This window comes from Lactuca serriola, chromosome 3 (assembly GCF_051521515.1).
Source record: "Lactuca serriola cultivar US96UC23 chromosome 3, Lser_US96UC23_V15, whole genome shotgun sequence".
Taxonomy (NCBI): domain Eukaryota; kingdom Viridiplantae; phylum Streptophyta; class Magnoliopsida; order Asterales; family Asteraceae; genus Lactuca; species Lactuca serriola.
The window spans coordinates 59069699-59139814 of NC_136410.1; the positions used below are offsets into that span (position 1 = coordinate 59069699).

Below are 70116 nucleotides of genomic sequence, written 5' to 3' on the forward strand. Positions count from 1 at the left end.
TTGCATCGATAGGTATTGTAGATCCAATTGCAACCAAGAAAACATAAGTTACTACTAGAGGGAGATGGGCCATAACTTTTGCTAAGGTTTACTTTGTTGGTGTTCTTCTAAGTGGTTACTTATAGGATAATGACGATGAAATTATAGGGTTAGAATAATTGCAGGCAAGCATTTGTCATCAACAATAAGGGGTACGATAATTACAATGCAAAGAAATGACCACTTCCCTCTTATTTAAAGGTATAAATGCAAGAGATGTCATCTTTGATAGTGCTTATATACTGTACTATAACGATTAATGTAAGATTCTCTTTTAGACATAAATACTATCCTATGAAAAATTAACCTATGTCTCTTGAAACTGAAAAAACAATGTTAAAAGATGTATTTGGAAAATATAACTTGCCAAGACGAAATGTAATGAAGCAAAAAAAAAAATTTCTTAAAAATTCATTTGGTTCTCAATTCAAATGGTGTTCGACTGTCTGTTCAAGTTCTTCAATCAAATAATTGTGGATTTTGGAACTAACAAATATCCAATTAAGTATGATTTTTGTTTTTTATAATCCTTTACAAACATCTTTTTATTTTATATGTTATACTAGAGAATCTCTCTTGTTCGGCAACACTTTATTTTTTATGCTTGTGTACGTCGCATTAGGTGATTTTATTGCATTAGTTTTTATGTTTAGACAAAAATGCAAAAATGATCACTATGATATGCATTTTTTCAGGAAACGTACAAATCACTAAATAAGAACAAAATAATCCACTAAATTGAAATGACTAAACAAAATAATCCACTAAATTGAAATGACTAAATGGCCCCTGTTTGATTTCTTTTTGATTTTTTTAAATAAATAAGAACAAAATAATCCACTAAGAACACCTGAAATCATCATTCAAGAACATCTTTATCTTCATCACGATTGAGAACAAAATAACCATTGGTTCCTGAAATTAGCAAGAACACCTGCAACTCGAACACAGATCCAAATCAAGGTTCTCTGAGCATCAAGATTAAAAAGACATTAAAGTTTGGTAATACCAAATCATTGCTGGAGAAGCTCACAGATTAATGAGAATCATCAACATAGCTGCATAAAGATTATGACTGTAAGTAGACTGGATCCAAGGTGTGGACTAATTACTTAATACAGAGGGATATTGCAAAGTAATTCGACAGATTTAAAATCTCTAACATACAGTTACAAATTGATATGCAGTGGCTTTACAACTCAAATATATAGATTCGAGATTAAGAATTTCACAAAAAGGATTTACTAACAAAACGAAAGAACTAAAATCAATATGTGAGAATTGAATCGATTAAAACAATTATCTGATTGACAAACCTAATAGACTTCAGAGTAGTGTATGAATTAGTAAGAAATCGATTACTAACCTTATAGATTTTCCTTGTCAACGTTGTATGAACACAAGCACACAAAAGTATTACCAGAGCCGGATTAGCGCTTGGCCGCGGAAGCGAGGGATTGGCATTCCAAGATACAAAATTGGTTGAAAGTGAAGGCGCATTAATCTCGGTGACCAAAATTAACCTAAAACCCTAAACCCTTAAATCGATCACAAAATTAACGATTCTAATCAAATTTACAGTCGATGCTTAACGGATTATGGAGCATTGCTTATCGAATTGCAAGTGATTACTAATGAAAAGAATAAGAGTGATGCACAGAGTTATCGCTCAGACAGATGGAACACGAATGTTGATTGCATCTTTATATAATCAGAAAGAATGATTCTATGATTTTTCTGGCACGACGTTGTTGGAGAATGGAGGAGACAGCAGAGAAAGAACAATGTACCAGGAGTTTGTGTTTGAAGCTTCAACGAAGGAGCCGACAAACTCGTTTGATGGTTCCAGGAATGGGTGGAAGACCTTTTTTTTTTTTTTTTTTTTTTTTTTTTTTTTTTTTTTTTTTTTTTTTTTTTTAATATATTCCATATATATATTATCTTGTAAGAATTTAGTAGGTATATAATCTTATAAATATTAAAGAAAATTAAAAAAAAAAAAAAAAACTGACCAATAGCATGAAGGGAAAGAGTGTTCCCGCAGTGTTCCCGCAGCTTTTTTCCCTCACCTTTCCCTCACCCACGAAGTGGTGTGCAGGAGTGAGGGAAGCTTCCCTCACCCCTTTCCCGCACCCACTCTGTGCAGTCTAAAAACACATTTGTGCTTTCTGGTATGCATATAGTTTGAGAGAGAACACCTATATTTTAATTTAATAAAATATTAATTTAAATAGAAAAAACATTAAATAAGAAAAACAAATTATTGAACTTTTGTGTTTGCTCCTTAATTTTTTTTACACTCGGACCATACTTATAATTTATTTTTGTTGCCTTTTTTTGTGTCTACCTTATTGGAAATGACTAATATCCTTCATATTTATTTTACAATTATTTTTTTGTTTTTATAATTATTTAAAATTTAGAAATATATATATATATATATATATATATATATATATATATATATATATATATATATATATGGCCCACCCCTAAAATAAGAAATTCTCTCAGCAACCATTCGTTCCCTTGCTTCCAGTCGTTCCATCCTTTTGATTAAGGACTGTGGCACAGGATTATCGTCAGACTGCGGTTTAGTAGTCTTGACTGCGGCCAGGATTTGATCAACCTTGGATTGAAGATTGAGAAATTCTTTTCTTGAGACGACCATTTTTTTCTTCTTTTTCTTCTCCTTTGGCTTTTATAGACTAATTTGTTACATATATGTGATATTATATGTTAACTAGGATCATAGAGTGTGTTCAAGACTTCACTTGACACCTAGCAGTCCTACATCTTCAGTTCATCCGTACCACTCACTACAGGTGAGTTCATACCCCTTAATCAATGTTTTAAATGTTTTTAAATGTTTCATGGGGGGATACAAGTAGAATCATGCTAGTCGGAATGTCGATTAAGAAGAAGATGGTGGGGACTAATCGGAATGTCGATTAATTTGAGAGAGATATAGGAAGAAGATAATGAGGTAGACGAAGGAAAATGTTGGGTGGGACCCACAAAAAAAAAAGATTTTCATTTTAATAACTTTTGAATAAAGAAAAATAATTAAAATAACCAATAAGGGTATTTTGGTCTTTTAAATCAACCAGGGACCAAAAACGCAACAAAAGCAAATTATAGGGACGGTCCGGGTGCAAAAAAAAAGGTTAGGGACCAAACACAAAATTTTGACAAACCATAGGGACGATTTTAGTAATTTGTTTAGGAAAATAATCATCAAGAGGGTATATTAGTCATTTCAGTGTACCAAGGAACCAAAACCACAACCAAAGTTTCTCAAAAGGACCATCAATCTAAAAAATTTGAGGCTTTGACCAAAACCCGGAAAAAATACATACCACAGCGACCGACCATTTTTGCAGTTTTGTCTTATGTTTGTGTAGGTTATTTAAATAAAAGTCCATAACTTTACACAAAAAAAGTTATGCCCAAAGTAGTTTTTTGGTTCGTTAATGCCCAAACATATCGGAAAATTATTTCACTTTTTCCCCTTAGTCAAAATTTACCTTTTGGGGCCAGTCACCATTACCATAGAAGCCCTCATATTTACATATCACCTCCACCACCACCACCTTCATCCGCCACACACAAACTGATGGGTTTTGAGTATTACATCAATCCTATGGTGCACATGCAAACCCTAAAGCTTTGGATCTAGGTTTCTCTAATTGTACATGCAAATCACCCAAAGCTTGTAAACCCTAATACTAGCATACAAAATCGAAAACAATAACTAAAATAAGTTTAGATGATTACTTTTCAATTGTAGCAAGAATCTTCAACCTTTGAGAGCTTTAGTATCACAAGTGTAATACCTCTAATCGATCACAAACACCAAGGCAAGTTGGATGATCTTTGGAGAGAGGGGAAGGAGGATCAAAATCGGCTCTTGATCTCTAGGGTTCAAGTGGTAGCCGAATTGTGAAGTCCTATGGTCCTTTATATAGGTGAGCTGCTAGGGTTTCAATCAAAACCCTAATTGGATTGCTTAAGCCTTAAGCAGTCCACAGGAACCTTCCAGAACAAGGCCTTAAACGAATTCAATGTGGGCTTCCCACTTTGATTTCGTCCACCCCTTTCTAAGGGATCCTCAGCCTATTATCTTATAAATGCAATTCCAGTCCCCTAGGTTCAACTAATATCTTTTGACCATAAAATTAATTTCTTAATTAATTCTTGACCAATATTAATTAACCAATGTGATTTCTCTTTTAATATATTATTCATATAATATATTAATAAACCATAATAACCTCTTTCTCCATTAATTATCCAGTCAAGTTGCTCTGGTGAAGGCAACCCAAAAGGACCATGTTACAACTGGGTCAAGTACATACCAAATATAGTTATGGACTTAGACACCTAATCCAACAGTCTCCTACTTAGATAAGTCTAATAACTATATATGCAAGTACGACTTCAAAATCCGATTAGCAATCGTAGCTCTCAAAAGTCGTTGTCGAACTCTGACACGTCCTTTAGATAAGGGATCGTATAGTCCTTTGTTCTCAAGATATCGTGTGGACAATCACATGGAACATAGTCATACTTATTGTCCAGTAGTCTGTTTCTCGATCTCTAATTCGTCTAACATAGAACTCAATTGAACACATCAATTTTGTCCTAACCTGGCCCGACACATAATTTGTCACAACTAGAAATTTTGTGTCTTGTAATCACTACACTCAAGTAAAATGTAGAATCAAAAACTTAAGAGCATGTATGATGCTTACTCTATGACAACAAAACTTCAATCCAATACACCATACAAGTACTACAAATAGTCAACAAGCAATTGGAAACCCTGGAAGTTCTTGTTAGGTCCATTTTGGGCTAGGAATTCCTTATTGGACTCAATGGACCAATAAGCTTCCAATTTGACTATCATGAGATTAGAACCTTTAAATGGGCTCTAATTGGACCCACATTCATTTATTTCAACATTTTGGGCCATATTGGGCCTAGAATGAAATAAATTAAATATTATGAACCATAATTAACCTAAACTAGCCCAACAAAGTATAAAAATCACACTTATATTTTATAGGGCCAACAATCATCAAACCTAACTCTAGTATGGGCTTAGGGACAATAAAGCCCAAAAATATTTTCCTTCTCTTCAAATTTCGGCCCAAGCCCGTGAAGAAGGAAGAGTTGACTTTCATAGCCACCTCATTTTTGCATGTTGGTTCTCCATGCAACCTATCCCATACTTCCATGCACATGTCACCTCAAGATCTACTTCTTCTCCCTCTCTCTTATTCTCGGCCGAACACACACACATACACTCACAAAAATTCATTTCATCCTCTCTAAGTTTTGAAGGACATCTCCTCCCTCCTTCTAAATTTTCGAGATTTAAGGTCATTCCAAGGAGATTTTTCACAAGGACTACCATCCAAGGTAAGTTTATACTTAAATCTATGATCTAGGTTCCTTGATTTATCAAACATCTCATCTTAACTCATAAAAATTTATGGTCTAACTCCCTAGAACCATCTAAGTCCGAAAATCTCCTCAAGAAGTTGTTAGGGCCGAAAACAACATCAAACTTCTTCCATTCTCCTCCAAAACCGAAACCACACCCAAAGGTGAGCTTCATACCCCCTATTTTTCGGTTTTTATAAGTTTTGTTGGGGGGGAATACAAGCAAATGTGTAGATCTATGAGTATATGTATGCTTTGTATGATTTCTATGTTTATTTACATGTTCTTATGTGATTATGGTGTTGAAACTAGTCAAAATGTCCTTAAAATCGAGATTTTCATTAGGATGTATGAAACAAGTGTTAAACATATTATTACACACAAATCATTTCTAGAAAAATAACCAAGTTGGTTAATATGAACTCATTAGGCTAAAAATCCAATTTTTGGACTCAAAATGTTAAAAAATATAAGGTTAAACGGCCCAAAATGACAAAATACAAATTCTGATGGATGAAATGAGTCAAAACAGTTTCAATAATGTATTTTTCTGGAAATATTCTCTTTGAAGGATTAAATGTGAAATTTTTAAGCATAATGGGTCAAAAATGAATTTTTCGGCCCAATAAAGCCCAATATGCGAGATTTTCAAATTAGAGGGGCTGAAACTGTGATTTTCTGTAAAACAGGGGACTACTAGTGCTCCAAGTCCATTTCAAGGGTTAAAAATGCTTTTCATATTTAAAAGGGACCAAAAATGCAAAAATTTTCTATTTTGGGCCAAAAGTGTAAAAACTGCGAACATAAGGGTTTCAGCCGAGAAAAATTTCATTTGGTGGACTAAAACTGTTTTTCAAATAACTTTGGGCTGAAAAATAATTTTTCTACAAGTTTTGATGCTAAAGTGTCAAGAAAAATGGTTTGAGGACTAAAATAGAAATTTATTTTATACAAAGGGTTAAATGTGTAAATTATCCAAAAAGAAAGGGACTGCAATAATGAAACATCCTAATGTTTTAGACAATAAATCCGACATGATGAAATACTAGCACCTCGACTATCGGCGAATTATAATACACCTTCAACACCAAAAATCGTTATCAAACGAATTGATTCGGTCTCGAATCAATAATGAATCCGAAATTACTAACACGACGAAACTTCAATACACACGCGGAAAATTCGGGAAGTCAATACACACGTGAGAATACACCAGACGTCGATACACCGTCTTTGGGCCCAAAAGTTTCAAATCGTGTTTGTTGGGCCTAGCTAGCCCAATGACATGATCTTTAGGCCCGAAGAAAACTCGCTTACATGTAGTTGGGTCTTATATGACCCAATTTCGTGTAAAAGGACTTTTACAGGCTTTGTGCTGTTGGACCCCAAGGGCCCTCTGGTGCTGCTAGTAAAGTCGAGAATTCACCAAATGCGAGTCGGGCTAAGGGCCCTTCGCATTCACGATAGCCTTGAACGACTTACGGAAAATATCGGGGCTTCGTACCCTCTTTTCCTCCTCGGTTGTGGGGCTACAAGAAGTCCGGGTGTTTGGATTAAGTGAATAGTGCGAGCGACGCCTAATGGATCATTTGTATGGTTGTAAACTAGTCATTTTCATTCATGTGTGTTTATAACAATTCACAATCCATAATTAATCCAACGTCACCGGGACTCAACGAATACACCTGTCGTAACGAAATAACAGGATATAAATTATTTGATGCAAAGTATTAGGAAAACATCGGGTTTTCCTAGGGTTTTCAATTAATACACCTACGAGTTACATACCGAGTTTTACAAATTGTATTTTTACATTTATAGAAACAAACAAGCATACTTACGGATCTTCACACCTTTTATACTATGCTCTTTTCAGAAAATATCGGATTTTCTGGCGATTTTCAAAACAATACAAACCACTATATTTCAAACATTACTTATGAACTCACCAACATTTCATATGTTGACGTTTTTCAAAATACTTGTATTCTCAGGTAACAGGTAAATCGAAAAGGAAAAATGTACTCAGTAACGTCTTGCTGTTGTTTTAATTAGTACCGAACAATTTACTTTTGGGCATGTAATATTATGGATCAATGTACTGAATGTAAACGCTACCAGTTGTAATATTCCAATGCTTGGTAATGTATGATGTTATGTTTCATGTATATTCATTGTGATGGTATTCAATTGAGTCACAATAGCCCTCGGACGTTTCCGCCGTCTGGTTCGGGGGTGTGACATAATTCAAACCAAATCATCGAGGGGCCCAAGATATCACTTTTACTCTTGTAGGAATGGAAGTGGGAACGGATCACCATGGACTTCATAACCAAGTTGCCCAAGACAACGGGTGGTCTCGATACCATTTGGGTGATCATATATAGGTTAACCAAGTCCGCACACTTCCTACCCATCAAAGAAACCGACAAGATGGAGAAGCTTACTAGAACCTACATCAGGGAGATCGTACGACTGCATGGTATTCCCATATCCATTATCTCTGATAGAGATAGTAGATTCACTTCAAGGTTTTGGCAGTCGCTACAAAGTTCCCTAGGAACTAGGCTGGACATGGGTACAGTCTACCATCCGCAAACGGAGAAACAAAGTGAGAGAACTATCAAAGCCTTGGAAGATATGTTGCGAGCCTGTGTGATTGACTTTGAGAAGGCATGGGATACTCATTTACCCCTTTTCGAGTTTTCCTACAACAATAGTTATCACACGAGCGTAAAGGTTGCTCCATTCGAAGCCCTCTATGGCCGAAAGTGCAGATCCCCTTTGTGCTGGGTTGAGGTGGGCGACACGCAGTTAGCTAAAGGACGAGTTCCTGACAACACTCTCACAAGTCCAAAAATCATTCGGGAAACTGTTGGATTAATGTCTAAGTCCATAACTATAATTGGTAAGACTTGACCCGACCCGACATGGTCCATTTGGGTTGCATGGCATCATGCATTTGGATAGACTACAATGAGAGAGATAACACTTAAGGTTTGTTAATATAATATATGTTCTAATATATTAATAAGATTATTTAATTAGTATTGATCAAGAATTAATCTAGGATTAATTATGTGATCAAAAGAAGACTAATTAAATATATGGATTGATTGTGTAAATCATCCATACTTGTATAGTGGGCTAATGCTTCATGGATTGTCAAGTTGGGCTAAAACCCATAAGATGCTCCATGGTATATTTGAACCCATGGATCCAAGGAAATGGAAAGCCATGACAATTAGGGTTCACCCTAATTGTCACTAACTATATAAGCATCTTATTGTTGACAAAATCCGCACTAGAGTATGTGAGAAAGGGCTAGCCAATTTTCATGAAGTGTGTATATTCTCTCAAGTCTTTCCAAGTGCATATGATGTTGTGTGAACCATTTGAGGTGTCACACTTGGGACATTAGGCACTCAAGCTTCATGAATACATTCTACATCAAAGAGGTATGTAATTCTAACTTGATATATTCATATGAACCAATGTTATTATGCTAGTTAGGATGAATACCTTGGAAAGTTCATATTTGCATGTATAATAGAGAAAACATAGATCCAAGGTATTTAGGGTTGCATGTACACTTAGGAGTGTTAGAATGTCACAACTAGGAAATTCGATGCCTTGTAAACATTTAACAATGATAACAAATGTGAACCAACAATGTGAAAGCATGTAGGATGCTTATTCAATAACAACAGAATATCAATCAAACACTTCATACAAGCACTGCAAATAGTAAACAAATAATTGGAAACCCTAGAAATCCCGATTTAAGTCCATTCTGGACTAGGATTTCCTTATTGGGCCCAATGGGCCAATAAGCTTCCAATTTGACTATCTTGGGCTTAGAACTCTTAAATGGGCTATAATTGGACCCACTTTCATTTATTTTAACATTTTGGGCCATATTGGGCCTAGAATGAGATAAAATACTTTAATGGGCCTTATTGGTCCATAACAAATCCAATTAACCTAAATGGGCCATAAAATTTATTCTCTTTGATAAATTGGGCCGTGAGGCACCCTAAGAGTCCAATGAGCCGAAAAACAATCAACATGGGCCCATGATTTGGATTTAAGCACCAAAGGCTCAACAACTCTTTTCTTTTCTTCCTTTCTCTCGGCCCATCTATATTTATATATAAAAAAAAGAAAGAGAAAAGAAATGGAAGTTGACTTTTGTTATGCCACCTCATCATTTTCTCTTGGATTTCCATGCATGTAACCCATATTTCCATGCAACCATCACTTCATTTAATCTCTCTCCCCCTCTCTCTTCTTCTCTCGGCCGAAACAACACAAACACACACATACACACACACATCTCACTTGAACACTCTCAAAGAAACTCTCTCTTTTCATCACCAAGTTTTCAAGATTAGGAAGCTTTTCAAGGAGATTACCCCACAAATTCATCATCTAAGGTAAGATCATGCTTAAATCTATGATCTAACTCACTTCTTTTCATCAAAATCACCTCTTAATCCATTCAAATTCATGATCTTGCATCTTAGAACCCACTAAGTTCGAGATCCATCCAAGGAACTTGCTAGGGCCGAAAATAGCACCAAACTTCTCCCAATCTTCTTCAAAACCGAAACCACACTCAAGGTGAGCTTCATACCCCTTTCTTTTCGGTTTGTATGAGTATTATGGGGGAGGGGGGGAATACAAGAAAAATGTGTAGATCTATGTGTATATGTATGCTATGTGTGATTTGATGCATGTATGTGTGTGGTTTCATGTGTATTGTGATGAATATGTTACCAAAAAGGGTGTAAACCCGAGATCTAAGACATGAGAAAGGAAATAAACATAAATTAAGCTATCTTACACTAAACAAGTCAAGAATAATATCTTATAAGGTCATGATGAACAAATTCTAACATAAAACCCATTTTTGGGCTTAAATTGTCAAAAATACAAACTTGGGGTAAAAATCAACAAGTCACGGTTTATTGAAGGTTAAAAGAGTCAAAACAGTTTCTATAAATATTTTTCTGAACATTAGAAATTTCAAGGGACTTAAAATGTAAATTTTTAGCCTAATGGGTTAATTATGGGCTTCTCGGCCCAATAAGCCTCAAAATGCGAAAATGATAAGTTTGAGGGGCTGGAATTGTAACTTTATGTAAAACAGGGGCTAATTAGCATAAAAAATGTTTATAAGGGTCAAAATTGCTTTTCATTATCAAAAAGGACCAAAAATGTAAACTTTTTAGATTTTGGGTCAAAACTATAAAAGTTGTGAAAATGAGTTCCTACCCGAGAATCACTATTCTGGAGGGGCTGAAGCTATCAACAAAGTAAATTTTGGGTTAAAATTGTGTTTTCATCAAATAAATAATACAAAAGTGTCAAGAAAAGGGTTTTAAGGACTAAAAATGAAATTCTTTTATATAAAAGGACCAAAAGTGTTATTTTTATAAAGGAAGGGTAGTGAAAAGGGTCAAATTCCACTTTCAAACAAATTAATTCTTTAATACAAAATACAAGATCCACAACTACCGACGAAACGGAAAACAAATACACTCTCAACAACAAATATCGTTATAAAACGAATTGATTCGGTCTCGAATCAATAATAAAACAAAATCGTTAAACCAACGCATTTCAATAAACACGCGATAACTATGATGAGCTAACTTACTAACTTTGGGATTGGAAGTTTCAAATCATGCTTGTTGGGCCTTGCTAGCCCATTAACATGATCTTTGGGCCGAAAGGGAATATGCTTACGTGTTATTGGGCCTCCTATGACCCAATTTCATGTAAAAGGACTTTCAACAGCTCTAATGTGCTATTGGGCCCTAGTGGCCCATTAGTACTGCTAGTGAGGTCGAGAAGTCAAATGCGAGTTGGGCCAAGTGTCTTTCGCATTCCCGATAGCCTTAAATAACTCACAGAAATAACGGGACTTCGTACTCCCCTTTCTCCTCGGTTGTTGAGCTTATGAGAAATCCAGTAAACAGATTCAGGGCGTTAATCAAGAGTAATCATGGGGGTTGGATTAAGTGAGTAGTAACGGGCGACGCCTTTAAGGATCATTCGTAACATGTTGTTATAAACTAGTCATCTTTATGCGTGATTATAACGACTCACAAACCCTAATTAATCCAACGCTACCCGAGAAATCAAAAATCATTCGTCGTAACGGTATAACAATAGAGAAATCACTGTAGTTTATGTATTGGGAAAAGATCGGGTTTTCTTAGGAAGTTCAACATTTTCACTTGCGTGATTTATACAAAAGTTCAACAATTATACATGTTTTGAAAATCAACAAGCATATATTCACGGATCTTCACACTTTTTATAAACAATGATCTTTTTAGAAAATATCGGATTTTCTGGGTTTTACAAACTACACCAAATCATTTTACCACAACATTACTTATGAACTCACCAACATTTCATATGTTGACGTTTTTCAAAATAACTTGTATTCTCAGGTAACAGGTAAACCGAAGAATAAGTACCAAGTAATGTCATGGTGTTTTGCTTAAATTATTTATCAGAAAGTTTATGTTATGAAATTGTAATGTCTAAACAATGTACTGGATGTAAATAATATCAGTTGTAATATTTCAATGCATGGTGATGAATTATGTTATGATTCATGTATATTCATTGTGATGGTATTCAATTTAAGTCACAAGATCCCTCGGACGTTTCCGCCGTCTGGTTCGGGGGTGTGACATATAGTTATATAAATAAGGTTGGAAGGACTTAGGACTGATAACTCACTTTATTTCCTGTTCCTTGTTTGGTTGTGGACTTAGAGTACCCTGTTGTTTGTCTGAGTGTCGTTTGATCCTTAATTATATAGTATGTATATGTGTATAGATATAAAAGCTTTTACCATAGTCCCAACACCTTTGAGTAGCAAAGGTGTATAAACATACTCAGTCATTCAAACAACATTACTAGTAAACTTTAATAGGTATAGTTTAGAGTTTTACTACTCACTATTTCTAATACAATGAAACATACAAAAGTCAGTTCATTCATGAGTCAATACAAACTTACTATTATGAGAAACAGAAAGAACATACTATGATGATAAACTAAGAGAACATACAATACACTACACTATACAAGAGAACATACTATGATGAGAAACAAAGAGAACATACACTATACTATACATGAGAACATACAATACACTAGTACAGAGAGAACATATAATACATTAGAACATACTATACAAACACTAGAACACTCTAACATTAATGTGAGCCACTACTTCGTGGCATGGCAATCAATTGTTGTGTCATGTTTTGCAACCAGAGTCTCCTAGAAGGAGAGCGTGAGTTGGTGTATAGACCTATACGAGATTGACTATCCTACACCTTGCTGCTAGCTACAGTGGGACCTGCAGGTTTACGGGTGACTAATGTCATGCCATTTCGATGCCTTAGAGCGTTGTGTTATACTATTCTATCAAGTATGGTTACAATCACATCACATTTTACCTTAATTAACAAACCGGTTTAAGGTAGCTAGTACACTGGTAGTTACTTACATATAATACTACTGTACACTGTTATTTTCCCATTGCATTGACATTGTGATCTTCTCGCATAAACAGTAATGTAAACTATATTTTGGTAATGATACTCATACTTGGGAAATATACACTTTTACAAACAAAACAACACACAAAACATTTGGGCCTTGGTAGAAGGTTACTTTTAGTAGAAAATATAGGATTTTCTAGGAGATACAAACATTTACTACAAACTCTTACAAACATTTACATTAAACATTTACTACAAACTATTACAAACATTTACATCAAACATTTACAAACACTTTCATACAAGCAATGACACTAAAATACTTATGAACTCACCAGCTTTAATGCTGATCTACGCTTTCAAAATAACTTGTATTCTCAGGTCACCAGCAGACAGGTACCGATGACCAGGTTTTGAGAAGATGGAGCACGTTCAAGACTCATCTCTTATTTTGATTCATATTTTTGGTGTCTTATAACTATACAGAACACACTTGTATTAAAATTATATTATTAATGCAATGGATGATGTTTTTGCTTGTTTACTATTATGCATTGTTGTGATACTGTACATGACGTCCTCCGCCCCGAAACGTTTCCGCCGTTCAGGTTTTAAGGTGTGGCACAAAATTAGAGTGGGATTCCACTCTAAATTTCGTCCCCCTTATGCCCATGAAGATTCACAGCCCAAAACCAACTATCACACAATTGACAGTTCCAGTCCCCTTTATTTAATTAATCTCTTTCTGCCATAAAATTAATTCTTAATTAATTCTCGACTAATATTAATTAAACTATATCATTTCCATTTTAATATATTATTCTTATAATATATTAATAAACCATAATAACCTCTCTCTCCATAAATCATCCTGTCTAGTTGCTTTGGTGAAGGCAACCAAAAGGACCATGCACAACCGAGTAAAGTACATACCAAATATAGTTACGGGCTTAGACACTAATCCAACAGTTTAATCAAAAATTGATGCTCAATTTTCGGTTACAACTCGTAATTAAAAATGATATTAAATATAATGTTGGTTATGAATTGTGTTTTAATGACAATTTAATTGGTTGTTGGTTATGGTTTGTTGTATAAATACAACCATTCCTCAACCATTTGAGACACACCAAGAAAGCAACCAAAATGTACCGAGACCCGATTTTTTAGGTATTGGTTTTGTGAGAATTGTATTGATTTCAAGGTCTACTCGACGAGTTGGCTGCCCTACTCGTCGAGTAGCAGCGGGTTGGTTTGCGTGTTTTAGTAACCTACTCGCTGAGACCAAGAAGGGACTCGAGAAGTAGGAGCTGGAGGATGAAACCCTGATTTTCGGGGTTTTGCACCCTATTTAAGGACCACTTATCCCCCTTAGCCTCTCTTACTGCCTCCCTTGAGTTCAAAAACCCTAATTCGTGTGTGTTTCCTATATTTTTGTGCTTCTTATCTTGGAAGAGGGATTTTTGGAGTAAAAGCTTGGAGTTCAAGAAGTTTGGAGGGAGGAGTTGTTGTAGATTCGAATTCTTCTCTGTCTTGGCATCATTTTGGAGGTAACAAGTTGTTACCTTGACTCTCTTTTAGTTAGATCTCTCCATTTATCGGTTTGGGGCCCTTTTTAGGGTTTTGTGTGGTGATTCTCCGATCTGGGTCAAGATCTGAGGTTTGCAACCTCAGATCTGGACTCCTTTAGCCCCTCTTTGTCATAAAGTTTCAGCCCTTGTCAAGCTATGGCCTTTCCCTTACCTTGAGCCACTTCTTTAGCTTATTTTGGGCCATTATCATCTTGCATGCACGTAAAGTTTGCAACTTTACGTGATAAACATGCCCTAAGAGCTTAGATCTGTAGTTTGGAGGCCTTCCATGGCTTAAAAAGCATCTGTATGGATGAAGGATTGAAGGGACTCGATGAGTCGCATGGTCGGCTTGGCGAGTCATATGAAGATGGTCCTGTACTTGACGAGTTAGATGAACAACTCGGCGAGTCCGATGAAGATTGTTGAAGACTCGGCGAGTGAGTAGAGTGACTCAGCGAGTCGGTTAGGGTTTTTCCCAACCGTTGGATGCGTGTGAACTTGTCGAGTTGCAAGGGGGAAACTCGACGAGTGGCCATGGAGCTTCGACCGCGAGCCTTAGGAACTCGACGAGTGACTTCGGTGACTCGGCGAGCGGGCGAGTATTACAAGGAACTCGGCGAGTAGCTGAAGGTACTCGACGAGTTGAGGTCAACATGGACCGTTGACCTTAACAGTTGACTTTGACTTTGACCATGGGTAAACCAGTTGACTTTTGGAAGACATTTTGGAAAGATTGGAAATTTACAAGTATGGTTTACAATGAATATAGGTGGTGGATTTCATGGCAGTGATTCGAGAGTTCGAGCTTATCTTACGAGTCGACATTTGTGAGGTGAGTTATCCTCACTATATCAACAGGGTCTAAGGCACCAAGGCCGACCCTTTATGGATTGTATCTTGTTATGGCATGATATATTTATTGATTACATCCTGGTAGTTAGGATGGTGATATGATTATGTGTAGTAAACTGGTTAGGTCAATGTTCTGGTTATAGGATGATGCTATGTAAGTGACCGGTTAGGTTAATACCCCCGATTATTAGGGATGTTGCTATGAGTAGTGATCTGATAGATCAGTTTGACTGTTATATGATATGAGCTAGCGTATGATATTTATGTGCACATGTTTGTTTGTTGATTGGGGGTTGGGTTGAGGCGGTCCTGCTTTGTGATGTAGGCCAACATACCCGGTGAGCGGTCCAGATAGACTGTAGGCCCTGTGAGGCGGTCCAATCATGCCGAAGGCTCGGGAGCGGTCCAGATAGGCTGTAGGCCCTGTGAGGCGGTCCAGTCAGGCTGAAGGCTTATTATGTATGCTGCTCTGTAATTGTTATATGATGTGGTTATTTGCATGGTGTTGGTATTTTGAGGGATCTCACTAAGCTTTCGGGCTTACAGTTTCAGTTATTGTTTCGGGTACATCAGAGGATCGCGACACGGCGAATGCATAATCGTATAGCTCCTCATGATTTGTTTATGTTTATGAGCAAACTCTGATATTAGATATTTTGAAAACAAACTTTGTAATGATGAATGGTTTTAAATGTTTTGAAAAAGTTTTAGTTTGGCATGAAATTTTTTGGGATGTTACATTTTGTCTTCTTCATTTTATTGTTATATCGAAGGTAAAATCTATGCATATTGAGGGTTCGGGTGGTCTAGAAGAACCACTTCAAACTGTTGTATCCTGAAACAAACACCCGGTTGCGTACAAATTTGTTTTAAAACCAATGTGTTAAACACATACCTATGAATGGATTTGAGAAAACATTGTTTATTTTCGTAGATTGCTGTAATAATTTTTTCCCTACATATCTATGAATGGATTCGAGAAAACGTTGTCATAGTAATTTCAAAGGGAATTTCTTTTTCTAGGTTTTCTTCTTTTTCCTTCCTTTGCACCGACTTAATCACAACTAGAAAGTGACCCCGCTACGCGGGGGTTTGATTTTTTTGGATTAAGGACACAATTTTTTTTTGATTGTCTTTATGCTGGATGGATCGACTGTTTTTATCTTTATAGTGGATGTATGAGATACGTTACAGAATATATACGGAAGGATTTTTTTTCATTACATAGTCATTACATCATTTTAGATTACATAAGTAGATGCAAAAGATATCTTCATTACAACGTTATTACATGGTTTTACTTCATAGAAGCTGATGCAAAAGAGGTTGATGTTGCAGAAAAGAGCGGTGCTGGTATGTCACGGTGCCTGATGGTCGTGCTGGATTTTGCTACACACATCGATTGCTTCCGACATGTTTTCCTGCATCATCCCGAACATATCGAGCATCAGCACAGTAATGTTGTCAAGGTCGGCAATGACTTGGGTAGCGACTGTGAGCTCTTTGTATGGCAGTTCTTCTGGAGCATCGTGTAGTAGTGTCTGCATGTCTGTGTTGACTGTTGTGTACGTTTGCTGGAGGTTGGTTAAGGAGGTCTTCATTATCTGGAGGTAGCCGATGAGTTTCTGCATGATGGTTTCCATGGTGGTTGTATGCTTTTGGTTTAATGGCGATTCATCTTGGATTCGTTTTATAGGGTCAACTGGTGGTAGTTGAGTTGCAGTAAATATGGAGCATTTAATTTTCACCTGGGAAGTGATGGAAGTGGGATGGCTGCGGCGGATGTAATGAACATTGAGTTGTTTTTTGCTTTTTTTTTGGTAGCTTTAGGGTATAGGGTTAGATATTCCATTTAATGTTGGTATTAAATGTATGTATAGGTTGTAATGTGAAGGGTTGGTTTTCTATTTTTTGTATAAATCAACCGTTGATTTTTCTGATGTTCACCAATTTTTTAATATTATTTTGTTAATATTTTGAGTCTTCATTGGTTAGACAATGTTTGTAGGTAAAGTTTAACGTATATAATGATAAAGTGATTATTTGGATTGTTTTGTGTGAGTATTGTTTTATAAATTTATTATTTGACGTCTGTGTGTGTTTGTAGTTGTTTGTAATGTGTGTTTGTGATCCTTGCGAAATTGAATGGGTTAAACAACTGGTGTTGAAAAAATATCGGAATGTGAAAGTGTGAACTAAGAATATGAGACGAAAACAACATTGCGATAGCATCATTCATATCCAAGAGAAGAGGGTGTCATGATGTTATTGTTGTAAGACTAAACATAGAGACATTAGTAGAGCTGGAAGAGGGTCATTATGTTGAGCATCCAACTTGGTTGTTATTTGTTGGACTGCTTTGGAATATTTTCCGGTGTAGAACCTGTGTTGTGTTCACTAAGTGTCAGTAGATTGTTTAAACATATGCATGTAAATTTTTTTGTATGTGAATATGTATGTACCTGAAGGGTCATACGATAAGGACCGTGCAACTTTTTGAACTGCTGTAGATGGCTCTGGTGAGGTGTCGTTTTGTTGCTTTCTTGCTATTTGGGTTGGAGCCGGTGTTGTCGGGATAGACGTGTCGGTCGTCATTGTTAATGTCTCGTGGTCTATTATTATGAAACGTATGTTTTGTGGAGATGATCCTCTGAGCATTTGGATGGACATTTTCTTTGGTTCTTCTTTGTGATTTGTAATGGACTGAGGTAGAAAACGTCCATCTGTTAGCGGGTTGTTGGATAGGATGTTGTCAAGGGTTGATTTTAGGAGTTTCCGACATGAGGTCTCTGACATGGTTGCGGTGATTGTGTCGGTCGCATCACTAACGATGACGGATAGTTTGTACCTATTAACGTCACATATTCGTTAATATTGTGTATGTAGGGTAATTAAATATATTATGTTAATCGAATGATAATTACGTGTAGTTTGCTTTGTCGATATGTCCATGAGCGCTGCAGAACCAATTTTTGCCTCTTCTAAAGATCGGATCTTTGCAATTTGGACAGGTGGTTTGGTACCAACTATTTTGGTAGACAAAGTCTTTAATGGATGCACGCACAAGGAAGGTTTTGTCCTGTAGGTTCATGGAAATGGGTGAGTTGATTAGTGTATGTCGATAGAGTAGCAGTAGTTTGATATTACCAGGAGTTTTGATCTGTTTTTTGACTTCATCTCGTATAGAGTAGTGGGTGTTCCTGGTATTGGTGGTAGCGGTCGTGAGGGTCCTGTAAAGCTGATGTGATAGAGTTATTATTATAGAGTATTGAATGTGATATATGTAATTTGTGTGTATAATATGTATGCGTTACAGGTTTGTAAGAGATATTGTTTCTGGTATATCGGGGTTGACATAGATGTGCGTGGCGTGTGATGAGCCGTGACGTAGTGCTCCTGTACATAAATGATTTGAACATTAGATATATGACCAGGGACAATATGGTAGTTGGTGACGGTATGTGTGTGATGGTATGTATGGTATAATACCGTTTGAGATGGACGGTTTTAGGTTCGTGACTGCAACAACAGTTGTTGCGGGTGGTGGATGTAGGGAGGCGCGGTCGAACTTTTGTGGATTTCCTATACAGTCCTTCCATAGGTTGATTGCGATTTCACTGCCACTGATACATTGAAATCATTGTTTTGTATTAGTTCCATATGAGAGTAATGGTTATTAAATTTTGTTGGTTGTTATAGATACCTTTCGTCTGTTAGTATAAGCAGGACAAATGATTCTCCACCTATTTTCGTGCAGTCCCTGATTTTCGATAGGACACCGATGTAGTCTGAAAATAAGTAAAAAGCAAGTGTATGAGAGAAAGATATTGAATTGTGTGGAGGGTTTAGAGAAATACCTGGGTAGTAAGGCGGTGTTTCTCCGAGTTCAATAAGATTTGTTTTTGTGAGGAAACGGAACCAAGTTTTGGGTATAGTTACTGTTTCTGGAATGTGTTCAATTACAGACATGAGTCCAACGTCAATGTAGAAGTCGTTTTCAAGGAACTTTTGATACTTGTCTAGCTTTGGGCAGCTATAATCTGATATTGTGTAACATTCCATGACGTTTAGTACAGATTTGATATAACTCTGGTTGGTTCATTGGCCAAGAATCTGTATAGCATCGCCCTATAAAAACAAAAAATGAATGAAATATAAGTTAGTGTATGAAAGTAAAATAAAAATTTCCATAGATTTATTTGGAAATAACTTACAAATTTGTCGACACCTAGGTACTAGGTTTCATAGCGTCGGACATCATGTCTCCATTTCCGTAGTATCCTAACTTGTAAGGGACCCCCAATCCCGTCTGTCTTAAGGTCGGAGATGTTGGTCATCGGTGATGTCAAGTGTCTACTTGGAAGAAATGTACGGGAATTAGTGTTATGGTCATATGTGAATAAGGTGCAGTATGTAAAGAAGAAGATTGAAATGTGCGGCATTTAATTGATGCGAAATAATAATAATAATAATAATAATAATAATAATAATAATAATAATAATAATTGACGTTCGAAATATGGGAAAAAATAATAGGAATGATAATGAGTTAGAGAACGAAAAATTCGATCATGTTGGAGGAACGGTATGCGAATATGGGAAAGATGGTTGGCAGTGATACGATAGACCTCGGTTGTAGCAACTTTCTGCAATAGATCTTTGAAAACGACGTTTTTTGTGTGATTCTCTTGTGTTGGGCTGTTAGTCTGTAGTAGTATTTTTATCGAATCTGGTGACGTTGCTCGTGAAAGGGCGACATAAAGTTGACCGTGTGAAAAGACAGGCTGTGGTAAGTAAACTCCAATTCTACGCAAAGATTGCCCTTGGCTCTTATTGATTGTCATTGCATAGCAGACTTTCAATGGGAACTGTTTTCGTGAGAAAGTGAAGGGTATGTCTAGCGACTTATGTATAAACTTTATACGTGGTATGTATACACGTTTTCCAATGCAAGTTCCAGTCATGATTGTTGCTTCAATTACGTTTGGTAGCAACTGGGAAACTATCAAACTTGTGCCATTACATAAGCCTTGTTTTTGGTTGATGTTTCGTAAGAGCATTATTGGACAATGTATTTTGAGTTTCAGTTCATGCGGGGGTATTCCTGGAAAGGTTAGGTGGTTTAGGTATTCAATCGGATATAGGCCTTCAAAATCTGACATATATTTTCCATTTGGTTGGATTGTATCTAAACTGTTATACGTTCTTCCGTCCGATGTAACCATCTTTATGATCTGTTCATTTATGTCATCAGCTGTATCATTCGTAGGTGACACAATTGCTTTCACTAAAAGGTCAGCCACGGTTGGGGTTGTAAGTGTGGTATCTCCATAAACAAAGTGTATAAGGGTTTTCAGAGACTCAGATCCTGGTTTTATCAGGAGAGAATCTGGAATTTCGATGAAGCTCGAGTCTTGTGGGTCGTCCTTGTCTGGTACACCAATAGCTTTGTCTCCGATGCGCAGCAACCATGCTGCAAAAGCCGATGCAGACATCGAACCATTAACGGTTATTTCGGATGAGTCAACTCGCATGTTCCTACGTAGTAGACAGATTCTGAAGAACTACCATAGGTATGAACTCGGTAAAGTTAAGCTAATGGTCTCTGATCGTGTACCTTTTGGTAGGACGGGAAGTGTTTGCCGGAAGTCACCACCAAGAAGAACAAATATGCCACCAAACAGTTGGTCATCACAATCTAATACATCTCTGAGTGAACGGTCTAGAAATTCAAAACATCTTCTGTCACTCATAGGTGCTTCATCCCAAACAATGAGTGATGTGCGCTGTAAAAGATCAGCGAGAAATGTCCTTTTCTTTATATCACAGGATTTTTTTTTCCGTCAGGTCGATTGGGATTTTGAACCTTGAATGTGTTGTTGTTCCAGAAGGAAGCAACAGAGATGCGATCCCGGAAGCTGCAACCGCCAATACAATTTTTCCTTTAGACCTTAGGTAGGAGATAATATTAGTCCATAGAAATGTCTTTCCAGTACCTCCATGTCCATAGACGAACATGAGTATTTGCTTTCTATTTTCAATTGACTCTCTGACAGCATTATAGACTGAAAGCCGATCGATATTTAGCTGTGGCAGGAGGATCTGATGTTGTCTTTTTAGGGCTTCTCTGTCATAGCTCATCTCTTCAAGTAGAAGGCGATTTTGCAAAATACCATTGATTTGATTCGTAGGAATTGGGAGACCAAAAACAGCCATTAATTGATTTAGATGGGACAGAAGAACGGAAGGTGTTATCTAGATTGTTTAATAGTTGTTGCTGGATGATGTCCGTAAAAGAGGCAACATCCTTATCTGGCATTTCCCTTTTCATTGCGTGTAAGTAGTCGTCCTTCATTTTTTCACACGCGAATTCCCACAGTGTCTGTGGGTTGCTAACTTCGCAGAAAAGCAAAAGTTGACAGAAAAGAGAGCGATGTTATGGCGAAGTTGCCCAAACAGATGCTTCAGTGAATGCGGTGAGCCATTCGGCGTCGTCGCCTATTAGGTTTAGTGCATTGCAAGCGGCTCTGAAGGTTGGGTAAATGGTACCGGAGACAGTCCGTAAGTCTTGAAAAGACGTACAACCCTTTTAGTGACAAAGCAACATACGTAGATAAAATAATTCGCCTGACGTAGGATGGACGAACACAAGCCGCCCAATCATCTTTGATGACTCATCAACCCGAGGGCTCCTGGACTTGAAAGACTTTTCCTATTTATAAGCTTTTGGGTATTCTAGATAGGTAAGGTGACGGCCTGCTGGATCTCTTGTATTGCTGCGAAACCACCCTACAAGAGTTGTGATGGTGTTGTATGGGTTCGAGAGAACTTCTGGTATCGTTGAGTCTTCCTTAAACAATAGTTGTTGCATGTTTTCTTCGTGTACAGAGAGAACCTGAACAGGCGGATGCCGAAGGTGTATGTGAAAGTTTAGAATGCGCCATGCTGCTTCGTGTGGACAGATGTAACGACCATCTAGGAAATTCTTCACCTCGTCCTCAGATCAAACTTGAGGATTCTGTGGCGCGTCCTGATTACCAGAGGTTATGACAGGGGTGGATTCATCGAGTTGTTCTGCTTTTTGGATTGTGTATCTAACACGATCTGCTCCTTTCGAGATGTATTTGAATAGGTATTTTATCATCATGTTCCATCCACAATATTCGACGTTGATGTGTGCGCGAAAGCGTGAGGAAAGTCTTCTATTGTAAGGCACAATCTAACCGTTGTCTATAAGTTGTCCATGTTGATTTATATGGTGCGCAGATGCGTTATGTTTGTAACGAACGTAGCCTTCTATGTCAAACAATGTAGAATCAAGAAAGGGCTTAGGGAAACGCTTGCTGCATTTACCATCTTTCATACATGGAGCTTTTGGGTTGATCAGTCCACACGGGCCGTGTGTCATACAACTAGTTATTGTCTCATACAGTTTCGAATCTGTGATAGGATCTGGCAGCTCCGCTGTGATATATATATATATATATATATATATATATATATATATATATATATATATATATATATCAACATCAGCTACGGTTCTTATCCTGTCAGCTGCCTTTACCCAAAATAGAGTATGGCAATGGGGAAGGCCTCTCTTTTGGAATTCAATGGTGTACAAATCTGCATTGTCAAAAGGTAACCTATGAAGAATATACATAGATGATTAAAAAAAGAAGATAAATAAGCTGTATGTTAAACAGATACTGAACATTAAAAATAAGAATTTGTTGAGAGGTAAATTCGGTAACTTTTAAAACGCCTAATTAAATAGAGTTTGGATATGCAAAGAGCATAATAGTAAATCTTATTGTAAACATAACCATTGTTATCGATCGTAAAAAGATAAACGGTGCAAAATTTGCATCTGTACATATTTTCGATAGGACGAAATTCATAACTATAGAATTTTATATCAGTAGAATAAAGAGGGCATATTTGAGATTTTTTGATAAGCATAAACATTTTTAGGGGGACATATTTGGTGGGAACGCATATATAGTTGAATATTTGCTGTTTTAATTGTGGGTTGGGACAACAGGTTTGATATGACAATCAGGCAAAAAACCAAATAACTGAAAAAACTAAAAATTATTATCCAATATATATAGGTAAATGCTGCGAAAATCCATAATTTTATTAAAAAGAAACTTCGTATCGAAACCTCAATTCGTATATCTATTATGTATTGAGAGAATGGTTTAAAGGAAAGGCACAGCTGGGAAGAATCCAAATGAAAAAAAAAAGTAAAAATAAAATTATGTTGAGGGGTAAAGTAGGAAAGTTTTGAAAGTGTAATTAAAAAAAAGGTTTGGGTATGTCAACAGGATAATGGTAAATGTTATTGTAAACATAGCATGTATGGTTTCCAAATGAGATAAAGAACTAAAAGGAAAAATCTGTTGGGGGTTAAAATGGGAAAGTTTTGAAAAGTTTCATTAGTAGAATAGAACAGGATAATAGTAAATTTTATTCTAAACATAAGAAATATCATTATTGATGATGTATTTACAATGCATATGGATAAACGGTGATAAATTTTCATAAGCTAAGGCTGTAAGTATAAACAGTGTCCATTTAGTATAAATGTAGTGTATTATTGGTAATGTAATCTTTTTGAGATTCATATTTTTAATTCTGGCTTATGTGCAGAAAGAAGATGTAGATTAAATGTAATTTTTTTTCATCTTACATGGAGATTTGAAAAGAAGATACAGGAGTTATTGTAAAGGTAATATTAAAAATGGGACGGTGGACACAAGGGCAGATAAGGAAATACGTATGAAGCATTAATAAAAATTGCAGAAAAGATATGATTAACCAAAATGGAAATGTGGCAATGTTTAAAAGGACCCAACAACGAAGAGGGGTAATATGGGAAACTTGTAAAAGCTGAAGTAAATTATTATAACAAACATGAGAATGGACAGAAAAAACAGCAGGCAAGGGTTGTTAAACAAAAAGGTGATATAAAATACAAATGAAAAGAAGACGTACATACAGCCACATATGAGACGCAGTCAAAACCGCTGACAGAGGGCATATATAGTACAAAAGTATATAGCTATAAAAATTGTACATTTAGGATGACCTGTTTATGTTTTTTTTAATAAATGGTGAGAATACATGAAAAGAGAAGGGTTATGATATAAGTTTTTGTTTTAAAAACCTAACAGCAAGGGCATAAGTCACTAATAAATGAAATTTCTGATATTAAGTTTTTGTTTTAAAAAGCTAACAGCAAGGGCATAATTGACTAATAAATGAAATTTCTTAATAAAACGGAAACTGAGAGAAAAAACAAATAAATTCATCAATGACTACTTACTGATAGGTATTCATTTTTCAAAGCACTGATAAATACATTTGACAACCCATACAGATGAATCATCAACATCAACATTACCAAAAAAATAATTTTTATTCAGGTAATCCAAAAATTTATAAAAAAAAAAAAAGAAAAAATCAAACAATATTGTCAAATGTGTACATAAATATTTTGACAATGGAATAAGATAATGCTTCTTAGCATGAACTTCTTTATAATAAACAGTTACATCGAGCAGCATAACAAAAATCATGAATAGAAAGGGACTTCAAAACCATAACAGTAAAAGGAACAACAGGAGCTTCCATACCCACAGAGATCAACCACAAATTCCAATACTGCCCTTGAAGAACTTATAAGTGATATCAACTACAAAAGGCAAAAAAAAAACCCTTTTTTTAGGACATAAATTATAGAAGGGCAAAATGGTCAATAATAAATTAGGTAGATTTAAACCAAAACCTCAAATAATGAAAACTCAAACATTTTGTAGCAACCTCAGATCATGAAAACTGACACTACCATTGCCTACAAATACCTGAGGAAAATCAACATAACATTCACTTATTTTCCTCATTTGTAATATCATTCATTTTCTTCGATCTAATCATCAAATCCAAATCTTAAAAGGTAGAAGTAACCGAAAAACCAAGAAGAGTAATATGGGAAACTTTTAAAAGCAGAAGTAAATTGTTATCGTAAACATAAGAACGGTTAACAAAAGCCACATAAAAGGGTTCTTAAACAAAGAAGGCATATACAACACAAATGAAAAAGAAGACGTACATGCATCGACAGCTCCAAAAGGTTTATCCGCCTTAAGGAAGTCTATGAATTCATGGACCTTTATGTGGAAGATTCTAGCAATGATATCCGCCCGACTATGAACATCTCTTTGGCGATGTGTTTCCATATAACGGGTAATCTCGGACCATTTTACATTACAGGTAAATGTAATGAAGTACTGTGGATTCACATACACTCTGCAAATCGAAAGTGCGTCCTGATAGTGACTATACATAAACCGAGGCCCACCAGTAAACGATGCAGGTAAGAAAACTCGTTTCCTAACAGTACGCGCCTCTCTGTCCCCTTTTGATAGAGCGTCATACAGGCCACTAACATAATCGCTTCGAAGATTAGACTGATGTTTGGTTATGTACTCAAGACGGCTCTCTTCAATACAGGTGTACGCATCTACTAAATACTGTTGGAATAGTCTAGACGCGTTCACTATGGGTGACCAAATATGGCGTCTAGCATGAATATAATAAGCGTAATACATGTTAACAGTAAGGTTTTTTGCAGTAGCTCCTCTCCAATTACCCATCTTCAAACGGGGAGACCATCCTTCCTCACCATATGGAAACAATAGCGGGTATTGCAGGGGCATATAACTTGGATGCAGCTTACTAATCCGTTTAGGTCGACCCGAGTGGGAAAACACAACAATGTCATACGTGGTGCAGGTTGCATCATCTCCAGTTACTATACAACCTAAAGATCCAAGAGAGGGCAACCCGTATGTACGATCAGGCACATTGTTAAATAGACGGACTGCATACAGGTCTAGATTACACTCATCCGCCATAATCTTAGCAGTTTTAAATGTGCGTACGTATTCATTATTAGCCCCCAAGAACCCTACAAGAAAATGGACAATATTACCATCTAAATCCCTCTTCCTTGGACCATCAATCGCCTTCAATCTGTTTTAAACTTCGTGGTCTGTATCAAATAGATAGAGTTGAAGAAACCTGGGACCCTTTACAGGATCCGGAGATAGTGATCCAATCGTATGAGAAATCTGCCCAGATATCTTAAAAACATAAGGCCCACAATCTTCATTTACAGCGTGATCTACATTCGCCCCAAAAGAAGTCATGGAAAACATGCTATTATATGCCCTAATATCCTTCATAAAACTTACATTCTCATAAAGAGCAACGAAATCGGGGTCAAATGCAGGAGGATATGGAAGAACAACACCTCCATCCCGACAACAATGACTATACCTCGGATGAGCAGGTGTCGAAAACTTAGCAACCCTTTCAAGATACCAGAAATACGCACCACAGAATTCACAAACACAGCTGCAATCACCAGAATCAACATATTGAGGAAGGCCGGAGAAGAAATCGAGATGTCGAGACCTGCGAGACCGAGGAGCAGAGGAGGAGGAAGAAGACACAGCTGGCCGCTTTGCCCGAACATCCATTAAAAAAGATGTGCGTAAAAGACAGAGGACAATGTAAAGAAAATACAAAAAGAAGCGAAAGAGATTACCTGAGAAAGAAAAGAACGACAGAGGAGAAGGCAAGTCGGTGAAGATTCAGCGAAGAAGAAAGGGAAAGAAGCAAAAAAGAAACACGTGGAAAGTAGAACAGAGAAAGAAGACACGTCTCATACAAAATAAGGCGTCAGCAAGGAGAGCTGAACCAAAAAAAAAGGAAAAACAAATAGAAAAAACAAAATGCATAACAAAGGAGTTAAAAAGATGGAAAAACCCCAACAACAAGAACAACATATTTGAAGGATGCATTTTGACAAAAGAGTGCAAGGAATACTGTAGCTAAAAACAGAGAACTTTAATATATTGTATAATTGTTTTTGTTTTTGGTTTTTTTGTTTATTAAATTCTATATTTTATTGTACAACATAATATTTTTATAAATATTATAGTTAATCTTCACTTATAGAATATTGTTGATATTTCCAAACCGTTTTATATATTAATTTAAAATAACAATGCTAGATGAAATTTTATATAATAATAATTGTTTGCAAATCAATCTATCATTAGTTTTTATCTTATTTTATTTTGGCAACTGTGTCTATACATAACTTAGTTATACAATAAAAATAAACTGCGTAATTTCTTTCTACAATCCAAAACTCCACCAAGTGAGGTTTACATCGATAGTGAAAATCTATAATTTTTAAATAAGTTAACAAAAACATATGTATTAATTTATCCGGTGATGATCACTCGTAACATTTATTAAACCCTTTCTAATGAGTGGTGAAATTGGTTTTTTCCTACTTTTGTTCCGATCACTACCCCCTGTAAATCTTTAAAATTTAGCATCGTTTCTTGAGATTTCTCCTTGTCCTCATACTTTTTATTTTCGATTTCCCTAACGTAGAATAGAACATGTGAGTAAGTTTAGGGGGAAAAAAATAAACATGTACGATTTTATTTCGGATACAATTAACCTGCGTTTAATTGGGATATAATATTACAAAGTGGATTTGAACAGTTTTAAACCAAAACTACATAATTTCAAATGTTCTATATACAATATTAACTACATCACATCCGCATATTCTTTAACCCCTAAATATATTTTATATTATATAAATTGATGAAAATACGTTTTTTCAGATAGACAATTCTGCAAAATTGATATTTGATATCGGGATAATGACTTAGGAGGGTAATAACGTTTTCTGTTTGTCCATTTTAGGTCCCCAACGTATTTTTTGTGCGTATTACACCATTAAGGTTATTATAACCGTTTACAAATAGTCATTTTAACAGGAAGAAGCCGGTAAAGAGATTATTTATAAACGGTTATAACAACCTTAATGGTGTAGTATACACAAAAAATACGTTGGGGACCTAATATGGACAAACGGGAAACGTTATTACCCTTCTAAGTCATTATCCCATGAAACTATAAACCCCTATAGTAAATTTTTACTTTTTAAATAAGAAACTTGTAGGTCTTGAGGTTGGTAGTTTGGATGTTTTTAACCTCGGCCTTCTTTATAAATGGAAGTGGCGATTTCTTAATGACAAGGAAGCTCTTCGGGTTAAAATTGTCAAATTTTGTCATGGGGAAGGTGGTGGTTTTTCGGAAGATTCGAGAATAGGAATTGGAGGGGGTGTTTGGCAAAAGATTGTAGAATCCATTAATCACCTCCATGAGAATGGTTGTATTCCTTCTAATTACATGTATAGAGTGGTGGTGGGGGGGGGGGGGTGAGACTCAAACGAGGTTCTAGAAGGATGTTTGGTGCTTGGATATTCCTCTTAGGGAGCGGTTCGGGAGGCTCTTTGCTTTGGCCTTTAATCAAGATGCTCGAGTAAGTGAATAATGGGATCCGGAGGGATGTAATTTTCATTGGCGTCGGAGGATTAGAGGAGTGGGCAATGAAAATTACATCCCTCCGGATCCTATTATTCACTTACTCGAGCATCTTGATTAAAGGCTAAAGCAAAGAGCCTCCCGAACCGCTCCCTAAGAGGAATATTCAAGCACCAAACATCCTTCTACAAGATAATCAAATTGGGTCGATTCAGCCCATCCTCTAATCCCCCAATGCCAATGAAAATTACATCACCCCCCCCCCCCGGATCCCATTATTCACTTAGTCGAGCATCTTGCTTAAAAGCCAAAGCAAAGAGCCTCCCGAACCGCTCCTTAAGAGGAATATCCAAGCACGGAACATCCTTCTAGAATCTCGTTTGAGTCTCATCCCCCACCACTCTATACATGTAATTAGAAGGAATACAACCATTCTCATGGATGTGATTAATGGATCCTACAATCTTTTGTCAAACACCCCCTTCAATTCCTATTCTCAAATCGTCCGAAAAACCACCACCTTCCCCATGACAAAATTTGACAATTTTAACCCGAAGAGCTCCATTGTCATTAAGAAACCGTCACTTCCATTTATAAAGAAGGCCAGGTTAAAAACATCCAAACTACCAACCCCAAGACCTATAAATTTCTTATTTAAAAAGTAAAAATTTATTATAGGGGTTTATAGTTTCATGGGATAATGACTTAGGAGGGTAATAACGTTTCCCGTTTGTCCATATTAGGTCCCAACGTATTTTTTGTGTATATTACACCATTAAGGTTGTTATAACCGTTTATAAATACTCCTTTTACCGGCTTCTTCTAGTTAAAAGGACTATTTGTAAACGATTATAATAACCTTAATGGTCTAATACGCACAAAAAATAGGGAGCTAAAATGGACAAACAGGATATTACCCGAGTCATTATCCCTTTGATATCACTACAATTTACAACCCTAGTCTCTGCGGGGGTGTTCCTTTGGGATTTTGAGGTCGGAGTCACTGACGAGCATTAGGAGTTTTTTCGAGTTTCCATTCGCAGCAGTTCATCTTTTCCTTTTGCTCTGTATGACATTCATAGCGTCAACGGACCGAGATTGATAAGCATAAATCTCTTAATCTCTCTGTATATATTTAGTTCTGGAATCGAATCGATCATGGTGGGACAGAAACTGTTCAAAACGAGGATATGCGTACTGTATAGAAAGGGTCAATGCCATCGTCAGAGCTGCTCCTTTGCCCATGGCGATGCCGAGCTCCGTCGCTACAATACTTCTTCGTCCTCCTTCAATGGTACGCATTTTCGCTTTAATTTATCATTAACACCGGTTATGTTTCAATTAGGGCTAGCATACGGTTAGAGAGTGATAACAGGATCTGAGAATCATTAAATATTGCAGGAGGCCACTAGGGTAACGATGACCAATATATATGTGTTTGTTTCTCTTAGACCACAGACCATAGTTGATTAGCGCTAGCATACCCTCTGTCCCTTTCTCTAATTTTAGGTACCATGCTGCGATAATGATAGAATAACATATATGAGAGAAATGTTCAATAAACAATTAAATTGGTTGATTGCAAATTTGCAATGGTACTCTAACAGTGGATACTATTGCTGCCATTATGATTTATCAATCCTTGTATATTAAATTTTAATTGATAGGGTAAAGAAGGTTCATGGAACTACCAATTCCTGTATGCTTCCCATTTATGATCATTTGTTAAAGTTTATACATTGATTTTTTGAATGGTTTTTGCATCTAATGATCTAACTATTTGCATTTCCATTTAATATCTGACCTACTCCAGTAGGCCCATGCTTGCATTTTGGTTGTTTCCCAAGTGGCCATTTGATCCTTGATATGTCTTAGAGCTTCTACAACTCTCTTTGAGCTCTTTAGGCTGCAGTTTCAACTTCTCTTAAATCTAGCTTAAGTCAACAGGTTGCAGCAGATAATGCTTTTATGAGTATATGTATAACAGCAAACATCCAACATATCTTTGATTGACTGGAGATATGTCATCAAGTTTTTCTGTTGGGACTCATAACTGTATCAGCAGTTTCTTATCCCATTATCAATTATCAAGACATCATCCAACAGGCATATCATGTTTTCATCAGAGGGGGTTGTGCTGGTTGGTTTTTCTTATTGCTGCTTATGGTATTATTCTCGGGAACTTCATCTTCATGGGCATTCACTCTATCTTCCATAACTTGCACGTCATCAGATGGATTTTTTTCATACATTCAAACACTTTTCTGTTAAGTTCTCGCATTCAGGATGGAGTCTCTGCTATTTTCTCTTCTTGACTCCTTCACTTCATGAAATATCATACAGCCAAGGAGAATATCAGACATATTGTAATATTATATTCATATTGTTCAAGAAGAGAAAATCTATCATCTTCTTATCCGTTCCACGGCATGTGAAAGTATTCTCAATATTATACCTCAAAATTAGGATATATTACATATCCACTTCTTTCCGTTTTATATGAGAGGTGTAGTTTCTATGGACTGGCCCCTTTGGAAGTCGATTGAAGGTTAGGCACCATAACTTTTCATTATTCTATTAAGATGTGGTTCTATCTAATGGTAAGGTGTATATTTTGTTAATGACTATGGCCCACATGGTTATCTTATTTGCAATGATTAAGAGGATACTCGTCTTCAACCTACTGGAAATTATTGTTTTCATATTGTGTAGGGAGGCAGGACTATAGAGGTGCTGATTTAAGAGATAAGATTGGCAGACATCGCTCCCCACCTCATAGAAACTCTCTTGACAGAGATGCAAGAGACAGAATCCCATCTCAAGGTTAGAACTTACCTCTAGCCTTATAGCCAAACTTCTTCAATATCCTCACTTCTTATTTTGTTTGTACAATTTCTTTATTTGTGAAACTTCTTTTGTTTTATGTTGCAGGACATAGTTCTCCAAGATTTGGGAAAAAGAGGTGTGTTTCTGAAGTTATATATCTCTTTGTTTTTGCCCCTTTCTCACTTCTTTTTTTATTTGTTTTTTGTTCTGAAGTTACCTGAATATTTGAGTAGGCTAATATGTTTCTTGGGTTCTTGTGATACCTTTTTTTCACTTTTGGGTGCTTTCGCATGCTTATCTTGTACATCTATTCTTGTCCACGGATTTATTTATTTCATGCATATAAACATTCTTTCGTAAACATTCATAAACATTCTTTCATGCATATAAACATTTATACATAGCACATATACACCACGTAAATCAATAACATACTCACCTTGTTTGTATTTCCTCAAGCATTTTTTGGTAGTCTATCTTGACTTAACTCCTATCAAGTTCTGATTCAGTTATCGTCTTTTTAATCTTTAAAAACTTATATTATGTTTATAACATGGTTATAGATCTATTTGAGCTTTTACATAGGTTACAAAAGGCTTAGGGGTCATGATATGCCAATTGCTTTCTTGCTTAGTGTAACTGTAAATGTTACACATTTTCTCTTTTGACACCTTAAACTTTCAACAATTACATTCCAGATTTTAAGGCTTATTATTTAAGCTCCTCAAAGTACATTGTCTTTCCTTCTTACCTTGCTCTTTTTTAATGCTTGTCATTTGTCATTCTGGATTTTAAACCATGATTAAGGTTATATTTGAACTTACACACTTGGGCATATTACATATAAACATGTCAAATTATGCACTTAACTTGAAATGTGATCTTCAGTGCTTATGTTTTATGTTCTTAAGTGCAAAGGATACTTATAGTTGGTCTTTATAACCTTGATTTCATATGTGTAATCTAGTGAATGGAGTCATAGAAAGAGACATCACTTTGATGGTGAAAGTGAATATTCCGGAAGCTTTAAATTATCAGATGGGGGTGAGCAAGGCAGAGAAACAAAAGCCTCATCTACAGAGATTAAGGATGATCAGGTTTGATTACCAATCTTTTTTTTTTTGACTATAAAGGTCAAACCTTTCAGGTGCTTACTTTTCTGTGTTTCCTTCTAGTTGAAGCATGTGCAATCTGAAATAGATATGCTAGAAGATCACAAGGAGCAACTGCAGGTGAGTTAATTGGACTACTATTTATTTATTTATTTTTCCTTTTTTTTTTCAAATGTTAGCGTATATTTTCTCATCAACATAATGGTGCTTAGATCTATTTGGAAGAAAGGATCCAAGAAGAAGATAGTTTAAATTCCAAAATTAAAGAGCTTGATATGCAATTGTCCATAGAGAAAGAGGAATGCAGAAGGTATGTCATAGATAATAGCTAATCTTAACTAGAACTTTTTCTGTTACACTCTTTTTTGCTTTTTACAAATTCTATTTTTTTTTTATATTTCAGAATTTCCTCCAAAATTAGGAAATTTGTGAAGGCGAATCATCGCCACTCAAAGATACAAGATGAACTGAAGAGGCAAGGATCTGTTTCCATTTTCTTGTATTTCCATTTTTGCCCCTTAATTGTTTTGTAACAGATATTGGAATATGTATATAGATCAGAAGCTCGTCTTGAAAGACTTGGGGATCAGCTTGGTTTTGATGCTAGAGCTGCTGCTAATGAAGAGGATATTAGCATTAATATATTATTAAGTGATGAAGAGACTTTAGGAAATGTCTTAATGAGCCCCAAATATGATAAGGATGAGATGTTAGTGAAGGATTCCTATTCCCCTAGCAAGAAAAGGATGAGGGTTCACATGGTAGATGCTGATGAAAAATCAAAACAAGGTAACATAACATTTATGATTTATGAATTTGTCTTCTGTTTGAAACAGAATTAAGAAACTGATTTGTTTAACAGGAGAATGGGTTGGTGGTAGAAATATGAGATTTGAAAGGCATTCTAGATGGGACCCGGACCCACATCTTGGTCAAAAGAAAAACGATGAAATAAGGAATGTTAGGCCTTTTGTTAATAACTATGACAAACCTACAAGAAGAAAGAACACATTCACCAGCTTTCCCTTGGGAGATAATAAGGTGCCTTTTCCTACTTAAACAAATATCTTCTAGTTGTTTGTAATTGTATTATAGGATAAATTTATAGTTCAATTAAAATCATGAAATTTAGCTGTTAGATAGATGTGTATTTATTTTTGAATGAATTGAGCAGTTTAAGGAAGCAAAATCCACTACTAGAATGGCAACAACTTTTGTGGATGAAGTTGATGAAGAGTTGCCACTTCCACCTCCACCTCCGCTTCCTCTTCCTCTTCCAATTGCACAGAAACAGAGTGCTTACTTACAACAGGTCAGATAAGTAGTTATCTTCATTTTGCTTTTAATTTCTTAAGAATTGCTACATTACCTTTACACACAAATTACAACAAGTGTGTTTGACTATCAGTCATGATCAAAGTACCACTAAAACACCTTAAGATTTAGATTTCTGAATTATATCATTTTACTCAAAAAGATCCTCTGTTAGTACTTGCCATCTGCCAACTTCATAAGAAATTATGAGTTGAGAGTTTGGCATGAAATGGAAGCTGTTTTAAAAAAATTCTTTGCTTTCTAGTAGTAAGTATTTTGCTTATTTATTTTGACTTTGAATATCAAAACTATAGTAGTAAATGTAAAACCCATTCATCCTTCTTGTTTTCCTTTGGAGTTGAATGAATATGTTCATGTCAAGTTTGGTATCGAAAGAAGTTTGTGTGATATTCAAGGTCAAATTAAGACAATTAATAGAGAGTTAACATAACATAATACTTTATCCACCCAACTAAAATTGCAACGCTTATTCATTTTCAGATAGATTAGATTCTCCATTATTGAAGAGGGTATTTTAGACATCTGACAAATAATGAAAACATTTTTACCAAGACCATGATTGGATGTAGGAGGTTATTATAGTGGGGATTTAACATGATGATGGCTTTCATGTGAGATTTGAGATATGCAAAGTGAGTGAGTGATGATTTAATTTTGGATTTTGAATTTTGGTTTTGCAGTACAAGGGGGGAAAAGATGATGATGAGAATAATGTGGATGTGGTTGATGATGTTGATGTTGATGACGATGAGATGCTGGATGTGGATATTGTTTGACTACTTATTCATGCATTTTTAACTGTAAGAAAAATGTGATTATGATTAGAGGATTGATGATGATGTTCCAAAGTTCTGTAAATACTACTTAAGTTTTGCATTGCACCTTTAGGTATTTGGATAACTGGAATCAGTTTAGAATTGTGGTAAAACTTTATGTCTAGTCGTCTATTCATTCAAGTCCATTTATCAAGTTCTGACCTCATCTGCTTTCCAATGCTTGTATGTTTTTTGTTTAAAAATTATATATATATATATATATATATATATATATATATAATTAGGGATCAAAGTTACCAAACCATAACTATTTTCTATAAATGTGTTATCATTTACTCATACAGACACTTGATGAAAAAAAAACATAGCCACCATAGCATAAAACATGCAAAGCTTATTAAGGTGGTGTAATCACATCAATGGTAATTCACATGTTCTTTCTTACAAAACAATCTAAAAGCCTAAAAAAACAGGGTCATTATAGTACTAGCTAGTGTGTTCTTTTTCTTTGTCTAATAAAAACTACACAAGGAATCAAGAACCACTGTCTTACATAAACTACCACCACATCTAATCCACAACCATCAAGCTTTTTGAATCTCTTCATAAGGCATGAGTATGATGCAAACAAGACAAGAGAGTAGAAAGAGCTCTGCTGATCGTTGACTTCTTTTTTCTCCCCAAAAGTCAAACACCACCAAAAAACTGTTCCAATGATGTAGAGTTGAAGACATTTGATGATGCAGTTCGTTCACTTTTTGTTGAAATGTGAATCTGCTGTCTGATGAACCTCTGTCATCATTTCAAGGAAAAACAACAACAAATGCATTAGATATAAGGACAAGACTTTTTTTTTTTTTTTTTTTTTTGACAAATCTAATCTACTCCTATTACCACAAATGCTTGTTTCTTTTTGACTTAATGAATTAAAGAATTGATGATATGACTTGGATTTGCAGTAGTACTATCATCATTGAAGGGTATTCTAGACATTTAACTAATAAGCCAAGGTAAACATATTTACCGCTAACTGAGAAGTAATTTCTGGATTTGAGTCTATATGCCAGTCTGGCTCCAGCTGTCGAACAAATGACATACGTCCATTCTCTGTACTACAAAATAACACCTGCCATTACAACATATCATCACACAACTAATTATTAACACATACACAATAAAGTTGACATTTTTATTAACTCAATCCACAAATTATAACATATAAACAATAAATGTCTTACACTCATTACCTTTTCTTTCACCAGGCCACCCGTTGTAAAAACCCCAGCATTTTCCAATGCTGTCAAAACCCTTTCCTGCATACACAAAAAAATATTAAATTCATCAACACATCTTTTCTTTAATGCATTAATATCTGCTTAAACTAGACCTTAATATTTAGATTATAGCAATCGGATGATACCCAAAAAGGGAAATACTTACTTCACTTTCATCATCAACAACTCTTTCCATGAGATAAAGATCAGAATACTTTGTGATCTCTGACAATACTTCCAATACAGATAATCTCACTGTTGCTTGATTCTATAGAAACAAAATCAAAATTATTGTTATGTTAATCATCATCAAGATTTTAATGTGTAAAAAAGACAATGACATGAAACTATCACATACTTGAAGCTCTTCGGGAGTGTTTTCTTCCAGTATAACCCCAAGCAACCTGCATGTTACCTGCACCAAAATCAACAATATAACAAAAACCATTATGTAAATGAGTAAAATTATATAGCATTATGCATTTATTTAATCATCATTACTAGTTTATTTGTATTTACTTCAGAGTATTTTAAATATTTGACAAATTAAACAAACATACCTTCCTTCCATCACTTAATCTCTGCCTGACTATTTGTCCCAAAGTAGCCTGCAGCAATAAATCAAACAATTTGTAAGTAAAAAGCCAAACAATACACAGTTGAATGAGAAGATTTTGGTAAAGAATTTCTGTTGAGATTTCAATTTACATTTGCAGGCTGAAAAAACTCATCCGTAGCATTTTGTGTTCTTGAATCTTGGGAAGATGAACTAACACCAGAAGGTAACGAATTTTCATTGTTATGTGAGGGAGATCGTCGTTTAGGTTGTCTTCTTTGAGATCCATTAGGCGACCTTAATGCTCTCCATGTAAAAATTACTGCAACAGCAAGTCCCGCTATAGCCCAAAAAGATCGCACATCCTGAACACCGGGATCTTGTTAATCAATCCGATCAATTATTTGTAACAATTACAATGGAGAAGAAAGTAATTTTAGCATGAGATTTTGTCAGATAATGAAACATCAACCAATTTAATATTCCCAATTGAAAGGTACGGCAGTTTACGGCTAGAGTACAACCAGGACAGCGGACAGCTGACATTACTCTTATGATATACCCTAATTTTAAGGTTTTCCACCTTCACAGACATATATTTATTCAATGAAAATAACCTCAACAACAGCTGCAGATCAATTTTCACAAAAGTATCGACTGTTGAAACAACTCATAAATTTCTGAAAGGTGTATAATGAATTAGATGTTTGAACCTGGATGTTTAAGATTTTTGAAACCTTGGTGGATAGATAAACCCCAATTCTCTTAATCAGCTGTAACAAATTTTGCTTTGAGTAATCAGCCATGGCTCTAGGGATAACAATTTAATGACTTTGGGCTATCACCCGGAAGAAGAAAATTGTGAGCTATTATGGGGACTTTTAGCGTTGCGGAGAGAGATCCAGGGTAAGCAGGGGGTTTGATCGATGAATTTGGTACGCAGTCGTTGGTGAGAAGTATGATGGATAATGTGAACGAATATCAATAGAACATCGGAAGGAAGAAATGGGAACCTATGGTTAGCGCTTTTCGAATAAAAAAATATTTTTGATTGTTTATTATATAAAATATATGGATGTTCACAAATTTTACCATATATTTATGAAAGATAATACAAAACAACTAAATTTTTACGGTTTATAAAAATGACCATTCAATCCGAAAGGATTGTTGAGAACTTAGATCTAAGCGGATGGATATTCATTCGTTTTATATGGTCCCATGTTTAAAGGAAATCCAAAAAGTGATACCTACTGCATCCTCCGGTGTTTCAGATTTTCCCAAGACGAGATAACATGGATTTGAATACGAAACGTAAACCTATTTCAAAATCTGAGAAATATGTTTGAAATGGAAACACATGATTTTGTTTTATGTAGTATGTTACTTTTGCATGACTGTTTTACGTAGTATGTTACTTTTGCATGACTGTTTATATGATGTTTCATTCACTATAAAGTGTAAACCTATTTCCAAATCTGAGAAATATGTTTGAAATGGAAACACATGATTTTGTTTTACGTAGTATGTTACTTTTGCATGACTATTTGTATGATGTTTTATTCACTATAAAGTGTAACTTGAGATTTGGTAGCAATATACTTGTCAAACTACAATCTATATGTGTTTGAGGTGTTTTTGAAAGACATCTGCTTCAGCTGATGTCTTGAGATTTGGTAGCAATATACTTGTCAAACTACAATCTATATGTGTTTGAGGTGTTTTTGAAATTGAGGTGTTTTTGAAAGACATCTGCTTCAGCTGATGTCTTGATATCAGTCATATCATATGAAAGGGACCCGATACTTATGAACTACGTCTTATATAAGAATGTGTGTATAGATCCACAAAATAATTTGAATGAAATACCTTTTAAGATAGATGGCTATAAGCTCAGTTTGAACAAAGAAGATTTTGTTTGATCACGAGTTTACAATTTTGAAAATATTATAGTCATCTTTTGACATCGATAAGCAAATGTTTATGTTCGTGAGAGACTCATAGATATCAATATAGTGGATAATACTAAAACTATTATTTTATTTGCTTCAACAACCATAATTATTTTTATTTATAAGAAAAAGAGGCTTAAATAAAGTATTTTAGAATGTGAGGACTTTATATGCCAATTCCTTGTAGTACAAGGGTTTTCTTTATATAAAATAAGGCACAATACGAGGGCCTCTTGTCACTAGACACTAGATATTTTCCGACTTCTTTTTCCGGACCTGAAAATCATAACTCGTAGTTCCCCCGCCGGCGCGTTTCCGTTCTTCTAGCAGCTCCTCCCCCTAAATCCCCATCCTGCCACCGGCCACAGTAATGCCTCATAATAAGAGGCAGCTCTGATTCGGTAATAAAAAGAGCCGCGCCTTCCCTCGTACTCGCGCCTCCATCAAACACACACCCACCATCACTTCCTCATCCCTCCGGTCTCCTCCCACCTCCAACCGACTCCAGCGCCGCCGTGTTCCTCTCTTGTTTGCCCCAACTCAGCGCTGCCCTCCATCCTCCGACGTCATCTCCCTGTCCGACCACGCACATCACCGGCAGACGGTACCAAACCGTCGCCGTCTCCCTCTCTGCCGTCGCACAGCGCCACTATTTCCAGCTTTCTGAAATCTGTAAGAAATTGTAAAAATCATGTATATTTTTTATGATTTTCTTGTTGAAACCTTGCTGATTTTTTTTTTTTTTGGGGGGGGGGGTAAAATTTTGTGGCGTTCTTATGCTGAAAGTCGATTTTTGCTTGGTATGTTGTTGAAATGCTTGAAATTTTGATGAAAATAGTTCAGAAGGATTCCTCTTGTGATAGTGATTCCTGGCTTAACAAGTGATTCTGCTTCCACTGTATCTATTAACTTTGGCTTATGAAATTCTGTGTTTGAACAAAGAAATAGCTACTGTAATCTGTCAAACTTTTGATTAATGTAGAGTAACATTTAATTCAAAAGAAAATAGTTCAGAAAGTAAAATGGTCATTTTTATCATTTAGCACCATCATCCGGATTTCTAACCAAACAACCTGTTTTCATTGGGATGCATATTTTTCAGAGCCTGTGCAATGATTCAGATATGAATCATTCAGATTCTACCAAAACGCCCTAACTCATAAACACCCGGAATTTTTAATAAACGTTTTCTTAACATAAGATTTTGCTGTTGTCTATTTGTTCTTTTTGTGAGTATGTGATTCGCTGTATCGTGCCTTAATCTCAAAATATTTAAGCACATTGTTTCCATATATTTAGGTAAAAAGCAGAACAAGAAGCTGAACTTTCATCATCATTGTGAACCCTAGTAATTTCCTTATGCGAAAATTAATATAGATATGTTAAATTCTATTAGCATCTTGTTTTTCAGAATTCCGAAGTTGAAAAGTATTCGTTTTTGTTACAATTATCACAAATAACATTTTTCTTCGATTTGTTGTCATAAGTTTATAGTTTCTCAGTGTTTGTTGATGTTTTCCTTTATATAGCACTCGTATCATTACCTTCTTTTAAATGGAAGAGTTTTCAGTTTCTTCCTTTCTAATACAGTGAAGCTTCCAACAGTGGAGTATTGAAGAACATGGAGCCTGTTCTACACTTAGGTGGTCTATCCCCAACTATACTCGGATCATTTTCCACACATAAACACCATATTGCATATAATTGGAGTCATCAATCTCATAACCTTCATACCAATGACAGAATTTCGTCCCTTTGCCACCAGGTAACCTAACCATTGCAATCAATTTACTTCTTCTAAATTCATCTCGAATCTTCATTTCTCTTATTTCTCTAGTTTCAGTGCAAACATAAACTACATTGTGGAAAAAAATCAAGCTCCATTGTTGCTTGTTTCCACCCTGTTCGTGATACTCGTAGAAACAAGAAATGTTTAACCCACCCTCAAAATACAGATCTTCCTCCTGTATTACCTAAGCAAAAGAAGAAACCATTTCCAATCCCACTAAAGAAGATCTTAGAAACTTCAAGAGCTGACAAAAAACTTGCAGAAAAAGGAATAGAAAAGCTCCTTGAGCCTCCGAAGAACGGGCTTCTTGTTCCTGATCTTGTTCCAGTTGCTTATGAAGTTGTTGATGCTTGGAAGATCTTGATCAAAGGTCTTTCACAGCTTCTCCATGTCATTCCTGTTCATGCTTGCAGGTTTGTCTTGTCATACTCATACAACTTTTCATTCATTCTCTTATCTTTTAGGCTTTAGCTCTTTCAAAATTTGATTCCACTTACAGTTGTTGTTATGCAGCGAATGCGGGGAGGTTCACGTGGGTCCCACAGGCCATGAAATTCAGACTTGCCATGGTCCAAACAGTGCAAACAGAAGAAGCTTCCATTTATGGGTAAAAGGGTCAATAACTGACATTCTTCTCCCTATCGAATCATACCATCAATTCGATCCATACGGTACCCGAATCAAACACGAAACACGATTCGACTACGATAGAATCCCGGCGGTCGTTGAGCTCTGCATCCAAGCCGGTGTCGAATTACCAGAATACCCTTCACGCCGAAGAACCCAACCCATCCGAATGTTGGGCAAAAAAGTAATCGACCGCGGTGGAACCATCGAACCGCCGAAGATGCCGCCGCATTCCGAGGTTTTGGAACTCGACACGCACCGTGCTCTCGAGCGATTCCCGTGTCCGGCGGAATCAGACGTGGTCGGAATCGCACATTCCACACTAAATGCGTATGAGAAAGTGAGATGGGGTGTGGGGAAGCTTATGAGGAAATACAGTGTGAAGGCGTGTGGGTATTGCTCGGAGGTCCATGTGGGCCCGTGGGGCCATAACGCGAAGCTTTGTGGTGAGTTTAAGCATCAATGGAGAGACGGGAAACACGGGTGGCAGGATGCCACGGTGGACGAGGTTTTCCCGCCAAATTACGTGTGGCATGTTCGGGATTTGAAGGGCCCGCCATTGAAGAGTTTGTTGAAGCGGTTTTATGGGAAGGCTCCGGTGGTGGTTGAGATGTGTGTGCAGGCGGGGGCGGTGGTCCCACGTAAGTACAGGCCGATGATGAGGCTCGATATTGTGGTCCCGGATAACGAGGAGGCTCGGTTAGTTGCTTAAAAAATGACAATAGTTGAAGTGTTATTGTTAGAATTGGAGTGGTAAATTCATTTCGTTTGTAGCTTTATATAAAACATTACAAAAGATCCCATACAAGAAAACTCAAATTTGGATATATGTATATGTAATTCCCATTCACAATATGTAACGGGGATAAAAATGTAAATTTTTAGGTAAGGCCACCATTTCCATTTGAAAGAGTTGAAGAGAAACTTTCCATGTCTTCTTCTATCGGAATTTCAGCAATGTCTTCGATGGTGTTTGTTGTGTGAATTCGTCTTTCAATCTTGAGTGTCGTAGTTCCATTCCATAGTATCATTTCCCTTTCCAAATGGAGACAATAACTCTCAAAGACACGAGAGGTGACTGTGAGCTCAAAATCTAACATGAAAAGGAACTCCACTTCAAGCCTGTTTAACTCGGCATTCGTCACACCCCCAACTCGAGCATAAAATGCGTTGTTGTAATGTCTGTTTTCATGCATTAAATCAAATTAATTATTTATTATCTTGTATAAGATCATTCAAAATACAATAATAGTAAGAATGAATAAAAACATCACTAATATATAAAAATTAAAATATTTTAATAAAATAATAATGTGTAAATTAGGGAGAAAGAAATGAGGACATACACGTCATCCAGAATCTTAGCAGCCACCATAATACTTGTAACAAGCAATCTATGAACATTTAGCCGCACCACTAGCGAACCGGGATGTCTGTGAACCAACCGGTCTATATAAACATACCCCACCACGAAACAAGCCGGGCTACAGTTTGTGTACTTGTATATCCGGTCTAGATACTTGGCTATCGTGATTGCCGGCGGTCTAACGCCGTGAAACGCCTCCAAGTTTTTCCCCAGCCGTGCAGGTACTCCGCCGCCGCTGCTTAAACTCAATATCTCATTCCGGTTCACTAGTCTTTCCAGAACAACAGATAAGATCGACAACACTCTTGGGGTCGACGGATCCTGTTCGCTCTGCTCCGGCAGCCGGTTCTGGCCATCATCGGTGACGGAGATGGCTAACATGTATGAAGCAGTTGTGGGGTTGGGGAGAAGGGTGAGTATTTTATTGGATGGGAATTTTGGTCCTATGCATGTCTATCTATTCCTATTGGCCTCATGAAAAGTTTACACTAATACCCCCGGACTATATCCATGTTGAATTTGGAGCCGTAATATATTTTGCTTATGATTCTTTCTCCTTTAACAGGTTCCAAAGCTATATAACGGATTCATAAAGGGTAAAATTTACATTTCGAGTCTGTTAGATTATAGATCCAACAATAAGACCAATGGGTATGTAGAATGATAAAATACTAGAGAAAAGAAAATCAAAATGATCAAGAATAAATGTGATTATATAATTTGATTTGGTAATTTAACTTAAAAACTTGTCTATAATACACAGTTTAGTTAAAATACAATGAATTGTTAATTTTTGTTATAATCAAAACATAAAATAACTAAATTGAACACCGAATTTTTGTTATAATCAAAACATAAAATAACAAAATTGAACACCGAATTTAAAGTGGAAACCCAACTTCAGGAAAACCCACTTGAAGAACACTATATATTAATCTCTTTAATTAAAAGGTTATAAACTTATAATGACTAACGATTCCGAATAAAACGGGAAAAAGAGATGATGATAAAATAGAGTAAATTACACGAATCGTCCCTCGTGTAGCCGATAAAATGCATGTTCAGTCTCTATTTTCAAAAATTAACTCGGATTGTCTCTTGTTTGATTAAAACTTGCATGTTTCATTAATTGTTAGTTTAAATTTGCATGTTTCATCCCTTACAAGACATGACATGACTATAATGCCATTTTCAATTTTTTTTTATATATTTCTAATTATTTTTAACGGAATTGAAAACTTAAACACCACCACCGGAAAAATGAAGTGTTGGGTTTTAATTCAAAAATAGTTTCATAAACTTGAAAAATATGGCAATGGAAGACTTTAATTTTGAAGTGACATAAACATTTCATACCCACCAAGGATCTTCTTGCAAGTTATAGAAAGATTTAAACATCAACCAAAGAAGAGGTAAAAAAATAACAACCTTTGTAATCCTTTGAGTCCTTTTGGGAGGCTTGGAAGTTGATGAAGAATGTGGAACCTTTTGAGACACCAACAATGACTCAACTTGATGTAGATGCTAGTCCCAAACTCATAAACTCTTAAGCTTGAAGTTCATAACCAAAATATGAACTTCAAGAGAGTATAAATGCAAGTAATCTCCAAGTCTTTAAAGCAAAACTAGAGAGAATAAGAGAAGAAGTGGAACTTTCGGCCATATTCCTCAAGGAAGGAATGAGCACTCTTGCCAAATGCAAACCCTCTTATTTATATGCATAAAGTGAAGTTATTAACCATTAGTCCTTAGCACTTTAAGCAAGCGTGTCCCCATTGTCATAAGCATGTCTCTCATGACTTTAAAGCATGATTAGACAAGTCATACATTTTTTTTATGTATATCTCGAAAATTGCATAAAGAAGAAGAATGTTAGTTTGTATTTTATAAACTCAAGGTTTATAAAATATAAAATTTGTCTTTTAAGTAAAAGACAAAAGGTTTTCAACTAGTCCAAAAAGTTGTGCATGACTTATTAATTCATACCATATGAAACAATGTAATGTTACTTGCTAATGAAAATTATTATTTCCATGAAACAAATAATTTTCAATATAATTATAAGAGTTTTATTGAATATTTATTAAAATCAATTTCTAATAAACAATCAATTGTATCAAGTTGTTATTACTGTGACCCATTAGTATTGTATGTTATTTAGCAATATCACTTTAATATGATTTTTGAGCATATTAGGCCTTTCATGGAGCACCACCGGAAACCCTCTCGACTACCACCACTAACCACCACCATATTTCCATTTATTTGTTCACGTCCGACGAGTACCACCACCGTCGGAGATGTGGAACATCATCGGAAAAAAACATCACCATTGTCGGTTTCTCTTCCTCTCACCTGATTTTCTCCTGAAACCCTTGAGCATTCATTGTCATATGTTTCCTCAATCTTCTTCCTAAATAGAGTTAAGAAACACAAAACATACACACATACACACACACACAACTTGTGTGTTTTTGCTAATACGACACACACACACACACACAGAAAGAACAAACGAGAGGTCACCATCATCACCTGTGCACTAGGGTTTTAAGAAAGTGGGGAGATGTAATTACGAAAGTAGATCAACAGGAGATGTGTGGTTTCAAATCTAGCATTTTGGGAGTTAGGGTTTACAACATATTTCTTTTATTAAAGATAAAAAATAATTATTTTTTTATAATAAACAAATCAATAAATAATAAATAAATAACAAATAAATAGAAAATAAATCAGAAAAATAAATAAGGGCAAAATTGTCTTTTTATGTCTGAAGGGATGACACGTGCAACTTTTAACCAAACAATGGACGGTCCGAGTTAATTTTTGCAAATAAGGACTGAACATGCATTTTTGCACCTGCACGAGGGACGATTTATGTAATTTACTATAAAATGTACCATCTAACTCCCCTCTCCTTTATATAGGAGAATAAATGCTACTCCTAATATTACTCTAAAACATAAATATAAATAACCCAAGTAAAAAATGTTTCTTTAGGGAATAAGGAAAAATAACAACTATCATGTTTGTTTTTGGAGCATATTCAACATTTTTCAATCTTGAAATACCAACAATCTATCTTAAAACTTCTAACTGGAAAATTATTCTAATCCTCCTATAATAAATGAAAACAATTGTCACTTAGTCATTTTTTTATGCATTATAATACATGTCATTTTGTGGTAAATTTAGATTAAATTATATTCATATGTCATTTTGTAGTTTTTCCATTTTATTAAATTTCATATAATTCTTAAATGTAATAAGAAATATATATCCAATTCATTAATGCAATTTTCCTTATAATTTCTAAATTTCTAAATTGAATTTAATTATTTTAGTTGTTTATTTATGTAAATTATTATTTTAAATTTAAAAGATAAATAAACATTTCAATTTTAATAATTAATATTTTACTTTTTTTTCTTGTAAATTTAAATTTTCTAAATTATTAGATATTTATGTTTGTTTATTTTTTTTTTAAATAAACCAATGTAATGCATGAATCTTACAACTAGTTTGTTAATAAAAAAATCAAATGTCATTGTTTATTAATTATGAATTATAAAACTGATGTAATACATGAATCTCACAACTATTTTGTTAATAAAAAAAAGTTCAAATGTCATTGTTTATTAATTATGAGTTGTAAGGTTATTACATCATTTCGTTAGTAAGATCGTCAATCCACCTTCGTAAACCTTACACTTTTGGGCCTTACCGATTTAATTATCAATGTTAAAATCAACATACTCATAATAAGTTGAAACATTTATTAGGAACTTTCGGACATTCAGTTAGTAGCCAACTATTCCCTAAACTCCATTAGTAATCCAAGTTTATCTTGCTTTAAACTGCTATAGAAAACAATACAACAATATTATCTCAGTTAATACATATGGGTAAGTAAAAGATAGGATGATCGCCAGCACCTACCATAAGGTGGGGATATAGAGAAGAGAACAATTACATTCACTATGTTTTTAATTTTGGAACTGTACATTAAAAATATTAGAACTACAAAACTTTATACAAATAATCCAACTTTTAAGTATTGTTATATAAATCAATAAACTTTATTAGCGCGCTATCATTTTTAAGTCAAAGCTATTGAAAACAAATAGTAGTGATGAAATGAAAATATGTAGTTACTAATTGAAATTTACCTTCAACCAAGACAAATTAGGTACCTAACCGAGACAAACGAAAATATTATGGGTCAAATCTGTAGTATAGACAGAGTCTAGGGGCTCTAAGTAATGTTCTATTTTAGGGTAATGCTTAGTTGTTTGCTTGACACGTGGCACACAGAGAAAGGCTGAAAAACATGGACCTATATGGATATTCTGTGGATAATGAGGTAATTGTTTGTTTGGTGTTTCATGTTCGGTATCTTTCATTTATCAACAAAAGAAAAAGTAACACAATAAAACTCAGGGCGGATTAGGCGGGGGAGGATAGGAACTTGTTTCTTTTTCTCTCTTTTCTTTTTGGTTTTAATGTTAATTTTATGTTTCATGTTGAAAGAATTTATTGGTTTATGCTTATGCGTACATCATTTTTTGAGAAATATTGTCTCTATAAATTTTGAAAAAAAAAAACTATTCTTAATCGTTTTTGTAGTTAATGTGTATTGTAATGTAATATGAAATAATTTTGTTTTGAGAATACATTGTATCCTCTAAGTAAGGCCTAATAAACTAGAATAATTAATTGTACATGTATATATGAGTTATTGAAAGACACATAAAACTAATTTGTCTTTCAATAATTCATATATATATACTTAGCACTTGTAATTTTGTTTGTCATAACGGAAGTATAATTAAATTCTTGAATTTAATAATTCCGGCTTTACTAAAATAGACGTACTTCATTTGAATATATTGTCTTCTAAAAAGTTAATGGTGTTAATGCATTTGATGTATGTAATACATAACGGATGATAATAACTCGTGTTGGATTCCTTGAGTTGACGTGTTTAATTATGGATATAAATCTTTAATCTTACGCAACTTTTTAAACAAATGGGTTGGGATCATGTTGATCATTTATTTTTTCCAACCTAAATCAACATGTTGACCCATGTTGACTCATATGAATCACAAAATCCAAATAAAACGATAAAAAAAGATTACATAAAATTTAAATAAGTTTTATAAGGACTTTTATTATAATGATAAACTACACCAATAATAAGACTTGAACTCTCAACTTCTTGTACAAATGAAATATTTACCTTTTTGTTTTATACACCTAAATAATTGATGAGAGTTAATTAATAATACTATAAATACAAATCCACCATTCAAATAAGATAAGAAATGTCTAACTTTTAATTTGGGAAAAATGGAAAAAGGGAATGCACAAGTCAATTAGATTTAAAGGGTGTTTGGAATTGTTTATTTAAGGTATATTTTAGCATATTGAGGTTTGATATCACGACCTACACAAGATGTTTTTATGCCTATCACATACAACTCACACAGTATTGCACAAATTTTCACATACATCACTCAACACATCCTCTCTCTTTTTATAGATGTATAAAACACTAAAAGCTTAAACAAGTTGTGGACAAAATAGAGAACGATTGAATGTTTGTTTAAATAATGATTATCGTAATATTACGAGACAACTTCAACTAATCGATAAATTTAAAGTTAAATTTAGTTATGTATGTATATGTGTGTATGAGCAAAAACCCAATTAAGAACAGCAAACATGAACAACAAATCGTCAATAACAAAATCAATTGAACATCAAACATCAACAACAAGATCAATTGAACATCAAACATTCAAGAACAAAAAATCAAAACTTTTGGAGAACAACAAACATGAACAAAAAAATTGGAATCAGAAAATTATACTTGATATCGTCGATCGTTGGGTTGGGTGGCAGAGGAGAACTTTGCGTCGATCATTGGGTGACAGAGGGAGATTGTCGACGGATGTTGTTGGATCTTATGTTAGGGCAATGGTACAATTGGAAATGCTTCTCTCTTACTCACTCAACTAATTTCCCTCTTTTTACCCAATAATTTGTTGCTTTCCAAGTTAGATGACCAAAATTGGTTTATCAAACGTCTTTAGCTGACAAGTCAACTAAAAATATCTGACTCGACTCGGTCAGACACATATCAAACAAAGCCTTAAAATAGGGATGTTAACGGAAGCAAACCGGAAGGGGATTGCATTCCCCGCCCCCGTCCTCGAATTTTCAGCCTCCCCACCACCGCCCCCTTTTTCCACGCTCCCAAATGATTTTGAGATATTTTTTGAGTTATTGTCACTCTAGCCCAACAAAGTTACGTATAATGGTTTAAATGGTCCATCGTGATTATTTTTTGCGTTTTAAGGGCTTAAACTTGTTAATGATCGATTGAGAAAGTCACCTTACCCATTTTAGCAGGTTAACCTGCCTCGTCACTTGCCATGTATACGTATGAGGTAACTCACTGAGTCAATACCGAGTTGACTCGATGACACATAAGCTGGCACATGCAGATTAGTAATTATCGCCTTTAATGTCCACCAACACCCCAACAACCTTTCACTGTCGATTCGATTGAGTCCCAGGCACAAGTCTCGAATTATAAGGGGACATACGCATGTGGGGTTTGAAGTAAAACAAATCTGAAACTTGTTTACCATTTTCGGGTAAACAATCTTGTGGAAGAACCCTTAAAAAGCAACAATGTCGGCTCCACCACCTTCACCCAACTCTATAAATTCTGGTGAAGACATCAACTACAATGTGCTCCACTCAATCTTCTGTGATTGTGGTCCGAAGATTACAGAAAACCAAACTGAAATGAAAAGGTTGAAGGAGTAGCTAGGACAAGAGTATATCGTTTGCAGGATCGACCACATCAGTCTCCAGCACAAGTTGGATGACCATGATCAGAAGTTTAAAGTCGTTGGTGTTGCTCTGGGTGGCATGATGTTGGGGATGCTCTTGTTGCTGGTTGTTGTGCTCCATTTCCTTGTTAAGCTTTGGTGATGGGTTGATCTGCAGCTAAGGTGGTTAATGGTTAAGAAGGTTATTAGTATGTAGTGTTCGTGTGTCTTAATTTTTTTTCTTTTATTTCTGTTTATTTTGGCGAAATATGTAAAAGTCCTGTCTTAATGACAAGCATTTTGTAAGTGAAATCGAATGATTAATGAAAGACCTATCAAAATGATAGGCGTTTTGTAAAGTTGTCTGATGTTCTTTGCCGATTGTTTTTTATCTGAATTAGTTCTTAAGTTTGATAAACGTATCCTTTGAAAGTGCAATAGTGGGGGTAATATAGTCTTTTACACAGTGGAGGTAATATAGTCTTTTTTATGCACTGCTCCTTCATATATACCTTCTTGCATTCATTCTAGCACATTGTTTTCTTCTTCAAATACTCTTCACTGTGAAGGTACATAATGAAGAACATGGAATGTGGATGTGGAGCTGAGGCTATAATAAGAACATTTCATACTACCAATAACCCAGGAAGGCCCTTTTATGCATGCCCGAAAAAGGTAATTTACCAGTTATTCAAATTTTGGTGTTAACCCTACTTTTTTAAGATGTGTTAACCCGAAAAAGGTAATTTACTAGTTATTCAAATTTTGGTGTTAACCCTACTTTTTTAGGACTCAGCCATGTTTCTTGTTTCAAATTGGTTAAGACCATTTGGTAAAACCTGCCAATACCTAGTGTAGACATAACATAAGTAATTATATTAATTTATGAGTTTAGAGTTTAGAAAGTACCTTTGTGCTTTTTTTAATTGATTCAGAAGGAGTGTAATTGCTGGGCAAGGCTTGTAATCAGGCCATGAACTACCTTTAATCTTTAAATTGTATATTCTCTCCATAACATACAATCTAATCTCCTTTAACATGGTGATGATTGGCTTTTTCCTAGCATCTCTTATCACACTGTTGAAGCTCTCATATAACCCATTCTCCACTGCATCACACATCTTTCCCTCTTGAAAAAAAATGCTCTACTCCAAGATTTGGAGTTGGTGTCCATAAGATAAGCAAAGGCTGTAGGGTTAAGCACTTCAATCTCCTTCATGGCAACATCGAATAAAGGCTCTGTGGATGCCTTGCTTGCCTTCCAAAACATGTTTTCATAATGCACACCACTGAATCTTTTCCTAAAGTTGGCAACAATATGCCTTGCACACTGCCTATGTTCAACAATAGGCAGTATTTCCTTCACAGCCTCTAACAGCCCCTGTGCAACAATGGTAACAAATTATATAAAGGGTATGAAACTAGAATTTATTAAATTAGGAAGTAAAACTACTAACCTTATGCTGATCTGACATTAATGTTATACCAAAACCATCATTCAGTTGCAAGTCATCTCTAAGGTTTTCTAGAAACCATTTCTAATTTTCTTTGTTCTCTACACAAACAACTGCCCATGCAATTGGAAATATGTGATTAGTGGCATCTGTTCCTACAGTAGATATGAGCTCACCACTACATATGCCCTTTAAGAAACATCCATCTAAATTTATAACCGTTCTACAACTCCCTCTCTACCCTTGATTAAGCCCATCAAAACACAAATAAAGTTTGCTAAACTAATTCTTACCATCTGGCATAGAATTGACATCAATTTTAACTGTTGATCCTGTATTTGATCTTCTAATCTCCTCACCATATGACCACAACTTTGCATAATGCTCCACTAATGTTCCTTCAATCAGTTCAATTTCATACTTATTTGCTCTTCTACACTGTCCCATACTCACATCTATACCAAATTTCTCTTTAACCTCATCCCTAAGTAGCCTCACACTAACCTTTTGTTTATGTAAGAATTGTGTTGTGTAATGGGTACCTATCCATGAATAATTGACAATTGAACCTAACTTGAAGTTTCTTGCACAATTATGCTCATTTATAAGACTCTTTATCTGGAAAGACTTTTCCTCACTCATCCAAGAAGCCCACATCCTAAACTTGCACTGCCCAGAACAACATTTCACTAACAACCTCCTACAATAATTTTTTTTGTAACACAATTGATAACCATTTGCTACAACATAGTTACACATCATATGTTTCAGTTGTTTAGGACTCACAAATCTCATACCTAATACAAGTTTTTGCTTTTTCCAATGAACATTCTCATTGTAAATAGCCTAGTCATTAGAAATTACCTCAACTTCATCTGGTGGATCATATGTATCTTCATGAGGTGGACTGTCTGGGGTGACTTGCTCCTTTGGGCACAACTTACTCAGAAACTCATCCTCCTTTGTCTTGTTCATAGGAATGCACTCATCATGATTATTGTCCCTTTCCATGTGAATGTCATCATCTTGCTCTCCTTGCAAAATCCTCGTTTGGACGTGGGATATCATCCATACCACCATGTAAATCTTGCATGTCGATACCATCATCCATATCCATACGACTATGAACTTCTTCACGATCTTCATTTGCATCAGATAATTGGTCCAAAGAACTGCCAACTTCTGCTTGCTCTTCAAGAATCCATTGATGTACATTAACACCAAGATGGTCCATATATACATCGATTACACAATCAGAAGCATACCCTACTTCGATTAGTTCCATGTAATCCATGTCATTCGCGATTAACCTTAAACCATCAGGAAAAACAATATCGGGCATGCAAAAGTACACATTCACACATATCTCACATGCAAATCTTTCAAGGAACTCGACAAATTCCTTCTTGTCCATTCCAGCAAAATCAACATCATCAAATCGTTGCTCTGCTCCATCTGTGTAAGTAATAAAGGGGTACCTGGTAAAAATTCCAGCAAAATGTAGATCAATCTTCATGAAAACGGCCATAGCAACAACAAAGCTCCCCAATTTGAGTGACTAACACTTGAAGAAAAGGATAGGACCGAAGAACAAATCAACAACGAAGTCCGATGCGGAAGTTATAGACAAAAGTGAAAGAAGGGGACAGTTGAGGGGTTTAAACGTACATTATCTCTCATTAACTACTGTGCACACGTGGCAATGAAATGACCTTATTGAATATGACGTGGAATACCAGGTAGGATGGGGTCACCGGTTCACCCCTTCATTTTTCCAAGATTGCCCTTTTAAACCAACAAATAACAAGTTTATGCCCTTAAAATGCAAAAACTAGTCATTAGGGACCATTTAAACCATTATACGGAACTTTGTTGGGCTAGAGTGACAATAACCCATATTTTTTTATTAGGCTAAAAAAAAGTTGTTTTTTGGACTTAAAAAACTATTATTTTGGGTTAAAAATAGTTATTTATAACATAATTTTAAATATTAAAAATAAAAATATTATTATATCTCAATAACATTATGCTAACAAATTAAAAACATAACTTTTTTTATTGTTTGAGAAGCTCAAAATATTGATATTATGCTCCCGCCCTGTCCGTTATTTTAACAAATATCCTCCTTATGGGTTTGGGTCCCACAAAATTAAAAACATTATACTTGGAAACAAAGCACGCCGTCTGAAACACCCAATTATTTTTCGAACGTTAGGATTCCACCATTTATATGTTTACCGGAACTCCCTCATTTCTTGATGCTTCAATCAATGAATCATTCGGTAACCTCTTGGCCAAATTTTCGCAAACAAACAATCTTAGAGCCATCAAGAAAGTCCATGCTCATTTACTTAGAACAGGCATAATCTTCATATCTTACACCCTCCAAACCAATCTCGCATACGCACATACGAATTGTTCTCAAGAAAACAACATTCAAACACTAACCAAATTCTTCAATTCCTCCATTCTCACACACCCGGTTCCCTTCAATTCAATCCTTTCTTGTTTTGTTAGAAATGGACATCCTTCTGTTGCTCTCAAAACATTCACTTTCATGCATGTCAATGGCGTTCCAATAGACACATACGCTTTGTGTAGCTCGTTAACAGCTTCTTGTTTGACTCGAGATATTGGGTTCGGGAAACAGATCCATACCCATGTACTGAAATCCGGGTGGGGTTCTAGTGTGTTCCTAGGCAGTGCCTTGGTTGATTTCTACTCAAAATCAATGGCTATACTTGATGCAGCAAAGGTGTTCGATGAAATTCCTCTGAAGAACACAGTTTGCGCAAATGCCCTTCTTTCAGCTTATTGCGATGCTAAAATGTGGGATAATGGTATCAAATTACTCCGAAGTATGCCTGGTTTACATTTATGTTATGATAATTGGACTTTTTCCATGGCTTTGAGTATATGTTCTGGGATGTATGCAATCGAATTAGGTAGTCAACTACACGCAAAAGTAATTCGAACAATTCACAATGCAAAATCCGACGTATTTCTCTTGAGTTCACTAATCGATTTATATGGAAAGTGTGGGCTATTAATCAAAGCGAAACAAGTCTTTTACATGGCAGAATCTCCCGATGTGGTTTTATGGACATCAATGCTTAACGTATATGGTAAAAACGGGCATCACAAAGAAGTAATTCAACTTTTCAAAAACATGTTAACAAAGAAAGTTAAACCAGATGGGGTGGCATTTGTTACTGTTATCTCAGCTTGTGGTCACACGGGTCAAATTGATCTTGGCACTGAGTATTTCAAGTCCATGGGTCGGGATTTTGGGTTAAACCCAGATCCCGAGCATTACGGGTGCCTTGTTGACTTGTTTTGTAGGGCGGGTGAGTTAGAAAAGGCTTGGAATGTGGTGAAAAACATGCCAAGTAAAGCGACTCAAAGTGTCTCTGTTTGGGGGGCGTTGCTGAGTGCTTGTTGTGATCATGGACATGTTGATTTGGGGAAGTTTGCAGCTCGAAGAGCACTTGAATTGGATCCTATGAATACTGGGATTTATGTTTTATTGTCGAATATGTACGCTAAATGTGGTTTATGGGATGAAATCCAACAATTAAGGGAATTGATGGAAAATAAAGGGTTAAAGAAAGACACCGGATGTAGTTGGAATGTTGGATTGAGGTGACCGCGTGATTTCGGCTAGGATTAGGTATCGAGTCAAAACTATGTCGTTTTTATATGTTGCCAGTTGCCACCGACAAAATATTAAGTACTTGGATAATAAAAACAAAGCCATTTCAATATCATTTTATTCGTTTATTTCACAAGTATCAGTAATAAAACTCACAACTCACATTCACGTTTTTATTGGTTTTCTATCAAATAAAGCAACCCCACAAAATTTAAATACGAAATAACCAAAACATATAAACGGAGATCCTATACCAAAATCCACACTCTTTAACTGTTTACAACTGCACAGTTCCTTCGAATTTCACCCGTGGTTCCGGTTTTGACCCCGATTTGACCCATTTTCTCCATGGATAATCCGAATTCAGTGTAGAAATTAGCAATTGATCCTTGAAGGAGTTGGTTGATGAAAGTCAACGTGTTGGAGTTCCTAGTCAAAGCTGAATCCGACTCAAACAATCCCCTACGCTTTAGTAATAACGCGTAGTAGCTAAGATCAAAAGTCTTACGACTTCCGGGATCCATCTCAACTATTGTTGTTGTGTCATTTTGTATCCTGCATTTTCTCGATCTGAGATTGTCCGCATATTCGCTATCCAGTGTCGGGTCACGATCACCCACACCCGTGAAATTGTATAGACGGTTCGTAAACGATGGACAATGTGAGATTCCAATAGTATGGGCGCCTGAAACAAAACAAACGGCCAAAGGTTACAATCTGAGCAGTGTGAGAGTTTCAATTTCAATATGACTGGAGGTGGGGAACATGAGATCAGTGTGGGCCAAGTCAAGAGTTACCGGAAGAATTGACCTTTTTATAGAAACTAATTGAATCAACGGATAAAAAGATACATACCAGAAAGCAAGACGAGATCCTTCAAATCAAGACTTTTATTTGCAAACTTTTGTGTGAGGATTGTAATGTTATCGAATGGAGCCGGGATTTGGGCCAATGCCTCGGATGCATTTGACATCAGTCCATCTCTTCGACCCGTAGGCACTCTCCATGAAGGGCCACCCTTTATTTAATTAAACCGGAAATAATAATTAAAAAAAAACGTTATTGGTATATTTTATTTTAAATTTTATGGGTCTTAAAAAAAATGTTAGAATTGGTCATACAGTGAGAACAATGGAGTCTCTAGCAGCAAGAGCAACAATATCAGCACAAGAAACAATGCCAGGGCATTCTGCTTCAAGTAAACTCTTCAATCTATCAATGAAATCAAACCCTCTAACTGTTTGGTTTGGAACTGCCACTTTCTCAGTTTGATTCCCTGAGGCTGAAGTAAAATTCAAAAGCACTGATCCATCACAACCCTATCCATTTTCCAAACAACAATAATGTTAGCAAGGTCAAAATGGTCATTTTATAATTATTGAAAACTAAAATATCCATTTCAAATTATGTTTTGATGAAACTAAAACAACGTGTCATATTTTGATTGTCACTTTAAGAACCTATCTTCATAATTCGTCATGTCAAGGTAAGGGCTCCAAGACAACAATAGTCATTTCGCATGCATAAAAAACGTGAAAGTACAGGGGTCTACCTGCTTAATTAGCAGAGAAGAAATAAAAAAAAAAAAACAGGACCCACAATAATTAAAATGAACGACTTGAATGACCATGCTATAGTTAGTCTATGTTTTTTTTTTCTAGATGTTTAAATGATATTTGAAAAAACTATGGAACACTTGTGAAAGTGATTATATACACTATATAAATGAAGGAAAAAAACGTACAAAAAATGGATTTAAGTCGAAATGCCTATTTCATAACATTATCTATTATATCATCCACACAATACATAGGTCAATAGAAAAAATGAATAATGTGGAATGTTTAGTTGTTTTTCTGCATTATATGTAACTTATCGATTAAATTATGAACACAGCTAACACTTTTGCTAAAAAGAATATACTAACCCTGACAAAACAATCATGGAAATGCATTCTGATAAGAGCAGCTGCAAGCGATGGAGCATTGGGGACATGTTGATTCACGTAATCTTGAACAATTTTTTCAGCTTTGGGGCATGAACTCCCATAAAATCCCATCTCCAAATCACCTTCAACTGATCCAAGAATTGCTAGAACACCCAGAATGATCAAGCAAAATCCTTTCATTTTTAATTTGTCGCCTTTTCACCTTCTTTCCCACTTCTTTTTGTACAGATTCGTTAACCTCGGATTGAATTTATAGAGAATGAAAACAAGTAACACCTGGATTTTAAGTCATATCATATTAAACTATCTAATCAATGTTATCTTGATTGATTAATAAAACTGAGATTAGTTGAAAGTAGAAGTAAGATTCCAGATGTCGATCAGAAATCTCACCTGCTACTTATGCATGTATAAGACATAAAAGAAGAATACAGACACTAAAACACACAAGACATACCGTTGCTCGTGAAAAGAAGTAGTTGATGGATATTTAGTTTATAAGCTCATGAGTTGTTGGAGATGTTGGGATTGTGCCATAACTGTGATTTTCAATGACTTGTAGGATTAAGATTTTTTTATATTATTTTATTCTATATAAATATCATTCATTTGCCAACTGGAAAGAGAGACTACAGTGGATAAAGTTGGAATTATATATAATAATGGTGGTTTTGGTAACCTGCTCTCTCTTTTTGTACATTTTACATGCATGCATTGCAGAACATGCAAACAGTTGAACATGTCTGAATTTGAATTGATCAAACTTTTACTATATCGTGTTTAAGGTTGCAAGTTATCAAAAAGTTGAATATGTCATTGTATTATTTGCTCGTTACAAGTTATCAAAAAGTTGAATATATCATTCTATTGATTTACCGTATTAAGTTATCAAAAGGTTGAATACGTCGTTGTATATAATCGGTTTTAAGTTTAAAAAAATGAAATTTGATGACAACCAAACAAAATCAAAACTTAAAGTATTAAGTTTTTTTAAAGAGTTTAAGTGATTAAAATGAAAAAAAAAAAACCCTACGAATTTTGATTATTATTTAATGATATTATGATTAAAAATAATTTTGAATAAAAGTTATTGATACATATTAATTAATTTGATTAAAAAGGATGTAGGGCTGAAGCATTATTCCCATGAAAAATAATATAAAATCTCTTCCCATGACCCATGTTATGAGATACCATTTTTGACTTTTTGGTTTTTCAAGTTACTTTTGGTTATTTGTTTTATGAGGATTACGATTTAATTAAACCAACGTCCACTTTGGTTGGACTATATATGTCATGTGTGACGATATTCTTAAATAATGGAAATCAAAATTGAGTTGATCACAACATATACCTTGTCTTTTAACAATATTTTGAATGTGATATGGTTATTTTTAATCTTAATTTTTTTATTTGTTATATATATGCTTAAGGAAGGAATATTGTCTTTTAGAATGGCTAAAAGGCATAGCATATAGCATATAGGTGCTTTTTTTTTTTTTTTTTTTACTACTTTCTGTTTTATGTGAATTTCCACCTCCGACAACCGCTGCACGAGAGTCTTGCCTTTAAAGCAATACTATTTTGTATGGGAAACACAAAAATGTTATTTTATTTTAGATAAAATTGTAAAAATGGTGAGGATGGTTATTAAAATTATATGGTTTTGATTTAAAAAAGTTTATGATGTATGAGTGGTCTAATCTTAAATCTTTTTAATAATTTTGGTCCCTATATAATTATTTTTATGCCCTTATAATTTATAGTTTTCATTTTCTTTAATTGCCAAAATATTTTAATTAAATTAATTTACCTTTAATTAACTTGAAAAGAAAACCTAACTCCCCTCTTATCTTTATCATAATACTTATGATACTGAGGAGGAGTGAACCCCAATCATCACCGGTTCCACCTTCCGTCATCAGTGTCCATAACCATTATCGGTGACCTCCATTCTCATCGGAATTCAGTCGATTCCTCATCTTCATCTGCATGTTCAAGCTCCACTAAGCCACTGCAACTGTTTGATAAGATGGACCACCTTATACACGATGTCGTTATTTACAACCCTAGTGACCTCGCTTCGTCCCCAAATAAATCTAGCGGTGTAAATAAATCTAAGCCACCGCTGCCAGAGTTATGGTTTGCAGATCGGAGCTACGATTTGCAAACAAAAATAGTAATAAAAATGTTAGGGTTTGGGTTCAATGATTAAGTTTCTCTCACTCTTTCCCTCTCTCTCCACATGACCTCCTTCTACCACTGCTTCCCCCTCCTGTAATTCAGTTCCACCACCACCTCCTTCACTTGTCCAGATCTAGATAATGAAACAAGCAACAACCAGTATATATTTCGCCCTCCGTCAGAGCTATGGTTTGCCAAACAAATCTTCGTCGATTTTTCGCCATGGATTTGCAGGTGTGTGTGTGTGTGTGTCGATTTCAAGCTTTTTTGGATTTGCAAGTGTGTACGCATTGATTTCAAGCTTTTTTACCAATTATTGATGGATAATGATAATCGTCGTTGTAGAAGATGACACAAACGACGACTAAGCTTCTTCCAGAGATTTGTGTTTAGGAAAACAAGAAGTTGAACAGAGGTTGATGGTACGATTGGTCGGAGTTTTGAATAGAGGGTTAGGGATGATAATGGTGAACGTCGATGATAGGCTCCGGTTACAGCAAAAGGGACAAAGGACACCGCTGGTGAAAAAAGCGATGGATATCGGTGTTAAAAAGGCGATGGACACCAATAACGGAAGTGGGTGACGAACATTGGTGCTGAAACAGGGGAAGACAGACTGAGAAACCTTTTGGCTCTTGTAGTGTGCACTGTGGATGAGTTTATATATATATATATATATATATATATATATATATATATATATATATATATATATATATATATATATATATATATATAAGATAAGATAAGAGTAGAGGGGTGGGTTGGTGTTTGAGTAGTAAGTAAATAATTAAAAAAAATACAATGACATATTTGTTTTTCCATGTAGGGTATGGACCCAAAACCACAAAGAGATACTAACTATAGGGACCAAAACCACGTAAAATATTTAAATTTTGACCGTTAATGCACCAACAAACATTTTTGGACCGGAACCATATATTTTTAACAAGCACAGAGAACATTTTTGCAATTTTGTCTGTATTTTAATTTGACAAATTATTATTTCGGTAAATAGAAGACAACATTCATCGTTAACGATTTGAATCAATCTTGATTGGACAACAAATAATAATAATAATAATAATAATAATAATAATAATAATAATAATAATAATAATTATTATTATTATTATTATTATTATTATTATTATACCATAAAATTAAGATGGAAATTTACATGTCTTACTTATATTAGAAATTTTCCATATCTTTAGTAGTAGCATAAATTGACAATCAATTTCGAACTTTTATAAATTGTGGAATAAAAAAATGGTTTCAACACTCAATTAAGATGAAATTTCAAAATTTTGACATAACATTTTGTAATTCTATTTGAAGATTTTATGGAAGGAACAATCTTGATATCTCGTGATTTTTCTAAGAACCAAACGGCAAACCACACAAGTTCTTTACTTCATCTTTTGTATAAGAATAAAAAGGTTGTTTTTCGCAACTTTGTAACATCCTCAAAATTGAGACCAAAAATTTCATTTTTAAGCAAGTATTAAAGAAACCATTAGTGTTAAAAGCATTCATCGTGTCATCTCATAACAAACCAAATGTTAATAATCAAAACATGTCACAATAAAGCATCATCAGAGTCTCCCAAGAATCTCATGTGCGGAATAATGGTGTGATGCGCTGCAATCATGTCGGCTTCTTTCCCTTTGAAGAAGAGGTACCTGAAACCAAAACTGAAAACCGTAAGTACAAAGCTTACTAATTTCCCCCATCATACCACATAAACACATATTGTCAGGCATATCTAGGTGCCCGACCTACCCTGTCAGGCATATCTGGTTGCCCGACCTACCCTATCAAGCATATCTAGGTGCTCGACCTACCCTATCAGGCATATCTGGGTGTCCGACCTACCCTATGGTTTATTTCAACCGGTTACGGGGACTATTTCACCACTACAACTACCACATAATAGCATAACAATAAGCACATAAATCATAACAGGCAATGACATACCAGACAATTATCACGAAGACAATCGTCTCTACCAAAAACAACTACTAGTGGGCCGACATTAGTGTCTTCAACCCACTCCTACAGGAAGGTAACTCACCTCGTAAAGTTGAATGCAAAATCTCACGGTAAAAAATCTCTAGCGGTAATTCCGATGACTCCCTGGGCTATCATTACCACAATAACACTTGGGTTTGTTATCTGATATGTTAAATGGTTATTTGATTTTCTTGAATGGTGACTTGGAAAACTGCGAGACAATACTTGGGACGAGTATGAGTAGGTGTGAATAGTAGTAGAGGCCTATACTACTGGAAGCACAAGACTCACACTTGGATCAGGGAAAGTCACAAGGCCACCAAGAAGCTAGTAATTGATTTCATTTTTGTTCAAGTATGTCGTTACCATCGTTTCGGTAATGACTAAGAAGATGATTGTTATTTCGACCCTAGAGGTCATATCGAATCGAGTCCGGCTAAGATGAGTATGTTACGTGGTTCGGGGAAAGGAAAAGCTTTCGCTGAAAAGGATGTTGATTCAATGTAGGTGGATGGTGCTAGTGCGAAGACTCATCTGGTTCTGCTTCGGGGAGAGTTGAGTCCAAAGTTTATTGGACCGTTTAAAGTTCTTCAGAAGATTGAGAATCAAACTTACAAGCTAGAACTACCAGAAGAACTAAAAGATATTCATAACACTTTCCACGTGTGTTATTTGAGAAAGTTCACGGGAGAAGTTCCCGACATAATTCTAATTTCTAAGTTAAGGCTAGATAAAAACAAGAGGTTAATTGAAAAACCAGAGGCAATCGTTGACCGTAAGACTGAGAAGATGCGTCACAAGATCGTCGATTTAGTGCTTGTACGATAGAAACATTCAAATGGGCCAAATATCTCCTGGGAAACAGTGAGGGACATGATGAATCGCTATCCGCATTTGTTTGCTGATGTATGATTCCGGGGACGAAATCATTCTAAGGAGGAGAGAATTGTAACGCCCGTGTTTCTGGGCTAAGCATTAATGATGATATAATAGTTTAGGTCAACCATTGAAACTCGTTTTGAAGTAATAAGAATGAGTTATGCGCTTTAAACTTAATTATTATGATTAAGGATAAAATTAAGCGTCGAAAATAAATATTAGATAAATTCGATATCTATGAAGAAAATTGTAGTGGTTGAAACAAGGATTCCGGAGATATAAAGAATACTGGAATCCGAGTTATAACGAAGAAGTTATGACCTGTCGAAGTTTCGTGACAGAACCGGTACGACACTGCGTGACGTAAATAGTGAATTTACGATAGAATGATTTTTAGCCTTAGTGATCTAAATGAAAGTCGTAGAGTTCGTTAAACCGAGAGTGTGGATAAAAAGAACGCCCAAATCTGACTTCGTATGAGGAAGTTATGATTTTTCTAAGTTTCAGCTTAGTAGTATACAGCCCGATCGAAACTCGAATTTTAGATCGAGTGATTTTTAGCCAAAACAATCTAAACGAGAATCGAAGATCTTGTTGATTGTAGTTTAACGGTAAAAAGACAGACGAAAACGGGCGTTGGATGAAGAAGCTATAAATTTTTAACGGACTTCTCCTGTCCCGGCCTGTTAAAAATATATTATTAAAAATGAATTCAAAATTAGCCGACGAAGTCTAAACGAAAGTTCTAGAGCATAATCCCACATACGCGTGGATATAAAGATCGTAAAAAACGGAGCTCATATGCAAAAGATACGAATTTTTGAAGTTTGGAAATTCGGAGTACGCCCAGCGTACTCGTGTTCACGGTCCCAGATTAGCCACGTTGCCTATTCCTTGCAATCGAAACGTATCACGCAAGTTCGACATGTCTAATGCCACTCATCAGAGTACGCCCAACGTACTAAGTTGTACACCCATCGTAGTGGCTGTTAGAGCAGTACGCCAAGCGTACTCATAATTTACGCCCAACGTAATAGGTGTTTCAGTCACTATAAATAGAAAACAAAGCCTGTGGGTTTTTGTTTAGAAAATCTATTCCCTCTCACTCTCTACTCTCTCTAAGCTACTTTTAACCCCTGAAGTCCCGGTATTATCCCCGACACCCGAAGCAAGTCCCGACGCCCTGAAGATCCCAGAAAAAAAGTTTTCGAGCCGAAACTCTGCCCGCGTGATGCCCGGTTTATGGGAAAACATCCCGGTTTTATCAGAAACGATTGTTTTAAGAGACGAGTTGTCCAATCGTCGTCTTATCATATGAGTGTATAGTCACTTTCATCTTACACATAGATATGAAGTATTTTATATAAAATACGTGCTATGTGTATATATGTTGTTTGTTTATTTTAGATTGATGTTGAAAGAATGTTTTATACAAGTTTTAAATTGTATATATATTTTATATCTACAAATATGTTGGGTAAAACATGGGTAGATAAAGAATGAGGGATGAAAGATGATATAGATGTTATTTGCAGTTGCGCCTAATAAATAACATTTGCAGCTGTGTCCAATAGAAAATAAAAGATGTTATTTGCAGCTGCGCCTAATAAATAACATTTGCAGCTGTGCTCAATAAAAAATAAAAGATGTTATTTGCAGTTGCGCCTAATAAATAACATTGGCAGCTGCGCCATAGGCAAAGATGAATTCGTGTCTATTCCTTAGGAATAAATGAACGAGGAAAAGCTGATTTCTTAGGGTGGATCCTTAAGAATAAAGAGGATAACGGGGGTGAGGAATTGGGTTGATTGTTTGATGTTTAAACATAATAAATTTATTTATTGTGGGTTGATAAGTTTGTTGCTCGGTGATGAAATTTTTAAATTTATTGTTGGTTGATAAAAATTAATAAATTTATTATTTGTGGGTTGAAAACCCTATATGCTCACCAGGATCCCAAGCCTGACCCACTCAGTTTATTTGTATCACAAGTGTTGATATGAAGCCACATTACACTGAGAGATTAAAGGAGATGTAAATCAATAGTGTAAATGAATGTACGTTCTGTTTATGCTTTTGGTCTGTATCGATGTGGACATCTCGAGTTTTATAATGAAACAAAAACACATTTCTTTAAGAAATGCTTTGATAAATGTTTGATTATATTTTAAAAAGCATAAACGAAATCGGTCTTTTCTAGCCGAGAAAATTGGGGATGTCACAGTTGGTATCAGAACATTAGTTTAAACGAACTAGAAATTTGTAGGATTTCTAGACTTAAACTTATAATGCTAAATGATAATCGTGAGACGATTGTCTACCATATTTTAGACACGAGCACTAGTATATTTTAGGAAAGATGCCTAAAATGATTTTATGTGCTAAATATTATATGTTTGCCATATATGATATTAATTGTTCGGATCTATGGTCTGTTGCCGACCGGATCTGGAAACCTTATGTGTTCAGGATTCTAAGCGTATGACTACGATATTAGAACTAGCATGTAAACGTTTCGGAGTGATAAGGAGAATTTAAATATCTATTGTGAATAGAGATCTAAATTCGCCTAATTTGGTGTTTAGATCATAATGGTAAGAACCTGAAGTGGAGCTGGAAATGCGAATAGGAATCAACAACCTCAACCCTAAGTGATTGAGCATGCACCTATAGTAGAAACTACACCAGAACCAATCACAATGGCTGGAGTACAAGCCATGATTCAGGCTATGATGGTTGAACAAAGGGAAGAAATGAGACAACTATTGATGAAAAACAGGAGTGAACCTTTAATGACTATTGAACAACTTGAACTAAATGACGAACAGTCAGAGGAAGGAAATTACAGCCGCACCGTCAGTCAAGTTGAACCCCCAGTGGCAAGAGGGAATGACCCGGAGAGGAGAATCGACGGAGATGGACATATGTATAAGAACTTCTTGGGTACCAAACCACCAAGTCTTTCTGGAAGCCCAAAGCCAGTAAAGATTATGGACTGGATCTCCGAGACGGAGATGGTATTTGAAAGTTGCAACTGTAACGATAAGCAAACGACAGTCTTTGCAGTCAGACAACTAAAGACTGGAGTTTTAAGTTGGTGGAAGTTGTGGGCAGATACAATGCCATAAGGAGAAGCCAGGAAGATGTCTTGGGAAGCATTCATGGAGCAGTTGAAAATGCAATACTGCTCAGAAATGGATCTGATAGACCTAAACAATGACTTTCTGAACTTAAAGAAAGGGAAAATGAGCATAGATGACTATGCTACTGCGTTTACCGAAAAGATGAAGTTGTTTCCATACTTGGTGCCGAATGAACTTTCCAAGATATATAGATTTGCTAACGGATTGCTAACGGATTGCCAACGGACTTTGGTCCGATGGTCAAAATGGCAACTAATTTGAAAACAGTTGTTAGAGCAGCAAAGAATGTAGAGACCCAGATAAAAGAAAAGGGTCTGTAAAAAGATAAGGTAGGAGAAAAGAGGAAGTTTGAAGGATCTTCAAGGTCCAACGAGAAGAGAAAATTCTCGAAGATTGGAGGAGGAGGAGAAGGAGGAAGTGAAACAAGATGGTGTGAAAAGTGTAAAAAGAAACATGTTGGGAAATGTGGCGAGGATGTTACATGTTTCAAGTGTGGGAAGCATGGGCATTACACCAATGAATTTACATTCAACAAAAGGGCGTGTTACAGATATAATGAAGAAGGGCACTACAAGCAAGACTGCCCAAAGAGGGAAGGAGCTACAAAGCCAAATGCACCACCAAAACCAAGGGCATTCTACATGATCCTCGACGAAGTAGATAACAACGCGAGGAATCAAGGATGAGGACTTCATACCCGAAGATCAAGTTATAAAGTAGCAATGTGAATAGTAACGTGTGGTGTAGCCTATTAGAGGCGTAGTTGTGTAATCGTATCAAGAAGTAATATAAAACTGGGTTTTCTTATTTGATATGTTAAATGGTTATTTGATTTTCTTGAATGGTGACTTGGAAAACTGCGAGACAATACTTGGGACGAGTATGAGTAGGTGTGAATAGTAGTAGAGGCCTATACTACTGGAAGCACAAGACTCACACTTGGATCAGGGAAAGTCACAAGGCCACCAAGAAGCTAGTAATTGATTTTGTTTTTGTTCAAGTATGTCGTTACCATCGTTTCGGTAATGACTAAGAAGATGATTGTTATTCCGACCCTAGAGGTCATATCGAATCGAGTCCGACTAAGATGAGTATGTTACGTGATTCGGGGAAAGGAAAAGCTTTCGCTAAAAAGGATGTTGATTCAATGTAGGTGGATGGTGCTGGTGCAGAGACTTATATGGTTCTGCTTCGGGGAGAGTTGAGTCCAAAGTTTATTGGACCGTTTAAAGTTCTTCAGAAAATTGAGAATCAAGCTTACAAGCTAGAACTACCAGAAGAACTAGAAGATATTCATAACACTTTCCACGTGTGTTATTTGAGAAAGTTCACGGGTGAAGTTCCCGACATAATTCCAATTTCTGAGTTAAGGTTGGATAAAAACAAGAGGTTAATTGAAAAACCAGAGGCAATCGTTGATCGTAAGACTAAGAAGATGCGACGCAAGATGGTAGATTTAGTGCTTGTACGATAGAAACATTTGAATGAGCCAAATATCTCCTGGGAAACGGAGAGGGACATGTTGAATCGCTATACACATTTGTTTGTTAATGTATGATTCCGGGGACGAAATCATTCTAAGGAGGAGAGAATTTTAACGTCCGTGTTTCTGGGCTAAGCATTAATGATTATATAATAGTCTAGGTCAACCATTGAAAATCGTTTTGAAGTAATAAGAATGAGTTATGCGCTTTAAACTTAATTATTATAATAAGAATGAGGGATGAAAGATGATATAGATGTTATTTGCAGTTGCGCCTAATAAATAACATTTGCAGTTGTGCCCAATAGAAGATAAAAGATGTTATTTGCAGTTGCGCCTAATAAATAACATTTCCAGCTGTGCCCAATAGAAAATAAAATATGTTATTTGCAGTTGCGCCTAATAAATAACATTGGCAGCTGCGTCATAGGCAAAGATGAATTCGTGTCTATTCCTTAGGAATAAATGAACGAGGAAAAGATGATTTCTTGGGGTGGATCCTTAAGAATAAAGAGGATAATGGGGATGAGGAATTGGGTTGATTGTTTGATGTTTAAACATAATAAATTTATTTATTGTGGGTTGATAAGTTTGTTGCTCGTTGATGAAATTAATAAATTTATTGTTGGCTGATAAAAATTAATAAATTTATTATTTGTGGGTTGAAAACCCTATATGCTCACCAGGCTCCCAAGCCTGACCCACTCAGTTTATTTGTATCACAAGTGTCGATACGAAGCCACATTACAGTGAGAGATTAAAGGAGATATAAATCACTAGTGTAAATGAATGTACGTTCTGTTTATGCTTTTGGTCTATATCGATGTGGACATCTTGAGTTTTATAATGAAACGAAAACACATTTCTTTAAGAAATGCTTTGATAAATGTTTATCACATTTTGTTTTTGGGACAAATTCCGCAACACCTTTTGAAAGATTACTTTGATTATATTTTAAAAAGCATAAACGGAATCGGTCTTTTCTGACCGAGAAAATTGGGGATGTCACACTTATAGTTTTCACTTTTGTTTTCAGTTACCTCTTCATCGAAGTGAAGGAGTTGGCACGGTAGCAACGCATCACACACATGATTTCCACATTATGAGATTCTTGGGATTGTACTTTGACATTGTTACTATTTTTATTATATGGTTTTAAGACATGTGATTATGGTTTTATGAAATGATGAGACTCGATGATGTTTTCTTATAAATGTTTTTCTAAATCATTATATTAAAAATGACATTTTTGGTCTTCAAAATTGGGATGTTACAGTGGGCCATGAGGCCCAACAACCCAGGCTCAAAATTCTAAGGCCCAAAAATCCATATACACTACTCTGCATGCGTATGTGCGGCGTACCTGGCACGTACGCCCAAGGTACGCTGGCCTTGACCAAAAGCGGGAAGTTGACCCAGTACACGCAACGTACCAGGGTGTACGCCCGCTGTACTGGCCAACTTCATTAGGACTCTATTTGTGACTTAATCCATTAAGTCCCTACGTCCAGAACATAGATCGAGGTTCTTTAAGACATCCTAATCCATAAAGTCACAAACTTTATGGCTTTGCATGCATGGATGGGGGTCAAAACATGATTTTAGTCCTTAAACAAACTTTGTGACCATAAAACACCTGCATAGTTGTGGCTTAACCATTAAGGTCCGATTTTTATGACTCTCAATGCTTCCAAGAGCTCAAAAGGACAGCTCTTATGGTCTGGAACTATCAAGATCCAAGAAAGCTCAACAATGGAGTCCAAAAGTAACATAAAACACCCCATGAAAAACCTAATAGGGTATTGGGTTTTAATTGGATTGAAACTCCTAGATCCCTTGAGATTCATTGAACTATTCAATGGCATGTTTAAATCTCAATTGTGCCTTCTCAAGTTTGTGTCTGGGATGTCGAGGATCTCAAACAAGGTGTGAATAACCATGCAAATTGAATCGGTACCCTTAATTTTTTATCACCTAATCAATGTGCAGGTTACCCACACGCGCTCCACCAATCTATGATAAACATTAAGTTACCCTTTGCCACTCTTACTAGTCCATGTTAGTGTGTCGGTTACTCACATACGCTCCACCAACGACTTGGTAAGGTACAAAGTGTAATTTCATGGGTTAGCACCAAATTCACATTTTTTCTAAAGTAACTATGATTGGGAATTTAATAAGGTTTAGTTACTTTATATTTATCATTATACTTTTAATGAAAGGAGAATTAATGTCTTGTCAAACCCGTTCGGCTAACGACCCTCCATCATTTAAGGAAGTGGTGGGTGAGAGTGGACACCCATTAAACTGCCATTTTATAGGCAGTAACCTTATACTCCCCCTTATAGACCGACCCATTAAACCCAGTAGGGAAACTCACATTGCACTACTGAAGTCCCGCGGTAAATCTCTGACTGCTGGCTGACTGATCCCGAACCGTCAACATCAAAATAAGACCTAATTAATAATTGGGTTCCAATGCATAGCCATACAACCATATTTGGGGTAAAAAGAACATTTTACCACTACCCTAGCTTGATCCAAGCCCAAGGCCCAAACTCACACTCTGAAGGCCCAAAAGTCAAATAATCAACCAAGGCCCAATTATGGCCCAATTTTACAAATTGGGCCCAATCGCCTTACATGGGCCTTACCCTAAAGCCCATCCAAATACCTAGTCCATACACTTGTTCTTAGATGGGCCATCAAGAATCCAAACATCTAAGCCCAACTCAAAACCTAACACAATTAGGGTTTTCACATAAAATGACGATTAGGGTTAAGTGTTCTTACTTAACCAATTAAGGACATAATCAATTAAGTCCGTCACTCCACTAGACCAATCATACAATGTGGTTGGGCATAATTCAAAATTCCAAATCCAACTGTTCAAACGCAGGTCTCGACAAGTCCCAAACTAAAGTTTCCAAGATTAGGGTTTCCCAAACCCTAATTAGGGTTTCCAACCAAAAACATGCCAATTAGTCCAATGGTTAAGTTTTTAGGTCAATTACTTTTTCACTAGGTCGAGCGTCACCCACTGCCATCTCGGGCGATGGTGGTTGACAGCGGCTCATGGCGGTAGCCACCACCTCACGGCGGTGGTGGTCTTCTTCACTTTTGGCTAAGAAAAATTGATATCACATTCATCATTAAAACACACACACACAACCGCCTCCCACGGTGGCTGGTGGCGGCAATGGGTGGCAGAAAACGGCAGCCACCATGGTTGGCTGCCATGGTGGTTCGCCTCACCTCCAGCCAACAAGCTTCTCGGGATTTAGCAACAATACACGAACATACACGACATGATACAACATCCCTTACCCACCAACTTGATGGCTGACAACGTCGGAGTTAACGGAAACGACGGTCGAAACCGACAGCGGCATCAAGGACGTACCGCACGTCACACTCGCCAGAATGAACAAAGGAAATGAGAGATGGGTCGCAAATAATTTACCGAGAGCTTTCGGTTGCTCGTGCCCCACACATCGACGCCCACAACATGTTCCACGGTCTTTGGTGGTTCTCCGGTTGCCCACAACATCCGACAGCAAGGTTGTGGTAGTGGCGCTTCAATAGCGAGGTAGTATGCGGACAGGCGGCGGTCGAACTCAACTGGGCAGCGACGGCTAAGGAGGCTTCTCATGGTGGTGGCTGAAAAAGAGATTAGTTTTAGGGTTTGGAGATGCGACGAGGGGGAAGCGGGAAGCGACAGTCTTAAACCCCGACTCCATAATAAATCTTCATTCCCTTTAACACAATCGGCCCCTACTTCACTAAACATTACAAGCTAAATCCAGATTTTACCCTTTAGCCACTGTTTCCAAAAATCTATTCAATATAAGTCCAAATGATACCTTTAGACTGTAAATTCCCAAATTTATAACATTTTACTCCTAAGGCTAACACTAATAAACTATTATGGATTGAGGGCTTCAATTAAATAATAATATGAAATATAGTTTATATCTCAGGGTTTATTTATTTATTTTATTTAATCTTATTTATTTAATTCCAAATTGAATG

The 70116-nt window shown here is 35.8% G+C and overlaps 10 protein-coding genes across 19 annotated transcripts in view; 3 read left to right on the forward strand and 7 right to left on the reverse strand.

Moving 5' to 3' along the window:
* The window catches only part of LOC145092384 (berberine bridge enzyme-like 22), a 3528-nt gene extending 1629 nt beyond the window's left edge, over positions 1-1899 (reverse strand). The window contains exons 1-3 of one of the 4 annotated variants that reach the window (XM_079030318.1): positions 1406-1899; positions 1049-1097; positions 1-973 (exon numbers count right to left, since the gene is read on the reverse strand). The exon at positions 1-973 is cut by the window's left edge and continues 1629 nt beyond it. In XM_079030318.1, the coding sequence (XP_078886444.1) occupies positions 1-73 (73 nt within the window). In that variant the 5' untranslated portion in view covers positions 74-973; positions 1049-1097; positions 1406-1899. The other 3 variants (XM_079030319.1, XM_079030317.1, XM_079030316.1) reach the window with 3 other exon arrangements.
* Positions 1900-19543: 17644 nt separating this feature from the next.
* On the reverse strand, positions 19544-20979 carry LOC145095305 (uncharacterized). The gene is made up of 2 exons (XM_079033212.1): positions 20074-20979; positions 19544-19573 (listed from the first exon to the last, which is right to left on the reverse strand). Exons 1-2 carry the CDS (start codon positions 20977-20979, stop codon positions 19544-19546), a joined length of 936 nt encoding a protein of 311 aa, XP_078889338.1.
* A 289-nt stretch (positions 20980-21268) lies between these two features.
* LOC145095306 (uncharacterized) lies at positions 21269-21661 on the reverse strand. Its single transcript, XM_079033213.1, has one exon. The coding sequence runs from the start codon at positions 21659-21661 to the stop codon at positions 21269-21271; it is 393 nt and encodes a 130-aa protein (XP_078889339.1).
* A 3364-nt stretch (positions 21662-25025) lies between these two features.
* On the reverse strand, positions 25026-26994 carry LOC145095307 (uncharacterized). The gene is made up of 5 exons (XM_079033215.1): positions 26534-26994; positions 25563-26485; positions 25418-25446; positions 25261-25314; positions 25026-25145 (listed from the first exon to the last, which is right to left on the reverse strand). The coding sequence occupies exons 1-5, from the start codon at positions 26992-26994 to the stop codon at positions 25026-25028; spliced, it is 1587 nt and encodes a 528-aa protein (XP_078889341.1).
* Positions 26995-29799: 2805 nt separating this feature from the next.
* On the forward strand, positions 29800-35121 carry LOC145092385 (Zinc finger C-x8-C-x5-C-x3-H type family protein). 2 transcript variants are annotated; one of them, XM_079030322.1, is made up of 11 exons: positions 29800-30161; positions 31580-31690; positions 31799-31829; positions 32661-32790; positions 32869-32925; positions 33018-33115; positions 33209-33280; positions 33362-33594; positions 33668-33846; positions 33980-34117; positions 34821-35121. In XM_079030322.1, exons 1-11 carry the CDS (start codon positions 30026-30028, stop codon positions 34914-34916), a joined length of 1281 nt encoding a protein of 426 aa, XP_078886448.1. In that variant the 5' UTR covers positions 29800-30025; the 3' UTR covers positions 34917-35121. The 2 variants fall into 2 exon arrangements, with proteins under 2 accessions (XP_078886448.1, XP_078886449.1); XM_079030323.1 differs by lacking the exon at positions 29800-30161 and adding an exon at positions 30742-31415.
* A 344-nt stretch (positions 35122-35465) lies between these two features.
* LOC145092386 (peroxisome biogenesis protein 22-like) lies at positions 35466-37692 on the reverse strand. Its single transcript, XM_079030324.1, has 8 exons — positions 37460-37692; positions 36899-37111; positions 36751-36798; positions 36549-36605; positions 36357-36458; positions 36164-36229; positions 35941-36042; positions 35466-35708 (listed from the first exon to the last, which is right to left on the reverse strand). Exons 1-8 carry the CDS (start codon positions 37550-37552, stop codon positions 35604-35606), a joined length of 786 nt encoding a protein of 261 aa, XP_078886450.1. The 5' UTR covers positions 37553-37692; the 3' UTR covers positions 35466-35603.
* Positions 37693-38920: 1228 nt separating this feature from the next.
* On the forward strand, positions 38921-42055 carry APO1 (APO RNA-binding protein (DUF794)). 4 transcript variants are annotated; one of them, XM_079030326.1, is made up of 4 exons: positions 38921-39370; positions 40269-40463; positions 40536-40900; positions 41001-42055. In XM_079030326.1, the coding sequence occupies exons 2-4, from the start codon at positions 40320-40322 to the stop codon at positions 41824-41826; spliced, it is 1335 nt and encodes a 444-aa protein (XP_078886452.1). In that variant the 5' UTR covers positions 38921-39370; positions 40269-40319; the 3' UTR covers positions 41827-42055. The 4 variants fall into 4 exon arrangements, with proteins under 4 accessions (XP_078886452.1, XP_078886451.1, XP_078886454.1 ...); XM_079030325.1 differs by having other exon boundaries at positions 40289-40463; XM_079030328.1 differs by having other exon boundaries at positions 40289-40463; positions 40542-40900.
* CYCP2;1 (cyclin p2;1) lies at positions 41848-42974 on the reverse strand. The gene is made up of 2 exons (XM_079030329.1): positions 42461-42974; positions 41848-42296 (listed from the first exon to the last, which is right to left on the reverse strand). The coding sequence occupies exons 1-2, from the start codon at positions 42859-42861 to the stop codon at positions 41996-41998; spliced, it is 702 nt and encodes a 233-aa protein (XP_078886455.1). The 5' UTR covers positions 42862-42974; the 3' UTR covers positions 41848-41995.
* Positions 42975-52959: 9985 nt separating this feature from the next.
* Positions 52960-54546, forward strand: LOC145092390 (pentatricopeptide repeat-containing protein At2g13600-like). Its single transcript, XM_079030330.1, has one exon. The coding sequence runs from the start codon at positions 53010-53012 to the stop codon at positions 54423-54425; it is 1416 nt and encodes a 471-aa protein (XP_078886456.1). The 5' UTR covers positions 52960-53009; the 3' UTR covers positions 54426-54546.
* Positions 54522-56949, reverse strand: LOC145092391 (peroxidase 3-like). Of its 3 annotated transcripts, none has more exons than XM_079030331.1 (5): positions 56837-56949; positions 56359-56655; positions 55553-55750; positions 55287-55449; positions 54522-55116 (listed from the first exon to the last, which is right to left on the reverse strand). In XM_079030331.1, the coding sequence occupies exons 2-5, from the start codon at positions 56557-56559 to the stop codon at positions 54701-54703; spliced, it is 978 nt and encodes a 325-aa protein (XP_078886457.1). In that variant the 5' UTR covers positions 56560-56655; positions 56837-56949; the 3' UTR covers positions 54522-54700. The 3 variants fall into 3 exon arrangements, with proteins under 3 accessions (XP_078886457.1, XP_078886458.1, XP_078886459.1); XM_079030332.1 differs by lacking the exon at positions 56837-56949 and adding an exon at positions 56773-56789; XM_079030333.1 differs by lacking the exon at positions 56837-56949 and having other exon boundaries at positions 56359-56706.
* Positions 56950-70116: the final 13167 nt, after the last annotated feature.

Excerpts from the sequence above, each read along its gene's own strand:
- LOC145095305 (XM_079033212.1), bottom strand. The coding sequence starts at position 20,979 with ATGCGAGTTGACTCATCCGAAATAACCGTTAATGGTTCGATGTCTGCA. Across the intron at positions 19,574-20,073 it reads AGAAAGTTGCTACAACCGAG|GGCGATGCTATACAGATTCT; the intron begins GTCTATCGTATC and ends TTGTTTTTATAG.
- LOC145095306 (XM_079033213.1), bottom strand. The coding sequence starts at position 21,661 with ATGGCTGTTTTTGGTCTCCCAATTCCTACGAATCAAATCAATGGTATT.
- LOC145095307 (XM_079033215.1), bottom strand. The coding sequence starts at position 26,994 with ATGGATGTTCGGGCAAAGCGGCCAGCTGTGTCTTCTTCCTCCTCCTCT. Across the intron at positions 26,486-26,533 it reads GATCCTGTAAAGGGTCCCAG|ATTGAAGGCGATTGATGGTC; the intron begins GTTTCTTCAACT and ends AGTTTAAAACAG. Across the intron at positions 25,146-25,260 it reads ATCTGAGGTTGCTACAAAAT|TTGATATCACTTATAAGTTC; the intron begins GTTTGAGTTTTC and ends TGCCTTTTGTAG.
- LOC145092385 (XM_079030322.1), top strand. The coding sequence starts at position 30,026 with ATGGTGGGACAGAAACTGTTCAAAACGAGGATATGCGTACTGTATAGA. Across the intron at positions 33,595-33,667 it reads TGATGAAAAATCAAAACAAG|GAGAATGGGTTGGTGGTAGA; the intron begins GTAACATAACAT and ends TTTGTTTAACAG. Across the intron at positions 33,847-33,979 it reads TTCCCTTGGGAGATAATAAG|TTTAAGGAAGCAAAATCCAC; the intron begins GTGCCTTTTCCT and ends TGAATTGAGCAG.
- LOC145092386 (XM_079030324.1), bottom strand. The coding sequence starts at position 37,552 with ATGGCTGATTACTCAAAGCAAAATTTGTTACAGCTGATTAAGAGAATT. Across the intron at positions 36,799-36,898 it reads AGTTTTTTCAGCCTGCAAAT|GCTACTTTGGGACAAATAGT; the intron begins GTAAATTGAAAT and ends TTATTGCTGCAG. Across the intron at positions 36,459-36,548 it reads ACACTCCCGAAGAGCTTCAA|AATCAAGCAACAGTGAGATT; the intron begins GTATGTGATAGT and ends TTGTTTCTATAG.
- APO1 (XM_079030326.1), top strand. The coding sequence starts at position 40,320 with ATGGAGCCTGTTCTACACTTAGGTGGTCTATCCCCAACTATACTCGGA. Across the intron at positions 40,464-40,535 it reads TTTCGTCCCTTTGCCACCAG|TTTCAGTGCAAACATAAACT; the intron begins GTAACCTAACCA and ends TTATTTCTCTAG. Across the intron at positions 40,901-41,000 it reads ATTCCTGTTCATGCTTGCAG|CGAATGCGGGGAGGTTCACG; the intron begins GTTTGTCTTGTC and ends GTTGTTATGCAG.
- LOC145092390 (XM_079030330.1), top strand. The coding sequence starts at position 53,010 with ATGTTTACCGGAACTCCCTCATTTCTTGATGCTTCAATCAATGAATCA.
- LOC145092391 (XM_079030331.1), bottom strand. The coding sequence starts at position 56,559 with ATGAAAGGATTTTGCTTGATCATTCTGGGTGTTCTAGCAATTCTTGGA. Across the intron at positions 55,751-56,358 it reads TCCATGATTGTTTTGTCAGG|GGTTGTGATGGATCAGTGCT; the intron begins GTTAGTATATTC and ends GAAAATGGATAG. Across the intron at positions 55,450-55,552 it reads GAGACTCCATTGTTCTCACT|GGTGGCCCTTCATGGAGAGT; the intron begins GTATGACCAATT and ends AATTAAATAAAG.